Source organism: Mauremys mutica, chromosome 6, assembly GCF_020497125.1.
Source record: "Mauremys mutica isolate MM-2020 ecotype Southern chromosome 6, ASM2049712v1, whole genome shotgun sequence".
Taxonomy (NCBI): domain Eukaryota; kingdom Metazoa; phylum Chordata; order Testudines; family Geoemydidae; genus Mauremys; species Mauremys mutica.
Window position 1 is genome coordinate 98,618,821 of NC_059077.1, and position 72,089 is coordinate 98,690,909.

Below are 72,089 nucleotides of genomic sequence, written 5' to 3' on the forward strand. Positions count from 1 at the left end.
CAAAAAAACCCTCTACACTTGTTCAGCCTTAAAACCCCAAGTCCAGAAAGTACTTATGCACACGACTTATGGTATGTGACCCATCCCACTGATGTTCGTGCTTCTAGTTGGGAATATAATTAGATACATTGATGAATCAGTGTGCAAATTCACTATACTTCCATATTTAAAAAAGTAGCTATGGAGTGAAAATTAGTCTTTCCTCTGTAACAAACCATGCACCAGACCTGACCTCTGCCTCTTTTTCCTCTGCTACTTTTTCCTTGGTTATTTTCCCCTACCAAATAACTTCTTGTTGTAGATGTTTGGTTTAGCAGATGTGTTGGAAGAGGCCAAACTACTGGGTGGGGGGAGAGAGGGCACCAATCACAAACAGTATGAACGCTCAAAAACACACCAGTTAAGTTAGCATTTAATTAGCTTGTTCATAACTCCATCAATCAGGTTTGTGTGCATTCACATACCACCTCCCCACAATACATTTACAAGCATCGCCCCCACCCATTAAGTATGGGCTTCCATGAATGCTTCTCATTTGTGTATCCTTCACACACATTTGGTTCCATTATTTTTGAGTGAGCACAGCACAGACTAAATTCATTCTTGAGTGCACACCACAAACAAAATTACATGTGAGTAATGAGAGCAGGGATAGGACATTTGAATGAGGATAGTTTCTCTGTCACCTCTAAAATGCAGCTCCCAGTTTGGGGGAATGCGTCAGTCAGTTACTACCCAGGAACAATACTGAATTCTTCTGAAAAACCCTAACTACCCCAAACCTATTCTGTGCTAGAGAGAAACTATTCTTATTCATGCCATCAGACCTTTAATAAAAAAAGGGCCATACTGAGTGGAGAATTCAGTTGAGCTCTTTGACAATATCACTCGTACCATAAGGAGCACCAAATGCCTGTGGGGAATCCCAGCTCGCATTTCTTAAAAGAGAGGGAAACTCTGTAAATATCCCCCACGGAGGTTCTCCCACATCCTTCCAATGGTGGGCAGGAATGAGGAGGAGCAGGTTGGACCCCAGCCTTCCTCACGGAAATGGCTGTAGTTCCATCTCCAGACTAAGCAGATTCTATGATTTCTGCACAGATGACAAAGGTCTCACCACTTTGCATTACCACCCATTATACTCTCTGCCCCCATCTTTTCAGTGTAAAGGAGTATTTTCCAGGGCTATGGAAAATAATCCATGGGGTCACAGGAAAGAAGGAATGATGAGTGAAGGCAGCAAACCCTACTCCACCTCAGCCCACATCACACATGCTTCCATGTGAAGCAGCTGAGATACTCACACAGAGAACTCTATCGCTGCATGAAGCCTCTGGGGCAGGTTCTGTGCCCTTTGTAACTAACTTTCCTCAAACTATACACTACTTCTGTGCCTATGTGCTGTTGATATACAGATTTACTGAAACAGATTCTGTTCTTTCATTACCCTGTATTTACTTTGATGCCTTGGTGTCATAGGTCTCACCCCCACTTGGAACTGTTGGGTTCCAATGTGGGGACCCGCATGTATCCCCCCACCCTAAAATCCTAGGGTAGGTCCCCTTTTTGCTGCCACCACCCGGTCGAATACGTGGGCCGGGACACCCCTGTTTCCCCCCCCCCTCCTCTTTCCAAAGACGTTCCCTGGGGAAACACAGATCAACTCACAGAGAGAGAAACCTCCCCCCTCCCCTCTCTGCCCGGAGATAAGCTTGTCTCACCACCAAGAGAGAGTTTCTTAGCCCCCTCCCCCTGTATCCACAGTAGAGGGATTTAATCAAATCGTTATAGAAAGAATTTATTAAAAGAAAAACAAGAAAATACAAGTATCAGAGGGGTAGCCGTGTTAGTCTGGTTCTGTAAAAGCAGCAAAGAATCCTGTGGCACCTTATAGACTAACAGACGTTTTGCAGCATGAGCTTTCGTGGGTGAATACCCACTTCTTCGGATGCAAAAGAAGAAGTGGGTATTCACCCACGAAAGCTCATGCTGCAAAACGTCTGTTAGTCTATAAGGTGCCACAAGAAAATACAGAATCTCTATGAGTCCAAGCTGGACACTCATAGGGTATAACCTTGCCAAGTTCTGGAGAGAATCCTCTCTCCCTCTCAGTACAAACAATACAGGCAGAATTAAGAATAATCAGTAACAAACACACAGAATTGCAAACATAGGATTATTAGATGAGGACACAAAGTATCTTTCTAATACTCACTATCTTGACTGGAAGAAATTAGTTCAGAAAGGTGGAAACTTGTAGAAGACTTGATTAATACATCTGGACCCTTGTAACTCCAAATGGCTAAGAACAACACACACACGAACAGAGAGAAAAAGTTCCCTCCTAGGAATTTTAAATTCTCTTCCCTGATTGGTCCTCAGGTCAGGTGTTCACCAGGTACCATGTGTTAACCCTTTACAGGTGGAAACTTAACCCTTAACTAACTATTTATGACACTTGGTCTTTCCTGTTAGTTATTAACAGTATTCTTAAGGGAGGTTTAGGTTGGACATTAGGAAAAACTTCCTAACTGTCCGGGTGGTTAAGCACTGGAATAAATTGCCTAGAGAGGTGGTGGAATCCCCGTCATTGGAGATTTGAAAGAACAGATTAGACAAACACCTGTCAGGGATGGTCTAGGTCGGGGGTGGACAAACTATGGACCATGGGGCAATCTGGCCCAGGAGCCATTTTAAGCCGGCCTATGAGTGGCACCAGCAGCTCAGCCCCGCTCCAGCACCCTGGCTGGGGCATTGGACCAAGGTCAGACCAAATGGCTCAGCCCTGCTCCAGCTGGGACACTGGGTCAGGCCTGCACCACGTGGCTCGGCCCCACTCTGGCCGGAGCACTGGGTCGGTTGATGCACCACATGGCTTCCAGAAGCCGGTATGGCCCCACTCCGGCTCCTACATGCTCCAATGGGAGTACAGTGCCTGCGGACGGGGCAGAATGCAGAGCCGCCTGGACGAGCCTCTGCATAGGAGCCAGAGAGGGACATGCCACTGCTTCTGAGAGCCGCATGAGGTAAGCGCTGCTCGGAGCCTGAACACCCTGAGCCTCTCCCCATGTGCCAACCCCGTGCCCCAGCCCTGATCTCCCTCCTGCCCTTTGAATCCCTCGATCCCTGCCCAGAGCACCCTCCTACACCCCAAACCTCTCATCCCCACCCCACCCCAGAGCCCGTATTCCCAGCCGGAACCTGCACCCTTTCCTGCATCCCTGCCCCAGCCCTGATCACCCTCTCGGCCTCCAAACCCCTTGGTCCCAGCCCAGAACACCCTCCTACACCACAAACTCCTCATCCCCAGACCCACCCCAGTGCCCGCACCCCAGCCCCAATTTTCTGAGAATTCATGACCCATCATACAATTTCTATTCCCTGATGTGGCCCTCCTTGGTCTCGGTATACTTCATCCTGTCAATGCAGGATGCTGGACTCAATGACCTCTTGAGGTCCCTTCTAGCCCTATTCTTTAAAGAGTCTCTGTCAAATAATTGAAGTAAAAATGTTGAATTTCTTACCAGAAAATGCATTAGGAGCCTGGGGCTCTACCCAAATTAATATGAACAGAAACGTTTTCATATTTTCTGTAAGGGAATCTTCTTTTCCAATTTCAGTGAAAATAGTTTTCTTGTTGAATTAAAACACACTTCCCTGCCATGATGGAAACTCCAACACAAGAGTCTGTGCTACAGCGTGTGAAAAGTGAAGTGTGACCACAGGAAGTTAAGGGGATTAAACAAACCAGAAGAATTTTCCAGTTCAAGCCGAGAGAAACACAAACATTAAAAGACAAGGGACCAGCAGTAACAGTGAACACTGAATTTGATTTAAAAAAAAAACCTTTGAATTATTACATCCCAGTGACACACATGTTAAGAACACATGATATGACTTCTCTTCATAAGCGCTTTTTAACCACACTGTAAACCACATCCATCCACGTGGGTACCTCTGTCGAATATGGATTACTAACTGCATTGTATTTTCAGATTTGTTGACAGTAAGCAAAGGTTTCTTTTTTCCAGTGTCCAAGACACCAGTTTCTCTGGCACCAACATTTTAAGTGTTCTTTTTAAACTACATGAAATCTGAAAAGTGCAGATGACCCAATATTTTCTGAGGGCCACAGTTACTCCTGCATTAAGCAACTTTAAATATACCTACGCTATTTCCCTCTCTGAAATGAAGCAGGGTACGAAGGAAAATTATAGGTTTGCAGGAGGTTTTTATGTTTTGCAGTGACCATCCAGAAAATGAACAGTTTCCTCCTGCTGGTTAAGAGGATGAAATGTAGATTTACAAAAAAGTATAGTTTAAAATGAGGCTGTACTTTTAAAAGGAGATTGCTAAAAAAAAAAAATCATACTGCGGGAGCACCATATTTAGTGTTTCTAATTGCTTTCTGATGACATTGGCTCAGTTTTTAGGTAAAAAGCCTTGTTTCTAACTGTTAGTTCAGCCTGACCAATCTAAGAAAAGGTAAAGGGACAGGAATATTGAAACTGATAAAACTGAGGCAAAAGGGAAAACATCGTTTTGCAACTGAACAAAAATAATCCTGAATAAATTAAAACATACCATGTTGGTTAATCAAGCCCTGATGGAGAAGAAACGCTGGGAGAGAGAAAAACAACAAATAATGGAGAAGATATCATGATCTCAGGGCCCAGACAAGGGGACTATTCTCATTATATGTATTTCTCAGACCATTTCTTGACAATGTAAGCCCCATTGGAAATCTCTTATCACCTCATTTGGAGTTGCTAATAGGAGTCTCTGTTCATTCCTCACAGTCAACAGCTGGCACCACTGCAGAAGCCTTTGCTTATCTTTATCTCCAGGTTTCTCAAAGAGTTCATAATGTGGGCCTAATCTTAAAAATATTGTTCTATGGACTATTTACCCTCCTATTCAAGATCAGGTAATACCTTCGTGGCAGGAACACCAAATGCTTACAGAGAAAGGGAGTAGTAGGAACACATTTATAACATTTGAGCTGTCTTTAAAAGAATGTGAGAACTGTCAGTTCTCTGAAGACCACCATCCAGTACTCTAACCATCACCTATTCATGAAGCTCAGTCTGGGACCGGCTGGCTTAGAGGCATATACAGGGAGCGAACTCTTAATACAAATGCCTATCCTTTCTTATGGTGCAGGCTTTTTCAGTAGCGGTACCTATCAGCAGTTCTTTCCTGCCCAAGTCTTTCTTCCTTCATTGTAGTTAAAGCCTATAAGTTGTACTGACAAAACACAATTACAGGGAAATAATGTGAGCAAAAATAGACTGTATGAACAAGTCAAAGATTATAAACAGATTGGTTTCCAACCTCCAAAATGTACCCCGCTCTCTGGTGGAACACGGCAGTCATATTGCACCGGGGAGCCATACAAACTCTTCTTCAAAGTCTAACTTCTCCATTTCCTCTGTAGTGAAGAGCAGAACCTCCTGACAATCATTCCATCACTTTGTTTTTAAGCTGTGCTCCGTGGAAGAGTCTTTTAATCTACTTAACAGCCATTTGAGGTCATCCATCATCTACGACTTTAGGTCTTCCTGTGGGAAAGCCAACCACAGGTATATAAAAAGGGAGGAAAACACCACTAATACATCTCCACTTAAGTACTCACTTATCATCTCACTAGCAGGCAGGAGGAAATAGTTGCCCCAGCTTTCTTCATAGAAATAGATGAACCGATGGCTTCTGCACAGAACACAAAATCTTTCCACACAGAGCACCCGAGTGGCTGCATCACTTCTAGGGCTTTGTTAGACCTGCATTCTGGTCCCTATCAGTGTGGTTCCATTACAGCCACCATGCCAGGGCTGCCCCAGGCTGGAACAATGGGTGCTGGGGGTGTGAAGATTCAAGTAATAAGAGTGACCAAAAGCATGGTCTCATTCAGATAGTGGGTTAGCCCATGATGAGCTGGGGGCTCTAGGAAGTCTGCTCTCTCTGCTTTGTTGAGGGTCTTTCAAAAATTTGAAGCAAAAATCTCAAATTTCGTATAGAAATGCAGGAAAACTTGGGAGACTCTAACCAATTTAATATGCACAAAAATGTTTTCATCGTTTCTTCATGTGATTTTCTTTTTTTAAATTCCAGTTTTCTTGTTGAATTAAAACACATTTCCCTGCCATGATGGAAACTCCAGCACAACAGTCTGTGCTCGGGCTTGAGATCCAGAAAATGAACCGTGACCACAGGAAGTGAAGAGAATAACACAAACTAGAAGAATTTCACTGCCAAAGCTGAGGGGAAGGGGAAAGAGAAGAAACCAGCAAAAATGATGAACACTAAATTTCATTTTTAAAAAATTACTTGTATTCTTTCATCCCAGGGACACACTTGGTAAAAAATACATAATGTAATTTCTCTGCATAACCTCCTTCTGACCACATTGTAAATCACAGTCATCCATGTGGGTACCTCTCTAGTATGTGTTACTATACTAATTGCTCATCCTGTTTTATGAATTATTCTCATTTTTCACAATTGTCAGCTACTTGCAGTGATCAACAGGACATGATATTCACACCTTTCGGCTGGATCTATTACTCAGCTCCAGTATGTATATTAAGACTTAGAAATAACAATGAGTTAAGGTTTCATTTCCTCAGAGCATTCTATCTCCTGTGGTTTCACAGAAGGAAGATAACGATGGTTTGTGGTGTCTAGATTTTAAATGTACCTTCTAAATCGGAGGAAATAGTTAAAGTTGGGGAGATTTGCCAATATTTTTGGGAGGCCTAACCCTTTCCTCCCACATTTACTTCCTCCATGCCTAGAAAAATTTAAATATTCCTGATCTCTCAAATGAAGGAGGTTATGAATGGGAAGTGCACTGGCTGACAAATTGGAGGTCTTTTCCATCCCACTTTCAAATTGTGGATGATCTTCTCAAATTATAGATATTAATGTATGATAAAAAGCCTGTTTGTATGTGGATCCAACATGAGTTAACAGGGTTGTGTATTGTCATGGGTGATCACTTTCACACAAAAACAGAAGGAGGAAACATGGTAAAAGAACTAGAAAATAGCAAGAAAAACAGAAAGAAAAACTCTGAAACCTCCAAGAAGGAAAATCTTGTAAATAGAAAATGATCAAAGAAACATTCTCCAACCAAATACTTAAATTCAGAGACATACAGGAAAGACACAGCAATCTACGTAGGAGCCCCAACAAACTCCAGGCTCAAGGTTCCACACAAAGAAAAGGAGTGTATAGACATCATCATGACCACCAAGTGTTTGCTACATGTTTGCCTTGTACTGCTCTTCTCTGCTGAAATCTCATCTCGGCTCTGTACTGTGCTTCACTTCCAGCAGAACAAAATGAACAAAGAGAGCTTGGAGCTTCTGCAAAAAAATGAGCGGAAATTTCCCCTCACAATGCATAAATGAAAGGGCAGCTTTCAAGCCCTCACAGAATGTTGTTGAACTTTCAGTGTCCCAGAAAGAGAATGCCAAGGTGGCAATTCAAGAGATCCTTCAAGAGATCTTCAACATCTTTAGCAAAAACCTCACCCAGAGTACCTGGGATGGGACATCCATGGTCAGGTTCCAAAGTGGACTTTACCAGCAAATACAGCGGCTGGAGGCATGTTTGAGAACACAGATGGAGAAGGAATTAACCCACCCAGAAAGTGAGGACCTCCAGCTCACCACTCGGAGAGTGAAAAAATACTTTCAGGGGATAGATGCTTTCCTGAAAGAAAACCAATACAGCCTGTGTGCCTGGGAGATCGTTCGTGTGGAAATACTCAGATGTTTTGTACTTATTGACAAACTCACTAGAAGGCTTAGTAACTAAGGTACAGTACAGATCTTTTCCTTGGAGTAAATGAATTAAGATTAGTGTCAATTATATAGCTGAACAGAGATAGCGGATATTTTATAACTCTGCTTGTATAGGGCCTGATCCTCTTCTACAGGATCAGTGGCTTCCATAGCAGCAGCTTCAGGTTCTTCCCATCCTCTCCTGGAAATGGATTTGCAATTACATGGATTTCCTTTTCTGTGTTTCTACTTTTATTTAGGTTTGTGATTCTTCATAATCTCCCATAGATCAGGTGCTGTTATGCACTACATAATTGGCAGTCCATGCAACAAAGTACATATATTTCAAATCCTTAGCCATCTCACCGTTACTTTGGTCATCCAATGATGATACTTCCCCTCCACCCCCAAGGTACTCTGACTTCTGCATATGTAGTGTGTTTCTATTATGGTCATGGCTGCTATTTATTAATCTGTCCTCATCATATACCACAGCTTGAGAAGTTTCCTAGAGACATGTATAAAATATATGAACTGAGCATAAGACTTGTGAGATTATGAGGTGTGGAAAGATATTGTCATTTAATGTACTGACATTAATGCAATGAAAAATGTAGTTTTCCCTTTGTGTTTCAACCAAATTTCATTTCATTCCAGCTAAGGATGCAGTGACTACAGAGGTTAAAACAGTTGGATGAAATTGTACCGTGCTGTGGATTCCCTCCTCTCTACTGATTCTTCCCACAGTGACTTCTAAGACTCCATAATACTTGACCTTCTATTATGGAATACACTCACTCCATAATGAAATTCCAACTGCCCATATTACAATTTACGTGATAATACTCTGTTGATTTACTCAAAGTTTAAATTGCAAAATGAAGGATATCGATGCAAAAAAGTTACAAGAAAATTAAGACAGGGTCAGACCTTAAACACTGTTGACATTATGGGTTTGCTATATATTTCTGTGGTTCAACTCTTCTCTGATCAGATCTCATCTCTGAACTGTAGCATGCAGTTTAACCACTGTATAACAACCTAGCAAATGTGAACTGGAAAAACTTTCAAACAAAAAAGATGTGCATAGTTTTCCTCTAATATCAATCCTCGAGTGTCCCTGAAGGGGAATGGCAAGGTGGCAATCCAGGAAATCTTCCAACGTCTTCCTGCTGCTTTTGCAAAAATCTCTCCAAAACTACCTGAGGTGAGAGTTCCATTCAGCTATTCCAACATACACTCATCAGCAAGTTGGGCATCTGGAGACATGTTTGGTTGCAGTGATGGAAAATGGGACTCTCTGACCAGGAGGTAAAGACCTACAGTTTCCCAGGATGAAAGTGAAGAGATACCAATTATTTCATAAAAGACAAGCAGTTCAGCCTCAGTGCTAGCAGGAGAATCCATATGGAATTATGGAGCTTTCAAATATAGGACAAATTCACAACGAAGTTTAGAAATTTAAATACCAACATTTTTAGAAGTACTAACCAAAATCAAGTAATATTTTATACATGATTTAAAATGAGATGCAGTGGAATTTTAAAAGCAGTTGTTACTATTTATTCTATCTGTGCACTGTGAAAATATTTTCAGATCGTTTTATGATATTTATGACAGGATATTTCTGTCAGTCTGTTATTTATTTATTGTTCCTATTTATGTATTTATCATAGATATTTGTTAATTATAAATAAATAATTATTTTATATAAAATGGCAACCTATAGTAGAAATGATTTGAATTAAATACCTATTGAACCAAAAAGAAAGAAAAGGAGAATAAAAAAGAAAACTCTGTAATTGTTCAGCCTTAAAACCCCAATTCCATAGAGTACTTATGCACGTGACTAGGCTGACCAGATAGCAAGGGTCAAAAATGGGGACAGGAGGTGGGGGGTAATAGGTGCCTATGTGAGAATCCTCAGCTAGGGGAAGTATGCAACCCACGCCTGGTTGGTCTGGATCAGGGTCACTTGGGGTCATCCAACATCCTTCTGTTGCAATGCATCACTTATATGCACAAAAGCAGAGCCTTCTCTCCCAGCTTAGATAACCTGGCTTTGGCCAGTTCATCCCCTTCCTTCCTCTTGCCCAAATGTCCTGTGGGTCTTCCTCCACTGATTTCTTTTAGAGTCTTTCGTTTTTGTCATCTCTTTCTCAACCTTCAGTAACTTTCCACTCCTAACCCCCATACTCCTTAACACCAACTTGGCCAAACTGGTTCCCTACTTAGCATAAGTATGTTGTCATTAGAACATAGTTTTAAAGTTAAATACTCCACATTCATTATCCTTAGCCTAGGGAGTACCTGCTGTAGGTCCTGTCCAGTATAATGGATCCACAGAGAAAGAGTTTTCTCATGATAAGGAAATTTCAGATCAACAACTTCATAATATCAACTAGAATTCATGTCTTACAGATAGACCCTCCCCTCGTCCCCCCAACACAAACACAAACAAATCAAGCTATATGAATCAGGCAAGTCACACTCAGTTTTCTGACCAACTGGTGCCACCTCTCCACAGCCTCCAAATCAAGCTTGTGCATTTCTTGACACCAACAACCAGTTTTGTGTACAGAATCCATTCAACTGTGAGTTATATTACATGAATAATGACTAAAAATTACCCTAAATTCAACATTTCAGATATTGGTAATAAAGCTGCTGGTTGCATCAAATCTAGTGAGGATCCACCTATATACCAAGTTTTGTGTAGGTGAATAGTATTTCTGAAGAGCTATCTGTCAACAGTAGCGCTCCCAACAACATATTTCAGCTACAGCTTAAACATTTGAGACTTATTAAACTTTTATGAAAAATGTTTGGCCTTTTGTAAACATTTTCAGAAATATTTGTACATGTTAGTTTTTGTTAGAAAAGAACATTTGCCTAAAGAAGATATATAACAGGTATTCTGTAAATACACATTTTAAAGAGAAATCTCTCCAGAAAAATTCTTGAAAGCAGTTTTGAATTTGAAATCAACCAGCCGAGGAACAGGCACAACAGCATTGACTCAGGTGAACCATCATACAGAACAAGTAGCAAATTATGAATAGCAAATACTCATAGGGAAAAGATATGGTGAGGAAGTCTTAAGTAATCAGAGTGGAATGTGTTCCCATAAACCATTTGTCAAATCATTTTCAATAAATACATCAGCAAAATGTGAATTCATTTACAGATTATTTGCAAATAGGAAAAGGGGATGAACTAATCTTTTATTACACATTCAAATTAATCTGGCTGACACAAAGGAAAAATAGTCCAATAAAATTTCCTGCTATTTTCACTGAAATTTAAATATATAGTATTTCATCAAATTCTAGTAAATACTTCACCCGGCTGAGTCTGCATCTAACCTTTTCCAGAAAGCAGGCTAATTGCTGATGCAAATATGCTGAAAGACTATGTGTTTTTACTTCCATTGCTTAATTACTTTTGTTGTTAAGATTCAGATTTTTTAATTTCTCTCTCTCATAAATATTCATAAGCTTCCACTTGCCAGGAATGTACACACAGAACTCCCACTGGGGTCAATCGGAGATGGGGTACAGAGCCTATATTAATATTGGGTCCCATATATGTATATTTATGTACAATAAACTGATTCTTTAAAGTGACACTTCCAAATAATTTAGGGACAAACTCCAGATTACAATTAAAGAATGTGCTTGAGGTGATGGGGCAGGAAGATGTAAAAGAAATAGCTTAAACAGAAATATTTATATGTTTTCTTCGTTTCCATTTTTTAAATTAATATGAAAAACTCCTTTTCAATTTTTGGGTTAAAAACCATTCCCCTTCACTGATGGAAACTCCGACACGCTAGTGCTATGCCTAGTACCATGGGATGAAAAACAGAAAGTGAAACTTGCTACAGGCTGCAAACTTCATTCATCAGACTACTTGAATTGCAATGTTCAAGCTTGAATGGTGAAAAGTTAATCACATCTGAAAGTGACATTCATTTATGTCAGTCTCTCTAGCATATTTATTACCACCCACACAATCTTTTTGGACAACTCCATTCCATGTCACTACACTACATCACTGGGAACTACTCAGAAGTGCCCGAGAAGATAACATGTTCACACCCTTCAACTGTACCTGTTCCTCAAGCTTTTCACAGCTGGTATCGGGTTCTTAAGTAAACCTCCCAGTTTCTCAGTGCCCTCTGTCCATCCTCTGGTATTCCCTACACACATGGTTTCTCCTCTTTCATGTTTCAAATGGCCAGGAAATTGCAAGAGATTAATAGAGAATTGTCTGGGCCCCAATCTCCCACAGGAATTCTTTTCATGCTAATCAAATTTTAAGAGGTCCCAATAGTATTACTCCCTCTCAAAGGCTGGAAGGAAGGAATGAGACAGCTAGAGTATAGCAGGATTTTCTGATTTTGCGTGTGACACCAGAGAGGCAAAGTTTTCCATCTGCTGGCAAAGTGAAGGAACAGCAGCTTTACACATCACTTCACTGCTGCTATCTGCAGAGTCCAGCAAAAAGAACCTTTGCAGTAGTTTCCCCCATCTGCCAAAATTAATTGTTATCACTTAAAAGCATGGATAGTCTTGCTGATGTAACAGACATTCAGACCTGCCTAGCAGTGCTAACTACAGGAATTTGGGAGTAGACAGACAGATCCCTACTCTAACCTGTAACTGGATGACATTGTTAATCATCATACTCTTCTTATCCTTTAAATATTCTTTATCTAAGAGGGCAGGGGGGACCTAAGGAAAGAAATGTAGGGCTTCTTTAATATTAAAAAAGGTAATGACTGTGGTTTGGTTCTTCTAATGACTTGTTTGCTTCCACTAAATAAAAAGGAAACCAAAAGTAAAAACCTCAAGCAGAAAAAATCTTGAAAAGTAGAAAGTGATGAAAGAAAAATATTTTCCTATAGAATACTTAAATTCAGAGACATGCCTATTACCCCCACACACCCTATTTCTCGATTTTTCACACTTGCTGTCTGGTCACCTGAGCTGGGATATCAGCTGGGAAATCTCTGAAGCTTGGATTGGGCTTCCTCAGCTAGGGGAAGTATGCAACCGAGGCCTGATTGGTGTGGTGCTCTGTCACTCTCTAGTGGCACCTGAACCATCTAGAGATTGAGGAGTCTGCTACAGCCTTGGCTTAAGAGGCATGTGGCTTTCAGCCCCTACAGTTGAGGCTTATACACTAAGGTTTGAATGTCCCAGGTTCACTCCTGCCTGCTGACAACTGGGCTCTGCAAGCATTATAAGTGAGGGCTCATCCGAGATGTCAACTGGGAAGTTTTTGAAGCTCAGAATCCGCTTTAACATGTCCTCTCTCAAAAGTGCACCCAGAGGTGTTTACCTCTTCCAGGGGCCATGTAGTAAGTGTAGATTATAAAACCCAGACACTTTGCACAGGATTCTAACACACTATTGCTGTTTACTTAATCACATGGAAAATACACAGATTGGAACAAAAATTGTAAACCCTATACGCCATTCCCTGCCTCAGTTTCCTCAACACACCAGGCCATTCTGTGGGCCTGGATCAGAGTCACTTGGGGTCATCCAACATCCTTCTGTTGGAATGCATCACTTATATGCACAAAAACAGAGCCTTCTCCCCCAGCTAAGATAACCTGGCTTTGGCCAGTTCATCCCCTTTCTTCCTTTAGCCCACATGTCCTGTGGTCTTCCCCCAGTGATTTCTTATAGAACCTTTTGTTTTTGTCATCTGTCTCTTGGTTGACTTTCAGTAGCTTTCCATTCATAACCCCCATTCTAATTAACATCAGCTTGGCCAAACTGGTTCCCAACTTGAGCACCTTACTTACTGTAACGATGCTGTCATCAGAACACAGTTTTAAAGTTAAGTGCCCCCCATTGTCCTCAGCCTAATGAGTACCTGCTGTAGGTCCTGTCCAACAGGATGGACACACATAGAAAGAGGTTTCCTATGATTAGGAAATTTCATGACAACAGCTTCATAATATCAACTAGAATTCACAAGTCTTACAGACAGACACACACACACCCCGACACACACACAAACAAATCAAGTCATATCAATCAGGCTTCCAGACACTCAAGTCAGCAATTCTATCCCTCAGTTTTCTGAACAACTGGTGCCACCCCTCCACACCATCCAAATCAGGCTTGTGTGGTTCCTTGCCACCAACAACCAGTTTGGTGTACAGAATGTGTTCAACTTTCAGTCATAACATCAACAATGCCTAAACATTACCTAAACCCAACATTTAAAATTCTAGTAATAAACCTGCCGGTTGCATGAGATCTAGTGAGGATCCACCTCTCTACCAAGTTTGGTGTAGGTGGATACTAGTTCTGAAGAGCTATCAGTCAACAACATATTTCAGCTACAGTCTAAACATGAGAGACTTATTAAACATTTATGACAAATGTTTGGCCCTTTATAAACATTTTCTGTAATATTTCTCCATTTGAGTTTTTGTTAGTAAAGAACATCTCTTTAATAAGAAAGTATAACAAACACTCATATAAATGCTTATTTTAAAGAGAATTTTCTTGAGAAAAGTTCATGCAGACATTTTGAAAGCAGTTTTGAATTTGAAGGCAACCAGCCCGGGAACAGACACAATAGCATTGTGACTCAGGTAAACCATAAAACAGAACAAGTAGCAAATTATGCATAGCAAATATTCATAGGGAAAAGACGTGGTGAGGAGGTCCTGAGCAATCAGAGTGGAATGTGTATAAACCATTTGTCAAATCATTTTAAATGAACACATTCACACATTCTGAATTTATTTGCAGATTATTTGCAAATAGGAAAAGAGGTTAAACTATCTCTTATTTCACATTCAAATTAAGGTGGCTGGCACAGAGGAAAAAATTCCAGTAAAAATTCCTGCTATTTTCACTGAAATTTAAATATACGGTATTTTATCAAATTCTAGTAAATATTTCACTCAGCTGAGTCTACAGATAATCTTTCCCAGAAAACAGGTTAATTGCTTATGAAAATATGCTGAAAGACTATGTGTCTTTACTCCCATTGCTTTCTTACTTTAACAAGAAAAGCTAAGATTCAGATTTTTTATTTTTTCTCTTTAATATAAATATTATCTCCTGAAGGTTCAACTTGCCAGAAAATGCACACAAAGGACCCCCATGGAGTGAATGCAAGATTGGGGTGCAAAGCCTCTGGTATGACTGGGTCCCTTATATGGTATACTTATGTACAATACTTATGTACATTCTTCAAAGTGACACTTCCAAATAGTTTAGGCAAAACTCTAGATCATGACTAAAGAAAGAAATTGAGGTGATGGGGGAGGGAGATGTAAAAGAAGTGACATGAACAGAAATATGTTTATGTTTTCTTCTTTTCCTTTTTTAAAATTAATATGAAAACATTCCTTTTCAATTTTTCAGTTGAAAACCATTCCCCTTCACTGATGGAAACTCCAACATGACAGCTGAGTGCTATGGTATGAAAAACAGAAAATGAAACTTGCCACAGGATGCACCTTCATTCATCAGACCACTTGAATTTCAATGTCCAAGCTCAGTGAAATGCACACTGAAAAAAAAGAATAAAGCTTGAATGGTGAAAACTCAGACACACAATCTTGCAGTTATCAGTTTCTTAAGTAAACCTCCCAGGTTTTCAGTGCCCTCTGTCCATCCCCTGGTATTTTCTACACACATGGTTTTTCCTCTCTCATAAGACAGATAGTCTTGCTGATGTAACTTACTGATGGAACACACATTCAGATCTGCCTATCCCTCCTAACTACAGGTACTTGTGAGTAGACAGACAGGTCCCTACTCTAACCTGTAACTGGATGACACTGTTCATCATCACTATTCTTACCCTTTACATTTTTTTTATCTAAGAGGGCTGGGGGAGACCTAAGGAAAGAAATGTAGGGATTCTTTAATATTAAAAAAGTAATGACTGTGGTTTTGTTCTTCTAATGACTTGTTCGCTTCCATTAAATAAAAAGAAGGAAACTGAAAGTAAAAACCTCAAGCAGGAAAAACCTTGAAAAGTAGAAAGTGATGAAAGAAATTTCTTTTCCTACAGAATACTTAAATTCAGAGACATGGGTCAAAAACACAAAAGTCTACGAAAGACCTTGAACAGGCACCAGTTGCTCAAGTTCTACACAAAGACAGAGAATCTAAGACATCACCATGATCAGCAGGAGTTTGCTGCAATTTTGCCTCATTCTGCTCTTCTCCAGTAAAATCTCATGTCTGGACTGTAACAGGATTTATGCTCTACAAACCAGAATGAACAGCAAGAGTTTAGAGCATCTGGAGAAAATGGGTGGAAACTTTCCCTTCCAATGTCTAAATGAAAGGACAGCTTTCAAGCCCAGAGATATCCTCAAGATCCGACTGTCCCAGCAAGAGTATGTCAAGGAAGCCATTCAGCAGATCCTCCAAGAACTCTTCCATATCTTTAACAACAATCTCACCCAAGTTGCCTGGAATGAGACATCCATAAAGGAATTTCAGAATGGACTTCACCAGCAGATTGAGAAACTGGGGACGTGTTTGAGTGCTGAGATGGAAAAGGAAATAACCTACCCAGGAAAGGAGAACCTCCTGCTCACCAGCCTCAAACTGAAGAGATACTTCCAGACAATCAACGATTTCCTGAAAGAAAAGCAATACAGCCAGTGTGCCTGGGAGATCAGCCGTGCAGAAATATCCAGATGTTTCCTCATGCTCAACATACTCACAAAGAGACTTCAAAATTAAGGTATCATCTTTTCTTTTTTCCTAGAAAAACTCAGATAATATTATTTGATTAAAACAGCTGGAGAGAAATGGGTCAATAGGTTTATAACTCCTAATATGTGGGGCCCAATCTTTCTCCCATCATAATTTTATGCATAAAGCTATTTCAAAAATATGCTTAAATCGTTTTAGTGTAGCATATAATTTAGTGCTTCTCTACCACACACAATATTTTATATGAAAAATATACAAATATATCATAACTGCTAACTAATGACAAAATATCGTTAAGTAATAACTAACCATACCAAATATAATTTTGCCCAGTACGTGTCTAAGTTGGGGAAAAGAACAGTGAGAAGCCCCCTTTCAACAACTGCCTCGTTAGACAACATTCCAGTTAGGACACAAGAAAACGGAGGGTCTGTGCTCACACACTGCTAGCCCATCATCCAATTCTGCACATGGGGATGGCCGAAGGTTCTTATTCTGCTTTTCTTTGTTTTGTTTACCCCTAAATTCAACAGCCTTAGTAACAACAAATTGTGACAAGTGCAGTGAGGCTCAGGATTTATGAGTTGACATCTGCTTAGAAAAAGATGGCCTATATTTGGCATTTGAAACTCTCCATGTTTGAACCATTCCCCCTTTTCATTCCAGCACATGCTGCTTCAAGTAATGATGTTATGAAAACAGATGAATGAAACTGCACCTTCGCTGGAGCCCTTCATCTCTAAATTGATTCTACAAGCAGCACCGTTCGAGACTCTTATCAGTCCATCTTGAATTAAGCAAACTGTCAAACTTCAACTGTACTAGTTATATACTACTTGCCATTACTGGACGGATTTATTCACATGAGAAAATGTAAAACAGAAGATTTTGCTGAAAACATTGCAGAAGACAACATAGTATTTGAACCAAAGGAGAAAAACCTTACTATTTCTTCATCATTGATATTACGCATTTGCTCCAATTTCCCTTGGGCTGCTTTTAAAAATAAAATCTTACCTCTGAACTGTAACATGTTTTGCTTCAGCATAACAAATGTGAACCAGGACAATTTCCAAACAAAATGGAAGGATAATTTTCCTGCAACAGCAGAATGAAGAAAGAGACTTCACATGGCCCCAAAAGTTTCTCAAGCCCAGAGAAACCCAGAAAGAGACTGGATCCAGGAGATCATCCAGGACATCCTCCAACAGATTTCCTACATCTCATGCTAAATACCCTCACAAGCTGCCTGGAACAACAGGCACATATAAAGATCCTGACATGGACTCATAAGCAAGTGAAACTTCTGGAGGTGTATTTTGCTGCAAGGATAACAAAGAAACAAGAATAGCCCAGTTTCTAGGCACTCTTAAATTTTAAACTAGTGCAAATATAATTATTTTCCTGCACTGTGAAAATAGTTTCATATCATTTCACTGGATTTGTAAAAGTGTTTTATGTTGGTCCATTTATATTTATTCAAAATACTAATGTATTTCTTTTATTTATTTTTTTCAGAGATTTAATAATATTTATAAATAAATATTTATTTATACAAAATAGCAATCTACAGAAGTAGTGATTTGTATTAATGAGATTTTTTTTTAAAAAATAGAGACCCAAGAATAATCTTCTCTTGTTACCTTAAGACTCCAGTTCAGCAAAGGACTTGTAAAAATTTGCCTAACTTTAAGTACACAAGCTTCCCTTTGACATAAGTGGTTAAACGTGAGAACATGCTAAAGTGCATTGTGAACATAAACTCTGATTCAGCAGTGACTCCATAAGAAAAATAGCTATGGTAATTAGTTTTACCACTCCAACAGACCACACACCACAACCTCTACACTGCAGCTTTTATGTGTCTGTCTGTTAACAGATTACCTTTCCTCACAACATTTGTAGTTGCGGGTGTTTGGAGCAGTAGCTCATTGTGATTAAATTAAAGGAGTGATGGAGAGGCTGGCATTCCAAGAGGAAGACTTCAGGCTGTCGTGGTACAAAGTTGCTTGTCCCCTCACAACCCTAATGAGATGTGTGTGAACTGGCTCCCCATCAATCAGGTTTCCATGTGTGCAGACTCCGTATCCCGCTTGGCTCACAAACAGCATCAAGCTTGTACATACCCAACCCCTCCTGTCATTCCGGCTTGTAAGCATCTGGTGCTGCTTCCCTTTGCTCTCCCCCTGGCACTCCCAAAACAAGCGTGTGCTTATGGACTGCATGTTGCACCAACAACCAACCAGCAGCTATATGAGCATAGTGCATCAAAATTTCAGTTGTGCTGAGAATAATGACTAAAAATTACCCTAAACCCAATAGTTAAAAATTACCTGAAAGCAAAACAAAACAAAACAAAATAAACAAAAACGAAAAACATCCCTTGGACCAAATCTTGTAAGAGTCTATCTCAGGGGTGGGCAACCTATGGCACGCGTGCCAAAGGCGGCACACAAGCTGATTTTCAGTGGCACTCACACTGCCCAGGTCTTGGCCACCGGTCCGGGGGCTCTTCATTTTAATTTAATTTTAAATGAAGCTTCTTAAACATTTTTAAAACCTTATTTACTTTAAATACAACAATAGTTTAGTTATATATTATAGACTTATAGAAAGAGACCTTCTAAAAATGTTAAAATGTATTACTGGCACATGAAACCTTACATTAGAGTGAATAAATGAAGACTCGGCACACCACTTCTGAAAGGTTGCCAACCCCTGGTCTATCTCTTTCCCACGTTTGGGTATGTAGACAGTATTTTTGAAGAGCTATTAGTCAGCCATAGCACTGTCTAGGATTAATTTAAGCCAGACCCTAAACCTGGAGATTTCTTATTTAAAAGAAGTCAAACAACCACTACATTAAATGTTCAAATAGTAAAAAAAATGAATCGTGTGTGAATTTTTACACTGATTGGCAACCTGCCTTTGGAGAAAAAACAAGAATGTATGTCCCATTATAAATCCTTTTTGTAACATAACCCAAACTATGGGGTCTCTAGGAGACTGTAAATTCTTCACAGTCAACAGATGGCTGCATTGCAGAAGCTTTTGCCCTCTGTTCTCTTTATCTGAGGGTTTCTCAAACATTTCATTATGTGGACCTAATATTACCAAAATTGTTCTAATGGTCATTTCCCCTCCCATTCAAGATCAGGTAGCATTTTTTTGGCAGGTACACCAAATGCTTACAAAGAAAGGTAGTACTAGAAACACATTTATATAATTTTAGCTGTCTTTAAAGGAACATGGGATCTGCCAGTTCTCTGAAGACCACCACCCAGTACTCCATGTACTACCACTGATTCACTAAACTCGTTTTGGTACCTGCTGATTTAAAGGCATGTATAAGGAGTTAACTATTAAAACAAATGCCTATCCTTCTTATGGTGCAGTTTTTTTCCCAATAGCTGTAGCCATCAGCTGTCGAAATCCTTTCCTGCCCAAATCTTCCTCCCTTCATTCATCCCCACTTAAGCTCACTTTTATCCTTCCACTGGCAGGCAGGTGGGGATACTAGCAGGTGTCCCTAGCCTTCATCATATAAACAGATGAGCCAGTGGCTTCTACACAGAACACAAGGTCTTTTCATATAGAGCTACAGAGTCTCTGCATCAGTTGTCGGGACCAGACAGAGCCCATTCTGGTCCCTGTCAGCGTGGTTCCATTACAGCCATTCAACCAGGGCTTCCTTCAGGCAGCAGTTGCCTCAGACAGGCCCTGTAAGTGTCATTTCAGTGCAGCTCACATGGCGAGAGGCACCCACCAGACCTGTACTAGCACTGCCCCACCCCAATGCATGTCTGCTCACTCCAGGCCCTGCACATGGATCATAACTGTATGGAGAACACCCCAAGAGGGCACTATGTGCAAAAGCATCTGACTCCATAGCACCTCATCTCACCCGACACAAACTTCCATGTGGCACAGGTAAGAGTCACAAGCAGAGGGCTCTATCCCTGCATGGATCCTCTGCAGCAGGCTCCGAGGCCCTTGTAACCAACTTTTCTCAAATAATAGAATAATTGTTTGCCTACTTGCTGCAGGGGAGATGGAAGTTGGGGTGTTGAGCAGCTTCAAGTAATATTAGCAAGTGAATGCATGGTCTCCATTATATACAGGGTTTACGGTATTGGTCAATGGCTCTTAGCAGCCACACAGCATCAATTATTCCAGTGCCCCTAAATACAGATTTACTGAAAAAGATTATTTCTCCCATCCCCCCATTACCCTGTGATTACTTTGTTACCCTATACTCTCCTACTAGTCACCTGACTTATTTCCCTCTCTCCTCAACATCTTCCTCTGGACTTCACCCTGGTGTGGAATACACATCCCCAACACCCACGGAAACTAATGGGAGAATGGGGAGTATAGCCCATGGCAATCTGGGGGCTCTGATAAGTCTGCTTTCTCTGCTTTACAGAAACTTTTATGTAGCTGATACAAACATCTGAAATTTCTTATAAAAGTGCAGGAGACTTGGGAGACTAACCAAATTAATATGCACAAAAATCTTTTCATGGTTTATTCATATGATTCTTCCTTTCTAATTTCAGGGAAAATAGTTTTCTTTTTGGATGAAAACACATTTTCCTGACATGATGGAAAAATCCAGCAAAACAGTCTTTGCTAAGGGAAGAGTACCAGAAAATGAAATGTGACCACACGAAACAAAGAGGCTTAAACAAAGCATAACAGTTTCCCTGCCCATGCCAAGGGGAAAGCAAAAGTCAAAAGAGAAGGAACCAGCAAAAATGGTGAACACTGATTTTGATTTTTAAAAAATTCTTTGAATTATTACAACCCAGGGACATGCCTGTTAAAAATACACAGCATGACTTCTCTTCTGGCCACACTAAATCACAATCATCCATGTGGGTACCTCTCTAGTATGTGTAACTAATTGCTCATCCTGTTTTATGAATTACCGTCCATTTTTCACCAGTGTCAGCTACTCAGAGTGACCAATAGGACATGATGTTCACACCGTCTAACTGCATCTATTCCTCAGCTACAGTATATAGATGTGGAAATAAACTAAAAATGAAAAAAGCTTCCATTCTCACAGAGCACACTCTCTGTCTCCTTTGTTTTCTTAGAAGGAAGATACCGATATTTTCTGGTGTCTCCATATTAAGTGTGCTTTCCAGGTTGCATGGTTGAAGTTGAAATTTACCAATATTTTTGGGCGGCCTAACACAGGTGCTGCTACATCCCCTGGCTTGAAGTGGTTTCCTTCATATTCAGGGTTTACAGTTTGGTTCAATGGCTCTCAACAGCCCCACTATACAAATTGTTCCAGCTCCCCGAGGCCTAACCCTTTCCTTCCATTTCCTCTATACCTCAGAACATTAAATATACCTAAACTATTTTTCTGTCAAATGAAGGAGGTTATGAATGGGAAGTGTAGGGTTTGATGAATTGGGGGTCTTCTCTCTATCACTTCTGAAGTGTGGATGATCTTATTAAATTACATCTTTAAGTTAATGTATCATGAAAAGCCTGTATGCACGTGGATCCACCATGAGTTAAAGGGGTTGTATATGGTCATTTGTGGTCACTTTCACAAAAATACAAAAAGGAGGAAACGTGGTAAAAGAACTAGAAAGCAGTGAATTAAACAGAAAGAAAAAGACTGAAGCCTCCAGGAGGGAAAAACCTTAAAAACAGAAAATGATGAAACAAAAATTCTGAAGACAAATATTTAAATTCAGAGACATGAAGGAAAGACACAGCAGTCTACATAGGACCTTCAACAAACTCCAGGCACAAGGTTCCACACAAAGAAACGGAGTGTATAGACATCATCATGACCACCAGGTGTTTGCTGCACGTTTGCCTCATGCTGCTCTTCTCTACTGAAATCTCATCTCGGCTCTGTACCATGCTTCACTTCCAGCAGAACAAAGTGAACAAAGAAAGCTTGGAGCTTCTGCAGAAAATGAGCGGAAATTTCCCCTCACACTGCATAAATGAAAGGGCAGCTTTCAAACCCACCCAGGATGTTGTCCAACTTCCAGTGTCCCAGAAGGAGAATGCCAAGGTGGCAATTCAAGAGATCCTCCAAGAGATCTTCAACATCTTTAGCAAAAACCTCACCCAGAGTGCCTGGGAGGAGACTTCCATAGTCAGGTTCCAAAATGGACTTTATCTACAAATTCAGCGGCTGGAGGCATGTTTGAGAGCACATATGGAGAAGGGCTTAACCAACCCAGAAAGTGAGGACCTCCAGCTCACCAGTCGGAGAGTGAAACAATACTTCCAGGGGATAGATGTTTTCCTGAAAGAAAAACAATACAGCCTGTGTGCCTGGGAGATCATTCGCATGGAAATACCCAGATGTTTTGTACTAGTTGACAAACTCACTAGAAGGCTTAATAACTAAGGTACAGTCAAAACTTTTCCCTAGAGTAAATGAATTAACATTAGTGTAATTTATACAGCTGAACAGAGATAGCGGATAGTTTATCTCTTTGCTTATATGGGCCTGATCATTCTTCTACAGCAGGGGTCGGCAACCTTTCTGAAGTGCTGTGCCAAGTCTTCATTTATTCACTCTAATTTAAGGTTTCACATGCCAGTAATACATTTCAAAGTTTTTAGAAGATCTCTCTAAGTCTATAATATATAACTAAACTATTGTTGTATGTAAAGTAAATAAGGTTTTTAAAATATTTAAGAAGCTTCATTTAAAATTAAATTAAAATGCAGAGCCCCCCGGACCAGTGGCCAGGTCATCAGTGTGAGTGCCATTGAAAATCAGCTCGCGTGCCGCATTCGGCACGCGTGCCATAGGTTGCCTACCCATGTTCTACAGGGTAAATGGCCAAATACCAACTGATTTCCATGGCAGCAGTTTGAGGCTCTTCCTGTCCTGTGCTGGAAAAGGATTTGCAATTACATGGATTTATTTTTCTGTGTTTCTACTATTATTTAATTTTGCACATCTTCATAATCTCTCACATAGCAGTACTGTTGGGCAGTAGGTAATTGGCAGACCTTGCAACAAAGTACATATATGTGGAATTCCTAGGCACCTCACCAGCACTTTTCGGTGTGGGAGGGAGGGAAGTATCATTATCTGATGACCAAAGTATTCTGACTTCGACAGATGTAGTGTGTTTCTACGATTATCATCATTGCTATTAATTAATCTGTCCTCATGAGAACTATTTCTAGTATTCCAAGGTTTGAGAAGCTTCCTAGAGACTTTAAAAAAAATATGAACATACTAAAAGACCTGTGAGCTTACATGTGGAAAAGATATTTTCATTTAATTTATTGAGATCAATTCAATGAAAATTATATTTTTTCCCTTTGTGTTTCAACTAGTTCCAATTTCATTTCAGCTCCAGATCCTGCAACTACTGAGGTTAAACCAGAAGGATGCAGTGGAATCCCTCCTCTCTGCTGATTCTTCCCACAGTGACTTCTAACACTCCAGAACGCTTGATGTATTGTGCAATACATGCACTCTATTACGAAATTCCAGCTGCACAAACTACTTTTTATGTGATAATATTCTGTTCATTTACTGTGTTTAAAATGCTTAGAATTAAGGATACTGATGCAAAAAAGCTTCAAGACAATTAAGAATTTTAAAAGAAAGGGTTAGACCTTAAACATTGTTGACATTAAGTGTTTGCTATATATTTCTATGGTTCAACTCTTCTCTGATCAAATCTCACGTCTGAACTGTAACATGCAGTATAACCACAGTATAACAGCATAACACAGGTTATAGGTTGGATATTAGGAAACACTTTTTCACTCAGAAAGTGGTGAAACACTGGAATGGGTTACCTAGGGAGGTGGTGGAATCTCCTTCCTTAGAGGTTTTTAAGGTCAGGCTTGACAAAGCCCTGGCTGGGATGATTTAGTTGGGAATTAGTCCTGCTTTGAGCAGGGGGTTGGACTAGATGATCTCCTGGGGTCCCTTCCAACCCTGAGATTCTATGATTCTATGTGAACTGGAACAGCTTCCAAACAAAGAGGTGTGGATAATTTTCCTATAATGTCAGAACAAAGAGAGCGATTTCAGGTGGCAGCAAGAGGTTCTCAAGTTCTGAGAGTCCCTGTAGGAAAATGCCCAGGTGACAATCCAGGAAATCTTCCAACACATTTCCTGCTGCTTTTGCAAAATCTCTCCCAAGCTACCTCAGGTGGAAGTTCCATTCAGAGGGTCCAGCATAGACTCATCAGCCAGCTGGTCATCTGGAGACAGGCTTGGTTGCAATGATGGAAAGTGGGACTCTTACCAGGAAGGAAGGAAGGACTTTCAGCTCACCAGGATGAAAGTGAAGAGATACCAATTATTTCCTCTAGCAGGGAAGCAGTTCAGCATCAGTGCCGGCAAGAGAATCCAAGTGGAATTAAACAGTTTTCAACCATAGGACAAACTCACAAAGAACTTTAGAAATTAAAATACAATTTGTAGAAGTACTAACCAAAATCAATTAACATTTTATACACAATTTAAAATGAGATGCAATGGAATTTTAAAACCTGTTTCTACTATTTATTCTATTCGTGTATTGTGGAAATATTTACAGAACATTTTATGATATTTGTAACAGGATATATATGTCAGTCTATTATTTATTGCTCTTATTTACATTTTATCATAGATACATTTGAATAAATTATTATTTTATACAAAATAGCAACATATAGTGGTAGTCATTTGTATCAAATACCCATTTTTAAAAAATCCAAAAAAAACCTCTACACTTGTTCAGCCTTAAAACCCCAAGTCCAGAAAGTATTTATGCACACGACTTATGGTATGTGACCCATCCCACTGATGTTCGTGCTTCTAGTTGGGAATATAATTAGATACATTGATGAATCAGTGTGAAAGTTCACTGTACTTCCATATTTAAAAAAGTAGCTATGGAGTGAAAATTAGTCTTTCCACTGTAACAAACCATGCACCAGACCTGACCTCTGCCTCTTTTTCCTCTGCTACTTTTTCCTTGGTTATTTTCCCCTACCAAATAACTTCTTGTTGTGGATGTTTGGTTTAGTAGATGTGTTGGAAGAGGCCAAACTACTGGGTGGGGGGAGAGAGGGCACCAATCACAAACAGTATGAATGCTCAAAAACACACCAGGTAAGTTAGCATTTAATTAGCTTGTTGATAACTCCATCAATCGGGTTTGTGTGCATTCACATACCACCTCCCCACAATACATTTACAAGCATCGCCCCCACCCATTAAGTATGGGCTTCCATGAATGCTTCTCATTTGTGTATCCTTCACACACATTTGGTTCCATTATTTTTGAGTGAGCACAGCACAGACTAAATTCATTCTTGAGTGCACACCACAAACAAAATTACATGTGAGTAATGAGAGCAGGGATAGGACATTTGAATGAGGATTATCATAGTTTCTCTGTCACCTCTAAAATGCAGCTCCCAGTTTGGGGGAATGCGTCAGTCAGTTACTACCCAGGAACAATACTGAATTCTTCTGAAAAACCCTAACTACCCCAAACCTATTCTGTGCTAGAGAGAAACTATTCTTATTCATGCCATCAGACCTTTAATAAAAAAAGGGCCATACTGAGTGGAGAATTCAGTTGAGCTCTTTGACAATATCATTCGTACCATAAGGAGCAGCAAATGCCTGTGGGGAATCCCAGCTCACATTTCTTAAAAGAGAGGGAAACTCTGTAAATATCCCCCACGGAGGTTCTCCCACATCCTTCCAATGGTGGGCAGGAATGAGGAGGAGCAGGTTGGACCCCAGCCTGCCTCACGGAAATGGCTGTAGTTCCATCTGCACACTAAGAAGATTCTATGATTTCTGCACAGATGACAAAGGTCTCACCACTTTGCATTACCACCCATTATACTCTCTGCCCCCATCTTTTCAGTGTAAAGGAGTATTTTCCAGGGCTATGGAAAATAATCCATGGGGTCACAGGAAAGAAGGAATGATGAGTGAAGGCAGCAAACCCTACTCCACCTCAACCCACATCACACATGCTTCTATGTGAAGCAGCTGAGATGCTCACACAGAGAACTCTATTGCTGCATGAAACCTCTGGGGCAGGTTCTGTGCCCTTTGTAACTAACTTTCCTCAAACTATACACTACTTCTGTGCCTATGTGCTGTTGATATACAGATTTACTGAAACAGATTCTGTTCTTTCATTACCCTGTATTTACTTTGATGCCTTGGTCTTTCCTGTTAGTATTAATGGTATTCTTAAGGGTAGTTTAGGTTGGACATCAGGAAAAACTTCCTAACTGTCCAGGTGGTTAAGCACTGGAATAAATTGCCTAGGGAGGTGGTGGAATCTCCGTCATTGGAGATTTGAAAGAACAGATTATACAAACACCTGTCAGGGATGGTCTAGGTCGGGGGTGGACAAACTATGGACCATGGGGCAATCTGGCCCAGGAGCCATTTTAAGCCGGCCTGTGATCGGCACCAGCAGCTTAGCCCCGCTCCAGCACCCTGGCTGGGGCATTGGACCAAGGTCAGACCACATGGCTCAGCCCTGCTCCAGCTGGGACACTGGGTCAGGCCTGCACCACGTGGCTCGGCCCCACTCTGGCCGGAGCACTGGGTCGGTTGATGCACCACATGGCTTCCAGAAGCCGGTATGGCCCCACTCCGGCTCCTACATGCTCCAACGGGAGTACAGTGGCGGTGCCTGCAGACGGGGCAGAATGCAGAACCGCCTGGACGTGCCTCTGCATAGGAGCCAGAGAAGGGACATGCCACTGCTTCTGGGAGCCTCGTGAGGTAAGCGCTGCTCGGAGCCTGAACCCCTTGAGACTCTCCCCATGCGCCAACCCCGTGCCCCAGCCGTGATCTCCCTCCCGCCCTCCGAATCCCTCGATCCCTGCCCAGAGCACCCTCCTACACCCCAAACCTCTCATCCCCACCCCACCCCAGAGCCCGTATTCCCAGCCGGAACCTGCACCCTTTCCTGCATCCCTGCCCCAGCCCTGGTCACCCTCCTGGCCTGTAAACCCCTTGGTCCCAGCCCAGAACACCCTCCTACACCACAAACTCCTCATCCCCAGACCCACCCCAGTGCCCGCACCCCAACCCCAATTTTCTGAGCATTCATGACCCATCATACAATTTCTATTCCCTGAGGTGGCCCTCCTTGCTCTAGGTATACTTCATCCTGTCAATGCAGGAAGCTGGACTCAATGACCTCTTGAGGTCCCTTCTAGCCCTATTCTTTAAAGAGTCTCTGTCAAATAATTGAAGTAAAAATGTTGAATTTCTTACCAGAAAGTGCATTAGGAGCCTGGGGCTCTACCCAAATTAATATGAACAGAAACGTTTTCATATTTTCAGTAAGGGAATCTTCTTTTCCAATTTCAGTGAAAATTGTTTTCTAGTTGAATTAAAACACACTTCCCTGCCATGATGGAAACTCCAACACAACAGTCTGCGCTACGGCATGTGAAAAGTGAAGTGTGACCACAGGAAGTTAAGGGGATTAAACAAACCAGAAGAATTTTCCAGTTCAAGCCGAGAGAAACACAAACATTAAAAGACAAGGGACCAGCAGTAATAGTGAACACTGAATTTGATTTAAAAAAAAAACCTTTGAATTATTACATCCCAGTGACACACATATTAAGAACACATGATATGACTTCTCTTCATAAGCGCTTTTTAACCACACTGTAAACCACATCCATCCACGTGGGTACCTCTATCGAATATGGATTACTAACTGCATTGTATTTTCAGATTTGTTGACAGTAAGCAAAGGTTTCTTTTTTCCAGTGTCCAAGACACCAGTTTCCCTGGCACCAACATTTTAAGTGTTCTTTTTAAACTACATGAAATCTGAAAAGTGCAGATGACCCAATATTTTCTGAGGGCCACAGTTACTCCTGCATTAAGCAACTTTAAATATACCTACGCTATTTCCCTCTCTGAAATGAAGCAGGGTACGAAGGAAAATTATAGGTTTGCAGGAGGTTTTTATGTTTTGCAGTAACCATCCAGAAAATGAACAGTTTCCTCCTCATGGTTAAGAGGATGAAATGTAGATTTACAAATAAAAGTATAGTTTAAAATGAGGCTGTACTTTTAAAAGGAGACTGCTAAAAAAAAAAATCATACTGCGGGAGCACCATATTTGTGTTTCTAATTGCTTTCTGATGACATTGGCTCAGTTTTTAGGTAAAAAGCCTTGTTTCTAACTGTCAGTTCAGCCTGACCAATCTAAGAAAAGGTAAAGGGACAGGACTATTGAAACTGATAAACTGGGGCAAAAGGGAAAACATCATTTTGCAACTGAACAAAAATAATCCTAAATAAATTAACACATACCATGTTGGTTAATCAAGCCTGATGGAGAAGAAACGCTGGGAGAGAGAAAAACAACAACTAATGGAGAAGATATCATGATCTCAGGGCCCAGACAAGGGGACTATTCTCATTATATGTATTTCTCAGACCATCTCACTGACTTGCATCTAGATCAGTGATACTCAGACTTCAGCTCGTGAGCCGCAAGTGGCTCTTTAATGTGTCTCCTGTCGCTCTTTGCAGCACATGATATAAAAACACTGGGTAATTTAATTATTAACCAATCTAAGTTAGTAACCAATCAGGATGCTTTTACTATGTTATGAACCAATTAATTTATCAACTTGCACTAAATTGTTAACTTATTTGCTCTGAAAATAATATATATTATATAAAAAACTAAGTATTTCCCCGTCATACTGTTTAAATACGAATAGTACTAGAGTATACTAAATGAATCAATGAATTCACACAACTGTGGCTGTTTTGGGTAATGTTAATCGCTAATTTGGCTCCTGAACTACTGAGGTCTGACTATCACTGATCTAGATATAGAAGTTCTGCAACATGCAAACCGTATTCCCTTAACTGGAGAGAGAGTCTTTGCAGTGGTAACTGACAGGTTAACATGCCCTACAGTGACAGTTGCAGGTAGAAGGGCTAGCACAAGCTGATTATTACTTATTATTGGTATTACAGTTCCCCGGGGCCCTATCAGTGCCCAGGCACATTATTATGGGTGCTATACAAACATTCAGTAAAAGTGACAATTTTGGGTACATAGATAGTATTTTGAAGAACTATTGGTCAGTCATAGCACTGCCTATGACAAATTTCACCCTAAATCTGGAGATTTCGTATTAAAAAGTTATTAAGAGAAATCAAACAAACACTACATTAAATGTTCAAAGAGCATAAAAACAAACTGTGTATGAATTTTCACACTGATTGGCAATCTCCTTTTAGGAAAAAAACAGCAATGTAAGCCCCATTGGAAATCTCTTTTATCACCTCATTTGGAGTTGCTAATAGGAGTCTCTGTTCATTCCTCACAGTCAACAGCTGGCACCATTGCAGAAGCCTTTGCTTATCTTTATCTCCAGGTTTCTCAGAGTTCATAATGCGGGCCTAATCTTAAAAATATTGTTCTATGGACTATTTACACTCCTATTCAAGATCAGGTAATACCTTCATGGCAGGAACACCAATGTTGCAGCGCAGGCGTGCGTGAACAAAGCTCAACAACCAATATGATTGAAAGCAAAGTCAATTTATTTCTCTCCAGCATACATCTTTATACACTTGAAGCAGGCAAGCAAGCAATTGCTAATTGGTTAACAAAATACACACAAGCACTGCTATAACTTCATAGGGTAACATCATCCTAGACAGCCTTCTAATTTATTATCCTATTATTGCCTGCTAGAGAGAAGTTAGCCAAGGCCAACTTCTCATAACAAAACTCACAGCCTAATTAACCCAACCTAAAAACCTAAACATCTCAAACTTCCCACACTCTCATGCACAACAATCCCACACCTCCCCACTTTTCTCATAATAAAAAAGGGAAGGCACAGCAAAACATTCCCAGCTCATAGCATCACATTACTACAATCTATTACACAGCAAAACTAAAAGCAAATTTAAACACCAGCTGCCTAACTAAACCGTAACAATATCTTCCGCAGTGCCCTGCTCTCACCTATCACATCCCCCCTCCAGGTGATGCAAGTGGCCCAAGGGGCCAGGAGGGTTCTGCCAATGTGCAAACAGCCACAAAGCAGATTTCCAATAAGGGCTTCCACTGCAGCAACATGGGGCAAGCAAAGGCCATAGTATTTATGGCACTCTGCGCCAAAATCAGCCAAGGCCGGACCCACTTCGCCGGAATCCACCTTGCTTACTAAATTCCCATTTCCCAAGCAACTTATCTGATCCCAGTTAGGCCACCTGGCATTTGCCTCGCTCTGGCAGTTCCCTACTTTCTCATAACAACTTTATCTCATCCCTCTGTTCTTGTGACCACGCTGCTGTAATTTTCCACCAAGGCAGCATAGGGAAGATGCAACCGGACACACCAAATGCTTACAGAGAAAGGGAGTAGTAGGAACACATTTATAACATTTGAGCTGTCTTTAAAAGAATGTGGGAACTGTCAGTTCTCTGAAGACCACCATCCAGTACTCTATACCATCACCTATTCATGAAGCTCAGTCTGGGACCTGCTGGCTTAGAGGCATATACAGGGAGCAAACTCTTAATACAAATGCCTATCCTTTCTTATGGTGCAGGCTTTTTCAGTAGCGGTGCCTATCCGCAGTAGAAGTTCTTTCCTGCCCAAGTCTTTCTTCCTTCATTGTAGTTAAAGCCTACAAGTTGTACTGACAAAACACAATTACAGGGAAATAATGCGAGCAAAAATAGACTGTATGAACAAGTCAAAGATTATAAACAGATTGGTTCCCAACCTCCAAAATGTACCCCGCTCTCTGGTGGAACACGGCAGTCATATTGCACCGGGGAGCCATACAAACTCTTCTTCAAAGTCTAACTTCTCCATTTCCTCTGTAGTGCAGAGCAGAACCTCCTGACAATCATTCCATCACATTGTTTTTAAGCTGTGCTACGTGGAAGAATCGTTTAATCTACTTAACAGCCATTTGAGGTCATCCATCATCGACGACTTTAGGTCTTCTTGTGGGAAAGCCATCCACAGGTATATAAAAAGGGAGGAAAACACCACTAATACACCCTCACTTAAGTTCTCACTTATCATCTCACTAGCAGGCAGGAGGAAAGAGTTGCCCCAGCTTTCATCATAGAAATAGATGAACCGATGGCTTCTGCACAGAACACAAAATCTTTCCACACAGAGCACCCGAGTGGCTGCATCACTTCTAGAGCTTTGTCAGACCTTCATATCAGACCCTATCAGCGTGGTTCCATTACAGCCACCCTGCCAGGGCTGCCCCAAGCTGGAACAATGGGTGCTGGGGGTGTGAAGATTCAAGTAATAAGAGCGACCAAAAGCATGGTCTCATTCATATAGTGGGTTAGCCCATGATGAGCTGGGAGCTCTAGTAAGTCTGCTCTCTCTGCTTTGCAGAGGGTCTTTCAAAAATTTGAAGCAAAAATCTCAAATTTCTTATAGAAATGCAGGAAAACTTGGGAGACTCTAACCTATTTAATATGCACACAAATGTTTTCATCGTTTCTTCATGTGATTTTTCTCTTTTTAAATTCCAGTGAAAATAGTTTTCTTGTTGAATTAAAACACATTTCCCTGCCATGATGGAAACTCCAGCACAACAGTCTGTCCTCAGGCTTGAGAATAAAACAAACTAGAAGAATTTCGCTGCCCAAGCTGAGGGGAAGGGGAAAGAGAAGAAACCAGCAAAAATGCTGAACACTAAATTTCATTTTAAAAAATTATTTGAATTCTTTCATCCCAGGGACACACTTGGTAAAAAATACATAATGTAATTTCTTTGCATAACCTCCTTCTGACCACATTGTAAATCACAGTCATCCATGTGGGTATCTCTCTAGTATGTGTTGTTATACTAATTGCTCATCCTGTTTTATGAATTATTCTCATTTTTCACAATTGTCAGCTACTTGGAGTGATCAACAGGACATGATATTCACACCTTTCCGCTGGATCTATTACTCAGCTCCAGTATGTATATTAAGACTTAGAAATAACAATGAGTTAAAGTTCAATTTCCTCAGAGCATTCTATCTCCTGTGGTTTCACAGAAGGAAGATACCGATGGTTTGTGTTGTCTAGATTTTAAATGTGCCTTCTAAATAGGAAGAAAAGGTTAAATTTGGGGAGATTTGCCAATATTTTTGGGAGGCCTAACCCTTTCCTCCCACATTTACTTCTTCCATGCCTAGAAAAATTTAAATATTCCTGATCTCTCAAATGAAGAAGGTTATGAATGGGAAGTGCACTGGCTGACGAATTGGAGGTCTTTTCCATATAACTTTCAAATTGTGGATGATCTTCTCAAATTATAGAAATAAATGTCTGATAAAAAGCCTGTATGTATGTGGATCCAACATGAGTTAACAGGGTTGTGTATTGTCACTTTCACACACAAAAACAGAAGGAGGAAGCATGGTAAAAGAACTAGAAAATAGCAAGAAAAACCAGAAAGAAAAAGTCTGAAACATCCAAGAAGGAAAATCTTGTAAATAGAAAATGATCAAAGAAACATTCTCCAACCAAATACTTAAATTCAGAGACATACAGGAAAGACACAGCAGTCTACGTAGGAGCCTCAACCAACTCCAGGCTCAAGGTTCCACACAAAGAAAAGGAGTGTATAGACATCATCATGACTACCAAGTGTTTGCTGCATGTTTGCCTTGTACTGCTCTTCTCTGCTGAAATCTCATCTCGGCTCTGTACTGTGCTTCACTTCCAGCAGAACAAAATGAACAAAGAGAGCTTGGAGCTTCTGCAAAAAATGAGCGGAAATTTCCCTTCACAATGCATAAATGAAAGGGCAGCTTTCAAGCCCTCACAGAATGTTGTTGAACTTTCAGTGTCCCAGAAAGAGAATGCCAAGGTGGCAATTCAAGAGATCCTTCAAGAGATCTTCAACATCTTTAGCAAAAACCTCACCCAGAGTGCCTGGGATGGGACATCCATAGTCAGGTTCCAAATCGGACTTTACCAGCAAATTCAGCGGCTGGAGGCATGTTTGAGAACACAGATGGAGAAGGAATTATCCAATCCAGAAAGTGAGGACCTCCAGCTCACCACTCGGAGAGTGAAAAAATACTTTCAGGGGATAGATGCTTTCCTGAAAGAAAAGCAATACAGCCTGTGTGCCTGGGAGATCGTTCGTGTGGAAATACCCAGATGTTTTGTACTTATTGACAAACTCACTAGAAGGCTTAGTAACTAAGGTACAGTACAGATCATTTCCTTGGAGTAAATGAATTAAGATTAGTGTCAATTATATAGCTGAACAGAGATAGCGGATATTTTATAACTCTGCTTATATAGGGCCTGATCCTCTTCTACAGGATCAGTGGCCAAATAGCAACTAATTTCCATGGCAGCAGCTTCAGGCTCTTCCCATTCTCTCCTGGAAATGGATTTGCAATTACATGGATTTCTTTTTCTGTGTTTCTACTTTTATTTAGGTTTGTGATTCTCCATAATCTCCCACAGATCAGGTGCTGTTATGTACTACATAATTGGCACATCCATGCAACAAAGTACATATATTTTGAATCATTAGCCACCTCACCGGTACTTTGGTCATCAAATAATGATATCTCTCCTCCACCCCCAAGGTACTCTGACTTCTACATATGTAGTGTGTTTCTATTATGGTCATGGTTGCTATTTATTAATCTGTCCTCATCATATACCACAGCTTGAGAAGTTTCCTAGAGACATGTATAAAATATATGTATTGAGCATAAGACTTGTGAGATTATGAAGCGTGGAAAGATATTTTCATTTAATGTACTGATATTAATGCAATGGAAAATTTAGTTTTCCCTTTGTGTTTCAACCAAATTTCATTTCATTCCAGCTAAGGATGCAGCGACTACAGAGGTTAAAACAGTTGGATGAAATTGTACCGTGCAGTGGATTCCCTCCTCTCTACTGATTCTTCCCACAGTGACTTCTAAGACTCCATAATACTTGACCTTCTATTATGGAATACACTCACTCCGTAATGAAATTCCAACTGCCCATATTACAATTTACATGATAATACTCTGTTGATTTACTCAAAGTTTAAATTGCAAAATGAAGGATATCGATGCAAAAGAGTTACAAGAAAATTAAGACAGGGTCAGACCTTAAACACTGTTCACATTATGGGTTTGCTATATATTTCTGTGGTTCAACTCTTCTCTGATCAGATCTCATCTCTGAACTGTAACAACATAGCAAATGTTAACTGGAGAAACTTTCAAACAAAAAAGATGTGCATAGTTTTCCTCTAATGTCAATCCTCGAGTGTCCCTGAAGGGGAATGGCAAGGTGGCAATCCAGGAAATCTTCCAACATATTTTCTGCTGCTTTTGCAGTGCTAGCAGGAGAATCCATGTGGAATTATGGAGTTTTCAAATATAGGACTAATTCACAAAGAAGTTTAGAAATTTAAATACCAACAGTTTTTAGAAGTACTAACCAAAATCAAGTTATATATTATACATGATTAAAAATGAGATGCAGTGGAATTTTAAAAGCTGTTGTTACTATTTATTCTACCTGTGCACTGTGAAAATATTTTCAGATCATTTTACGATATTTGTAACAGGATATTTATGTCAGTCTATTATTTATTTATTGTTCCTATTTATGTATTTATCATTGATATTTGTTACTTATAAATAAATAATTATTTTATATAAAATGGTAACCTATAGTAGTACTGATCTGAATTAAATACCTATTGAACCAAAAAGAAAGAAAGGGAAAATAAAAAAGAAAACTGTAATTGTTCAGCCTTAAAATCCCAATTCCAGAGAGTACTTATGCATGTGACTAACTTAAAGTATGTGAGCCATCCCATTGATGTTAGTGCTTCTACTTTGGAAAATGTTTAAATACATTGATGAATCAGTGTCCCAGTTTGCAGTAATTCCATATTAAAAATAATCATTACAGAATGATAATTAGCCTTTCCATTCAAACAGACCACACCTGAATACCTGAACTCTGCCACCTTTTACTATTCTACTTTTTACCAGGTTATTTTTCCCCCCAAAAAACTTGTCAATTTGGATGTTTGGTGTAGTAGACGGTTGTGTTGGAAGAGACTAGATTGTTGCCCTTTCCCCCAGGAAGTAAGATTGCATGCACACCGTCGATTGTTAGTTTGCAATTAGCCTGCCCATACCCCATCAATCAGGTTAATGTGCATTCACATACCCTCTCCCTCCACCAAAATCAAGTCAGGTTTGTATGTATCCAGCACCTACCCACACTAGCACTGCCCCCAATATTAAGTGTGTCTCACATGCACTCTTATCAGGTTTGTGGCCCACTGCCTGATCCCATTACCTCTGTGTGCGCCCAGGCTAAATCATTCTTGGGCGTACACCACAAACAAAATTACATGTGAATAATAAGAACAGGAATAGGCCATTTTGTATTAGGATTATCAAAGTTTCTCATTGTCACCTCTAAAAGACAGCTCCCCATTTGGTGGAATACATCAGTCAGAAACTACCCAGGAAGAATATGGAATTCTTCTGAATAATAAAGTTAATAATTGGAGATATACCAATCTCCTAGAACTGGAAGGGACTTTGAAAGGTCATTGAGTCCAGCCCCCTGCCTTCATTAGCAGGACCAATTTTTTGCCCCAGATCCCTAAGTGGCCCCCTCAAGGATTGAACTCATAACCCTGGGTTTAGCAGGCCAATGCTCAAACCACTGAGCTATCCCTCCCCCCAAAAAGTCTAACAACCCCAAACCTATTCAGCTCTGGGGGAAAACTATTCCCCTTCATTCCATAACACCTTTAATAAAAAACGGGGAATGCTGAATGCAGTGTTCAGCTGAGCTTTTTGACAATATCACCCATATCATATGGAGTAGCCATGCCTGTGGGGAATCCCAGCTAACATTTCTTAAAAGTGAGGAAAAAATTTTAAATATCTCCTCTGAGATTCTCCGACAGCCTTCCACTCATGGGCAGGAGGAAGGAGGGGTGGGTTCATCCATAGACTTTCTCATGGAAGTGGCTGTCGTTCCATCTCCATTCTCAGCAGATTCTGTGGTTTCTGCACTGATCAAAGAGGTCTCTTCAGACATAAAGATCCACAGTATCTGTCTCAGCTCTGGTCCCATTAGATTCCTTGCCCCAGTCTTTCCAAGTAGTATTTTCCAGGGCTGTTCCAGGCTGCATGCGGTTACCTCAGACAACCTTTTAAAGAGTCATTGTTGGGCAGCTGGGATTAGGGTAACCAATTTATTAGGGGCAGTCCCAATATTTGGGGCTTTATCTTATATAGGCACCTATTACCCCCCACCCCTGCCTCAATTTTTCACACTTGCTGTCTGGTCACCCGAGCTGGGATATCAGCTGGGAAGTCTCTGAAGCCTGGCTTGGGCTTCGTCAGCTAGGGGAAGTATGCAACCATACCTGGTTGGTGTGGTGCTCTGTCGCCCTCTACTGGCACCTGAACCATCTAGAGATTGAGGAGTCTGCTACAGCCTTGGCTTAAGAGGCATGTGGCTTTCAGCTCCTACAGTCGAGGCTTATACACTAAGGCTTAAATGTCCCAGGTACAATCCTGCCTGCTGACAACAGGGATCTGTTGGCATTATAAGTGGGGGCTCGTCTGAGATGTCAACTGGGAAGCCTTTGAAGCTCAGAATGTGCTTTAACATGTCCTCTCCCAGAAGTACACCCAAAGGTGTTTACCTCTTCCAGGGACCATGTAGTAAGTGTAGATTATAACACCCAGACACTTTGCATAGGATTCAAACACACAATTGCTATTTACTTAATCACACAGAAAATATACAGATTGAACAAAAATTGTAAACCCTATACGCAGTTCCCTGCCTCAGTTTCCTCAACACACCAGGCCATTCTATGGGCCTGGATCAGGGTCACTTGGGGTCATCCAACATCCTTCTGTTGCAATGCATCACTTATATGCACAAAACAGAGCTTCTCCCCCAGTTTAGATAACCTGGCTTTGGCCAGTTCATCCCCTTCCTTCCTCTTGCCCGCGTGTCCTGTGGGTCTTCCCCCAGTGATTTATTTTAGAACCTTTTGTTTTTGTCATCTGTCTCTTTGTCAACCTTCAGCAACGTTCCACTCCTAACCCCCATTCTCCTTAACACCAGCTTGGCCAAACTGGTTTCCCAACTTGGGCACCTTACTAAGTGCAATGATACTGTCATCTGAACACAGTTTTAAAGTTAAGTGTCCCCCATTGTTCTCAGCCTAATGAATACCTGCTGTAGGTCCTGTCCAACAGGATGGACACACATAGAAAGAGGTTTCCTATGATTAAGAAATTTCATGACAACAACTTCATAATATCAACTAGAAGTCTTACAGACAGACCGACAGCCACACACACACACACACACACCGACACACACACAAACAAATCAAGCCATTTGAATCAGGCTTGTGTACACTCAAGTCAGCAATTCTATCCCTCAGTTTTCTGAACAACTGGTGCCACCCTTCCACATCAGGCTTGTGTGTTCCTTGCCACCCAACAACCAGTTTGGTGTACAGAATGTGTTCAACTTTCAGTTGTATCCACAATGCCTAAAAATTACCTAAACCCAACATTTAAAATTCTAGCAATAAACGTGAAGGTTGCATCAGATCTAGTGATGATCCACCTCTCTTCCAAGTCTGGTGTATGTGGATAGTAGTTCTGAAGAGCTATCAGTCAACAGTAGCACTCCAACAACATATTTCATCTTTGAAATAAACATTTGAGACTTCTTAAACATTTATGAAAACAGGCGAATGGCTGACACAAATATGCTGCAAGACTATGTGCCTTTACTTCCATTCCTTTCTTATTTTAGCTTTTCTTGTTAAGATTCGGATTTTAAAATTTCTCTCTCTTTCATATAAATATTATCTCCTGAAGCTTCAACTTGCCAGGAAATCCACACAGAGAACTCTCACTGGAGTGAATGCGAGATTGGGATGCACAGCCTCTGGTATGATTGGTCCCTTTAAAGTGACACTGCATTCTTTAAAGTGACACTTCCAAATAGTTTAGGCAGAACTCTAGATTATGATTAAATAAAGTGCTTGAAGTGATGGGGCAGGGAGATGTAAAAGAAGTGACATGAACAGATATGTTTGTTTTCTTCTTTTCCTTTTTAAAAATTAATATGAAAAAATTCCTTTTCATTTTTTGGGTTGAAAACTGTTCCCCTTCACTGATGGAAATTCCAACATGACAGCCTAGTGCTATAGTATGAAAAACAGAAAGTGAAACGCTAGAGGATGCAAACTTCATTCATCAGACCACTTGAATTTCAATGCCCAAGCTCAGTGAAATGCACATTAAAAAAAGAATAAAGCTTGAATGGTGAAAAGGCAAACACATTTGAAAGTGACATTCATTTATGTCTGTCGCTCTAGCATATTTATTATCAACCAGACAATCTTTTTGGACAACTCCTTTCCATGTCACTACACTAGATCACTGGGAACTACTCAGAAGTGCCCAAGAAGATAGCATGTTCATACCCTTCAACTGTACCTGTTCCTTGGGCTTTTCACAGCTGGTATCAGGTTCTTAAGTAAACCTCCCAGTTTCTCAGTGCCCTCTGTCCATCCTCTGGTATTCCCTACACACATGGTTTTTCCTCTCTCATATTTCAAATGGCCAGGAAATTGCGTGAGATTAATAGAGAATTATCTGCCCCAAATCTCTCATAGGAATTTTTTCCATTCTTATCAAATTTTAAGAGGTCCCTATAATATTAGGTTGGAAGGAGGGGATTTTGAGTGTGACACCAGAGAGGGAAAGTTTTCCATCTGCTGGCAAAGTGAAAGAACAGCAGCTTTACACATCACTTCATTGCACATCTGCTATCTGCAGAGTCCAGCAAAAAGAAGCTCTGTAGTAGTTTCCCCCCATCTGCCAAAATGAATTGTTATCACTTAAAAACCTGGATAGTCTTGCTGATGTAACAGACATTTGAAAGTGACAGACCTGCCTAGCAGTGCTAACTACAGGAACTTGGGAGTAGTCAGACAGATCCCTACTCTAACCTGTAACTGGATGACACTATTAATCATCATTCTTCTTACCCTTTACATTTTCTTTATCTAAGAGGGCTGGAGGAGACCTAAGGAAAGAAATGTAGGGATTTTTTAATATTAGAAAAGGTAATGAATGTGATTTTGTTCTTCTAATGTATTGTTCGCTTCCACTAAATAAAAAGAAGGAAACTGAAAGTGAAAACCTCAAGCAAGAAAAACCCTGAAAAGTAGAAAGTGATGAAAGAAAAATCTTTTCCTACAGAATACTTAAATTCAGAGACATGGGGCAAAAACACAAAAGTCTACAAAAGACCCTGAACAGGCACCAGTTGCTCAAACTCAGGGAATCTAAGACATCATGATCAGTAGGTGGTTGCTGCAATTTTGCCTCATGCTGCTCTTCTCCAGTGAAATCTCATGTCTGGACTGTAACCGGATTTATGTTCTACAAACCAGAATGAACAGTGAGAGTTTAGAGCATCTGGAGAAAATGGGTGGAAACTTTCCCTTCCAATGTCTAAATGAAAGGACAGCTTTCAAGCCCAGAGATATCCTCAAGATCCGACTGTCCCAGCAAGAGAATGCCAAGGTAGCCATCCAACAGATCCTCCAAGAACTCTTCCATATCTTTAACAATAATCTCACCCAAGCTGCCTGGAATGGGACTTCCATAAAGGAATTCCAAAATGGTCTTCACCAGCAGATTGAGAAGCTGGGGACGTGTTTGAGTGCTGAAAAAGGAAAGGAGATAACCTACCAAGGAAATGAGAACCTCCTGCTTACCAGCCTCAAACTGAAGAGATACTTCCAAATAATAGACGATTTCCTGAAAGAAAAGCAATACAGCCAGTGTGCCTGGGAGATTATCCGTGCAGAAATATCCAGATGTTTTCTAATTCTTGATGTACTGACAGATCGGCTGAAAAATGAAGGTACCATATTTGCATTTTTCTTGGGAAACTAAATCGTATTGTTTCAATAAAACAACTGAAGAGAGATGGATGGTGGTTTTATAACTTGTATTACATAGTATCAGAGGGGTAGCCGTGTTTGCTGCTTTTACAGATCCAGACTAAGAATCCTGTGGCACCTTATAGACTAACAGACGTTTTGGAGCATGAGCTTTCGTGGGTGAATACCCACTTCGTCCGACGAAAGCTCATGCTCCAAAACGTCTGTTAGTCTATAAGGTGCCACAGGATTCTTTGCTGCTTGTATTACATAGGTCCCAATCTTTCTTCCATAGTAATTTCAGCTATTTCAAACTCATGTTAATAAAACTGTCTTAGGAGTAGCATATAGTTTAGTGCTTTCATCCCACACACGCAATATTCCATGTGAAAAACATAGGACTACATCATAACTGCTAACTCAAAAAGAACAGCGAGACGCCTCCCTCCAACTGCCAAGTAAAACCACATTCCAGTCAGGACACCAGAAAACAGAGGGTCTGTGCCCACACATTTCAATCCCTCCATCGAATTCTGCCAGTTACCTCTGCACATAGGATGGTCTAGGGTACTTATTCTGTTTTTTTGTTCAGTTTACCCCTACATTTCAAGAGTTTTAGTAAAAAAAATTGTCACAAGATCATAAGTGCAGTAAGGCTCAGGATTTATGATTTCACATCTAGTTAGAAAAACAGGAACTCTGACATTTGAAACTGTGTATGAATGTTTGCATCATTCTCCTTTTTCATTCCAGCACGTGATACTTCAGGTAATGATGTTATGAAAACCGCTGAGTGAAACTGCACCTCCACTGGAGTTCTTCGTTTCTAAGTTGATTCTACAAGCAGCACCTTTCCAAACTCTTATCAGTCTGCCCTGCGTTAAACAAGGGACCAACTCCTACAGAACTCCAATTGCACAATTTATATACTTCTTGTCATTACCAGATTGATTTACTCACATGAGAAAATGTAAAACAAAAGATATTGCTGAAAATAGGCCAGAAGACAAGGTAATATTTGAACTGAAGGAGAAAAACCTTATGATTTCCAAACCATTCATGTTACGCGTTTGCTCAGAATTTGCCTTGGGCTGCTCTTAAAAATGAAGTCTTACCTCTGAACTATAACAGGCTTTGCTTCAGCATTACCGATGCGAAGTAGGATAACTGCCAAACAAAACAGAGGATAATTTTCCTATAAAGTCAGAAAGAAGAGAGAGACTTAATGTGGCCCCAAAATGTCTCAAGCCCAGAGAGACCCAGAAAGCTAATGTGGCAGTCTCTATCCAGGAGATCCTCCAACAGATTTCCTACATCTCGTGCCACATTCTCTCCCTAGCTGCCTGGAATGACAGTCGCTTTCAAAGATCCTAACATGGACCCATAAGAAAATGGAACTTCTGGAGACCTGTTTCGCTGCAAGAATAAAAAACAAAAAAGAACATCCCAATTTCTAGGTCATTTATAATTAGGGGCACTTGAATTTTAAACTATTGCTAACCTATATTCTCTTCCGGCACTGTGGAAATTATTTTCAGACAATTTTACTGGATTTGTAATATTTCGATGTTGATCAACTCCTATTTATTTTTAATATTTATTTATTGCTCTTATTTATCATTTTCAGAGATATTTTATATTTATAAATAAATATTTATTTATACCAAATAGCAACGTATAGCAGCAGTGATTTGCAGTAATTACATATTTTAAAAAGTAAACACCCAATAAAAATCTTCTCTTGTTCTGCCTTAAGACTCCAGTTCAGCAAAGGACTTCTCAACATTTGCCTAACTTTAAGTACATGAGCCTCCCTTGACATCAGTGGTTAACATTGAGAACCTGTTGAAATACACTGCAAATATAAATCCTGATTCAGCAGTGACTCCATAAGAAAACCAGATATGGTAATTTGTTTTACTACTCCAACAGACCACAAACCACAACTTCAACTCTGCAGTTGTTGCATTTCTGCCTGTTACCAGATTATTTTTCCCCAACATTACAAATGTTGGGTGTTTGATGCAGTAATTCATTGTCATGAAATAGACCAGTTTGGTAAAGGCTGATGAAAGGGGTATTGGAAAAACTGGGATTCCAAGGGGAAGAATTCAGGTTGTTGTGGTACAAAGTTGCTTGTCCATTCCTCTTTCTCTCCCTCCCTTCCTCCCATTAATGAGATATGTGGGCAAACTGCCTCCCTATCAGTCAGGTTTCCAAGTGCCCAGACTCCCTATCTGCCACCAATCAGGCTTGTGGGGGCCTAATTTTCCCCCTCCATCAATCAGGCTAGGGTACACTTGACTCACAGCGTCAACAGCATCAAGCTTATACGTAACCATCCTTCCTGTCAGTCAGGTTTGTAAACAGCTGGTGCTGCACCCTTTTGCCCTTTCCCTGCTGGCCCAAAATCAAGCTTGTATGTTCATGAACTGCATGTTCCACCAACAACCACCCGTTTATGAGCACAGTGCATCAAAATTTCAGTTGTAATGTGAATAATGACTAAAAATTACCCTAAACACAATAGTTAAAATTAATTGAAAAACAAAAACAAAACAAAACTAGCCAGTGCACCAGATCTAGCGAGGATCTACCTCTCTAGCAAGTTTGGGTCTGTAGATAGTATTTCTGAAGAACTGCTACTCAATTATAGCACTGCCTAGGACAGAGCCTAAATCTGGAGGTTTCTTATTAAAAAGTTATTAAGAGAAATCAAACAACCATTCCATTAAATGTTCAAAGAGCATGGAAACAAACTGGGTGTGAATTTTCACACTTTTTGGCAACCTGCCTTTATGAGGAAAAACAGGAATGTATGCCCCATTGGAAATGAATGTCAGGAGGTTCCACTCTGCATTATAGGCATCATGAAGTAGTTAGACTTTGCTGAAGAGTTTATATGGCTCCCAGGTTTATATGACTTCCGTGTTCTACCAGAGAGGGGGATACATTTTGGAGGGTGTGAACCAATCTGTTCACAATCCTTGGCTTGTTCATACAGTCTATTTTGGCTCTCATCGTTTACATATTAATTGTTTTTGTCAACATGACCTGTAGGCTTCAACTACACCAAAGAATGAATGAAGGCAGAGAGACTTGGGCAGGAAAGAACATCTACTGCAGATACATAAAGCTACTGAAAAAAACCTGTACCACAAGACATGATAAGTGTTTGTTTTAAGAGTTAACTTTTTGTACGTGCCTCTAAACCAGCAGGTCCCAGACTCAGGTTCATTATTCCATGGTTGTACATGTAGTACTGGATGGTGGTATTCAGAGAACTGACAGTTTCCACTTTCCTTTAGAGACATTTCAAATTATATAAATGCGTTCCTAGTATTACCTTTCTTTGTAAGCATTTGGTGTGCCTGCCACAAAGGTGTTACCTGATCCTGAATGGGAGGGGAAATGGTCCATAGAACAATTTTGGTAAGATTAGGCCAACATCATGAAATGTTTGAGAACCCCTGAGATAAAGACAAGCAAAGGCTTCTGCCGTGATGCCATCTGTTGACTTCAAGGAATTTACAGAGGGTCCTATTAGTGACACCATAGTTTGGGTTGCCTTTGCTTGTCTTTATCTCACTGCCCCAGCCCAATGTGAGTATGCTCACTGCAGGCCCCACATATGGATCATAACTGTATGGAGAACAACCCAAGAGGGAACTATGTGCAAAAGCATCTGACTCCATGGCACTTCATCTCACCCAACACATGCTTCCACATGGCATAAGTAAGAGTCATGTGCAGAGGGCTCTATCCCTGTATGCACAGGCGTTGACTTTCCATTGTTCTGGAGATGCTCGACCAGCACCAGCTTGGCCCCAGACACCGCCCCCACTCCACCCCTTCCCTCAAGGCCACGCCCCTGCCCTGCCACTCCATCCCTGCCCCACATCTTCCTGTTCCACCCCTTCCCCAAAACATGCCGCATTCTCGCTCCTGTTCCCCGCCAGCCTCCTGCACATCTTGAAATGGCTGATTGCAGCAGGAGGGAGATGAGCGGAGGGAAGAGGAAGTGCTGATAGAGCACCAACCATTTTTTTTCCCTTGGGTGCTCCAGCCCCACAGCACCCATGGAGCCATCACCTATCCCTGCATAGATCCTTCGCAGCAGGCTCTGAGGCCTTTATAACTAATTTTCCTCAATTAATAACTAGTTGTTTGCATACTTGCTGCAGGGCACTTGGAACTAGGAGTGCGCAGCTTAAAGGAATATTAGCAAGTGAATGCACGGTTTCCATCATATATGGGGTTTACATTTTTGATCAGTGGGCTTTCAGCATCCCCACTATAAAAATTGTTCCAGCACCCCTGAATTGCTGTTAACATGCAGATTTACTGAAAGACATGATCTGGCTTTCCCTTATTGCCCTGGGTTTACTTTGTAACCTTTGCCTCTCCTTCTAGTATTCATATTACTTATTTCCCTCTCTCTTGTACATCTTTCCTCTGGACTTTGCCCTGGTGTGGAATACACATCCCCACCACCCATGGAAAGAAATGGGAGAATGGGGAGCGTAGCCCATGGCAATCTGAGGGCTCTGGTAAGTCTGCTTTCTCTGCTTTACAGAAACCTTCATATAGTTTTATTTCTTATAAAAGTGCAGGAAGACTTGGGAGACTAACCAAATTAATATGCCCAGAAATGTTTTCATGGTTTCTTCATGTGATTTTTCTTTTTTAATTTCAATGAAAATAGTTTTTTTTTGTTGAATTAAAACACATTTCCCAGCCATGATGGAAACTGCAGCACAACAGCCTGTGCTAGGGCTTTAGAACCAGAAAATGAAATGTGACCACAGAAAATGAAGAGAGTTAAACAAACCAGATGAGTTTCCCTGCCCACGCCAAGGGGAAAGCAAAAGTTAAAAGACAAGGAACCAGCAAAAATTGTGAACACTGAATTTGATTTTTAAACTACCTCAAACCTATTCAGTGTTGGGGGGTAGACCTATTCCCAGGCATTCCATCCGACCTTTAATAAAAAAAGGGCAATACTGAGCAGAGAAATCAGTTGAGCTCTTTGACAATATCACCCGTATCATAAGGGACAGCCATGCCTGTGGAGAATCCCAGCTCACTTTTCCTAAAAGAGAGTTAAACTGTGTAAATATCCCCCACTTAGGTTCTCCCACATCCTTCCACTGGTGGACAGAAGTAGGGACGGACAGGTTTGTCCCCAGTCTTCCTCATAGAAGTGGCTGTAGTTCCATCTCCAGACTCAGCAGAATCTATGGTTTCTGTGCTGATCGAAAAAGTCTCGCCACACAGAGATCTGCAGCATCTGTCTCAGCTCTGGTCCCATTAGACTCTTCCACCCCACATCTTTTCAGTGCCAAGTAGTCTCTTCCAGGGTGGCTGCAGGCTGCAATTGCCTCAGATAACCTTGTTACGTGTAATTTTTGTGCAGCTGGTTAGTGAGATGCACCTTGCAGAGCTGCAACAGAACTGCCCCGCCCAATGTAAGTCAGCTCAGTCCAGGCCCGACACAGATCATAATCCTACGGAAAACAATCCATAGGGTCCCAGGAAAGAGGGAATGATGGGTGAAGGCAGCAGACCCTACTCTACCTCAGCCCACATCACACACGCTTCCATGTGGAGCAGCTGAGATGCTCACATGCAGAATTCTATCCTGGCATGAAGCCCCTGGGGCAAGTTCTGTGGCTTTTGTAACTAACTTTCCTCAAACACTATACTAATTCTGTGTCTATGTGCTGTGAACATACAGATTTACTGAAATAGATTCTGTTCTTTCATTAGCCTATATTTACTCTGCTACCTCCATCTTTCCTGCTTAGTATTCATATTATTTCACTACTTTTACTGTCTCTTCAGCATTCCTGGGACTTGCCCTTGTGTGATACGTACCCAAAACTGCCATTTGGGGTGCAAACCCCATGGCAGGACTGGGCTCTGGCACATTAGATATATATGCTTTCTCTTCATAAACAAGCTAAGGAAATGTGGGCTAAATGAAATGACCGTAAGGTGGGTGCAAAACTACCGGTAGTTAAAAAACTGTCCTCAAAGAGTAGTTATCAATGGTTTTCTGTCACCTGAAAGGACATGTGTACTTGGGTCTAGCGGGAGTCTGTCCTGGGTCCAGTACTATGCACAATCAGTAAGATGAAATTCAATGGAGACAAGTGTAGTAACTAGATAAGCACCACTATGAACTCCATATGAGACACCAAAGTCATGCAGTTGCAAAAAAAGACAAATATTAATAGCAGTCACATGTAAAACATGGGAGGTAATTGTTCTGCTTGATTCAGCACTGGTGAGGCCTCAGCAGGAGTATTGCATTCACTTTTCTTCAACAAACTTTAAGAAAGTCAATTTCTCCACATCTACGTAACAATTACAACTGTGTATGTATTTGGGAGACACCCACCAGACAACAGGGCATCAGCCTTGATGGGCTATTAGGAAGAAATAATAAGACTTTGAAGATCCTAATCTCTCTCCTTCCTGAGAGGCATCCTGGGATGTAGCTGTGATAGTACTAGGTCAGGTGGTTCTGTCACCTGGTACTAAACATCATCCTCTAGTAATTTTCCACTACTAGGAGGGGGAGGTCAAGACTTGGAAATAAAAGATTCCCACCTTATGTAAATCTTATCTAAGGCTGAGGTATAAGGCAAACAGGACTCTTCTCCATTGCCTTCCTACCCAAGAAGAAATACTGCTGAAAGTACCTGAAGAGACAAAGGAACTGAGCGGTGGGAAAGGCACGGGCTGTGAAGAGAAATAACTGGAACTCTAAGCTACAGAAACTCTGCAACTTGTCTAAAACAACATTTAGGGTGAGAAATTATTTCTTGAAACCAATCTCTTTAAGACTTGAGCTCGGTATGCGTGTTTTGTTTTATTTGCTTGGTAATCTGCTTTGTTCTATTTGCTATCCCTTATAATTACTTAAAATCTGCCTTTTGTAGAAGTTGTTGTACATATCCACATTGAGGGAGGGGGTGAATTTATGAGCTTATGTTGTATAGATTTCTCTACAGTGCAACACAATGTTATTTTGAGTGTACTTTCCAGAGGGGAGCTGCACTTAAGTGCTGGGCAATTTCCTAGCTGCGTCTCATCACAGAGAGCTGTTTGCAGACTCTGTGTGATTCTACACAGGTGATTCTTTACCTGTGTGTGTGCTGCCAAGGGCTGGAGAGCCTACTTCAGCAAAACGGGGAGAGGGAACCCAGGCTAGTGGAGCAGGCAGGCTCAGTGAAATCCCAGCAAATCAGGTGGCATCCCCAAAGGGGGTCTGACTCATGACACCAGACTTATTTAGTCTTGGGGAAAGAAGACTGAGGGGGAACCTAGTAACTGTCTTCAAATGTTATGGTTTGTTATAAAGAGGAGGGTGATAAATTTTCCTCCATGCCCACCAAAGTGAGGACAAGAAACTTTTGGCTTAATATGCAGCAAGGGAGATTTAGGTTAGATATTGGAAAAAACTTTCTAACTACAAGGATAGTTAAGCAGTGGAATAGGCTACCAAGAGAGGTTGCGGAGGCTTTTAAGAACAAACAGGTTAGGCAAATGACTGTCAGAGATGGCTAAGGTATACTTGGTCTTGCCTCAGCACAGGAAGCTGGACTAGATCTCTGGTTCTCAACCAGGGGTCTGGGTCCCCCTGGGGGGGGTCACAAGCAGGTTTCAGGGGGGCCATCAGGCAGGTCCAGCATTAGATGCACTGGGGCCCAGGGTAGAAAGCTAAAACCCAGGGCTCAGAGCCCCATCACCAGGGGCTGCAGCAATCTAGCTTCATGGGGGCTCCTGTGGCATGGGGCGCCAGGCAGTTGCTCTGCTTGCAACCCTCTTATGCCGGCCCTGGCTTTTATACACAGAAAACCAGTTATTGTGGTACAGGTGGAGTTTTTATAGTATGCTGGGGTGGGGGCGCTCAGAAAGATAAAGGCTGAGAACCTCTGGACTAGAGGACCTCTTGAGATCCTTTCTAGCCCTATATTTCTATGATTCTTTGAAGAGTCCCAGTCAAATAGTTGAAGCAAAAATGTTGAATTTGTTAACAAGAAAATTAATGGGAAGCCTAGGGACTCTACTCACATTAATATGAACAGAAACATTTTCATATTTTCTTTAAGGGAATCTAATTACAGTGAAAATAGTTTACTTTTTGGAGGAAACCACACTTCCCTGCAGTGATGGAAATTCCAAACACAACAGTCCATGCTAGGGCATGAGAACCAGAAAATGAAATGTGACCACAGAAAGTTAAGAGGATTAAAAAAAAAACAAAAAAAAAACCAGAAGAATTTCCCTGTCCAAGCCCAAGGAAAGGCAAAAATTAAAATACAAGGGACCAGCAGTAATGGTGAACACTAATTTGATTTTTTTTAATTCTTTGAATTATTATATTCCAGCAACACACTTATTAAAAATACATAGTTGTTTTCACTTCATAACCTCCTTTTAATCACACTGTAAACCACATCCATCCAGGTAGGTACATCTCTACAAAATCTATTAGTAATTGCATTGTATTCACAGATCTGTTGACAGTAAATGAAGGTTCCTTTTTCTCAGTGTCCATATAATGGGGTGACAACTCACCCTGCAGTGCCTCCTGCTGGTCATTCTTGGAATTAGCTCGCCAGCCGCTGGAGTGGCCTCTGCAGGCCAGTGTCTCACCTTGCCACTGGCCCCCCCGTGTCCCTCCCAGACCCCGGTGCCCCTTCTCTCAAGGTTGTGCCCCCTGCAGTATCCCAGTGTCGCTGGGTCTCCCCTCCCCAGGAACTCCCAACCCTCTATCCCCACCCAGTCTTGGGCTACTTCAAGTCACCATCTAGCCCTTGCTCACTGGGGAGGACTGCAGTATAATTGCCGCTCATCATTGGCAAGGAGGGTTTGGACCTGCTGCCCCTCTGCAACCCCAGTACCCTTCTTGGCCTTTAACAAGGCCTGCAGCCTGGGAATTTTCCAGACCCGAGCTCCCTAGCTCCTCTGCCTTTCCCCAGCCCTGCTCCACTTTAGGTCCCCTGCTCAGCTCCCAGCAGCCAGGCCCATCCCTCTCAACATCTAGAGAGGGACTCTGCCTGAGCTCCAGCCTAGCAGCCTCTTTATAGGGCCAGCTGCGGCTGCTTCCCCAATCAGCCTTTCCCCAGCCACAGGGTGACTTTTAACCTCTCCAGGCCGGAGCGGGGTAACCACCCCGCTACAGTCCAAGATACCAATGTTTTCTGCAATCAACAACATTTTAAATGTACTCTTTAAACTGCATGAAATCTGAAAAGTGCAGATTAACCAATATTTCCCAAGGGTCTGAGATTTTACTTTCATAATTACTCCTGGATTAAGCAACTTTAAATATACCTACACTATTTCCTTCTCTCAAATGAAGCAGGGTATGAAGGAGAATTACCAGTTGATAGGAGTCTTATGATTTTCGCTGCCTATCCAGAAAGGGAACTGTTTCCTCCTGCTAGTTAAGTGGATGAAGTATAGATTTACAAATAAAAGTATAGTTCAAAGTGCATCTGTGAGCTTAAAATCAGATTGCTAAAAATATAGTACTATGGGGTCAACATGATTAGTAACTAATTGCCTTTAGATGATATTTGCTCAGTTTTTAGTTTTTACTTAACTGTAGGTTCAGCCTGGCATCTGAGAAACAAGGTAGTTTCTCTTTAACTTGTGTAGCATCACCAATAATACTGACTTTACAGACAAAACTCTTGCCTTAGGAACACCAGTGATTATCTTAATGGGCTCACACAGATGAAACTCAGGTGTCTGCTGAATGTTTGCCTGGTACTGCTCTTCTCCACTGAAATCTCAGCTCAGCTCTGTACCATGCTTCATTTCCAGTAGAACAAAGTGAACAAAGAGCTTGGAGCTTCTGAAGAAAATGAGTGGAAATTTCCTCTCACAATTCGTAAATGAAATGAAAGCTTTCAAGCCCACTCAGGATGTTGTCCAACACCAACTGTCCCAGAAGGAAAATGCTGATGTGGCAATCCAAGAGATCCTCCAAGAAATCTTCACTATCTTTAGCAAAAACTGCACCCAAACAGCCTGGGATAGGAGCTCCATAGCCAGGCTCCAAAATGGACTTTATCAGCAAATTCAGCTGCTGGAAGTATGTTTGGGTGCACAGATAGTCTAGAGAAAGAGTTAACCAGCCTGGAAAGTGAGGACCTCCAGCTCACTAGTCAGAGAGTGAGAAAATACTTCCAGAGGACAGACGCTTTCCTGAAAGAAAAAGCAATACAGCTCGTGTGCCTCGGAGATCATCCACGTTGAAGTGCAGAGATGTTTTCTACTGATTGAGGAACTTAGTAAAAGGCTTAAAAATTAAGGTACAGTACAAAACTTTTACCTACAGTAACTGAATTGACATTACTTTCAATTATACTGCTGGACAGAGATAGCCAATAATATTTTAAGTGTTATCAAATAGGACCTAGTCCTTCTACCACATAATTATTGGCCAAATTGCAACTGATATCCACTGCAGCAACATCAGGCTCTTCCCATCTTGTGCTGAAAATGGATTTGTAATTACATAGATTTGTAATAGCATTTGGAAGTATTTCCACTATTATTTATGTTTGCACATGTTTGTAAACCACCATATGTGAGATGGTCTTATGCAATGGCTAAATGGAGAACATGCAATAAATTCTATATATCCAGAACTGTTGGTCACCTCACCACCACCATCAAATAATACTTACATTCTTCTACTTATGGAGTATGTTTAATTATTTCTCACATTGCCAGCCCTGAGACTCTTCAGGGAGACATGTAAAAATATGAACAATGGGTCAGAAAACCGGTGATATACTGTACAGGAAGAATCTTTTCATTTAATTTGTTGAGGTTTTTAAAATTATGCCACATTCCTATGTGTTTTAACAAGTCTCCTTTTCATTCCAGCTGATGCTACAACTTTGGATTTGTTAAAACAGTTGAATCAAATTGCACTGTGGAATGGAATCCCTCCTCCATTGCCTCCGCCAACAGTGACTTCTGAGACTCCATAACTCTTGACCTTGCTCTGTGCAATTGACTCACTCTATTATGAAATTCCAACTGCACATATTACATCTTATGTGATAATACTTTATTGGTTTACTCACTTTTTAAAATGCAGAATGAAGTATATTGGTGAAAAAAAAGTCAGAAGACGAAGCATTTTAAAAAGAAAGGAATGGATCATAAAATTTCTTAATTATTGCTGACATTAGGTGTTAGTTATATATTTGTATTATATTGCTCTTCTCCACCAAAATTACATCTCTGAACTGTAACACACTTAGGGTGACCAGATAGCAAGTGTGAAAAATCAGGACAGAGGGTGGAGGTAATAGGAGCCTCTATAAGAAAAAACCCTAAATATCGGGACTTTCCCTATAAAATCGGGACATCTGGTCACCCTAACCACACTTCACTTCAGTGTCTCTGAAGAACATCCAAGTGGCAATCCAGAAACTCTTCCAACAGATTTCCTACATTTTTTGCAAAAATATATCCCATGTTGGCTGTGATAGAAGCTCCAACATGGACTCACCAAGAAGCTGAGCAAAAGGAGACATGTTTGGTTGCAATGATGGAAAGTGGGGTACCATTTTTAGGAAGCCTGGCCTACAGCTATTGAGGCTGATGCTGTAGGGATATCCATTATTTTGGAACAGACAAACAAACAGTTCACTCTCAGTGCTGGCTACAGAATCCAAGTGGAATTAAGATGCTTTCAGAGTAGGAGCTAACTCACAATAAGCTTTAGAAACTAACATATTAACCTTTTTTGAAGAAGCAAAATGAGTAATTGGGCTAATATTGGATATTACCTCACCCCCATTGTCTCTCTAATATCTTGGGACTGACATGGCTACAACAACACAGCATGTAATTCCTTTCTATGTTATTTAAAATGAAATACACTGGAATTTTTAATTATTGTTAATATTTATTCTCTTAGTGCATTATGAAAACATTTTCAGATCATTTTACTGTTTTTATAACAGTATTTATCTATTGGTCAATTTCCAGTTTTTTTATCAGAGATATTTTATCTTTATTAAATTTTACATTAACATTAAAATATAATGTTACTTTTAAAATACCAGCTCATTATAGTGGTGATTTCTACTAATTTCATTTTTACAAAAATGAACCAATAAAAAAAAAATTGTTCTGCCTTAATATACCCATTCAACAAAAGTACTTAAGCACATGCCTAACCTTACGCATATGAACAGTCCCATTGAAGTCAGTGCTTAAAGTTGTGAACGTGCTTAAGCACATTGCCAAATCAAAACCTAAATTCACTATGACTCCATGCACCACAACTTCAATTAAGTGCCACTTTTGCACTTCAGTCCTTCGCCTGTTTATTTTTCCTCAAACACTAATAGCTGTGTGGGGTTGATGTTGAGTTGTCATAACACAGATGCACAAGGGGGCTAAATTAATGTTGGGTGGGCAACCCAAATCTTGCAATGTGTTGATTTCAAAGCAAGATTAGAACACAGTTTTCCTGTTTCCTGGTCCTTTAACAAATTCACAAGTTTATGCTCTCACCATAAAGTTGTCAACTTTAATAATCTATTCTCAATCTGTAAACTGTATGATTGAAACAGCTTTATAATCTTGCCTCTCAGAAATGTTTCTAATCTCTGCCATAAAACACAGTTATAAAAAGAGCAGATGAGCTTTTGGGTCAGCGTGTCCTGGCAGGCATGCTGCCCTCAGTTCCCTCCTGTCACTCCCAATAATATGTTTGCAGTCCAGAGTATTTACAGTTCCCCTGCCTGCAGTCCAATTTATTAACTCTTTAGGAAGTGTGGTCTACTTTGGCCCTTCAGGCCCAAGACCATCCCTCTTAGAGTTTCCAATTTCACCCTCAACTCGGGGCTTCAAATTTCTGGTTCCCTCTCCAGTTACCTCTGAGCTAGGGAGACCCACCATTTCCCACTTTGGTGTACATTTCCTCCAGAAGATAACATCCAGCATTGAAGTGCCCCCTAATACCATGCTGGACATGGATTCAGTATTGACTTAGGGCCTAGTCCTCCAATTATTCAGGGTAGACTGCTTAGAGTGTCCTCATAAAAGTGTCACCTACGGGATCACCTGGATCACCAGAAATGCACAAGTTTGTCCAATCAGACAAATATTCAAAAGATGAAATGATGATAATATTCTCATAGTGGTTCTCAAACTTATTTGATTGCTCCCCACCTTCTTTAGTGTTCCCTGTCTGTAGTAGTTTATGTCCCCCCTCCTGCCACACAAGTACATATACTGATAACAAATATCAACATGACACTCTCACTAATATTAAAAACAGTAAGTCATTGATTCAAACAGAGCCGTTTAAGTATATAGTAATGTACATTTTAAGTGAGATACTGCTTACTGGCATCACACCGTTGTTACTAGTGTGACGGGTGCACCTGTTTTTTGGAGCAGAGAAATTCCACAAATTGCACAAATGAGCCAATGATCGATTGTAATAAGAGCAAAAGCAAAACTGCGATTGTGGTCCATGCTTACAATTAAATGTGCACACCACATCATAGCAAACGGATTAACGTACATATGGCAATGACTTTGTATAATGCTATGCAAGCTTAGCAGAAATCCATCAAAATGCACAGAGCCAGTTAAAGTCAAATGCACAGCACCATCTGAAGACCTGATATGTCTGGAGGAATCAGCTTTGCTAGTTATTCATTGGTGTGGATAAAATGTGTGCAGTAAGTTTTTTTCCCCCCAGAAGATTCTCACTCTTCCCAGAATATATTCCGTGCCTCTCCAGGGGGTGTTGTCCTCAGTTTGAGAACCTCTGACTTTGATAAAACCTTATATCTGGGAATCCCTAAGCCCTTTGTTAAACCTTAATTATCTATAACTTATGTCAAATATTACTATTCCCATCTTATAAACTGTGGCTCTGAAAGTATAACTGACTTGTTCAATATCATAGAGTGACAGCCAGAATTAGAACTCAGAATCCAAGAGGCTAGGCTTTCAGCCTACATCAACCATGCTGGGTGTCTGCTACATATGTTACTAATGTCTTACTCAACAGAAAAAAGTTACAATGAAATAGAAAAGGGCAAATATATTAACAGAGATGCAATAGCTTTGAAAACAACCAGAAATCACATAACATGAATTTTACCTTCAAAAGGGAAGACATAAAACTACCAAACAGTTCCAAATGTATAGGCCTGGAAGGATTGCCCTGAATGGAGGGTTTCTTGTTCCTTCCTTTATCATGTATTCCATACCACTACTTCAATTTGTATGGTAAAATCTTGGCTCTTAATTATGAAACAACTTTGCTGTGCAGGTTCCCATTTACCTTGTTACGTATGAGAATTAATCTGGGACTGATTCTTCATAATGTCTAACTGTTTCATTATTGACATCTGTGCAAGGGAACCCTGTTCCCCCTCATTCAATTGTTCAGTGAATAGTACATACCCCAGTGTGCAAGATGCTACACTAGCTTCTTCCTTCTTGGGGACACCACTCATCTCTTGGCTCAGTTGGCCCCTCCTGTGAGAAAACACATCACAGGGGATCAAAAAGAGAGGAATACTCCACCAGAACCGCTCACACAGTTCCACTCAAATTGTTCCATCGGGATTGGGGTGGTGGAGAAGTTTGCCCCATTTCACATGGAACCAGCTTCTTTTCCCAACTACAGAACATTCTCTGGTTTCTGTGTAGAATGCAGGACATATTCAGGATCTCTGCATAGGCGCTCTTTGCTTTTGCATCTTTTCAGGAGCATGAGAGCCTCTTCTGGTCTCTAATAGTTTAGCTCCATGACAGCCACACTAGTAGTATTCCATCAGGCTACAGCTTCCTCTGGGATTTCCATTAAAGAATAATCTATGTGGGGCTGGTGAAAGGGAGATGTAGCCCATAGGATACACCCTCAGCACAGTCCGGCCTAGTCCCTTCCCACTCTCCTCCATATTTCTAATTCCATGCAGAACAATTCCTGCAACCCAGGAAAGGAGGGAATGATGCTTCTAGGCAGCTGACTCTATATGCCAATACTCACACACACACTCTCTCTCTCTCTCTCCCCCCACCCCCCCAATCCAGGGCAGATCAGAGGCACTGCCACAACACCCCCTCCACGTATGGATCTTGGAGGCAAGAGCTGAGGGCTTTACAACTAACTACTTTTCCCCATGGAACTACACTACCTATACGCTTACTCACTTTTAATATATTGATTTAAAAATATTTCTCTTTACTAGCATTACTATTTATTTAATTTGTTACTAAGAGTTTGTAAATATGCATCCTTCCTAACTGGTTTCTCTCTTTTAATCATCCTCCTTTGGGGCTTGATTCTACTATGGGATATGCTATGCTCCCAGAAGTCCCACTGAAGATTGTGAGAGAATAAGGTGCATAAATTCATGGCAGTACTGGAAATCTGATATTTTAGATGCACACTCCAATGCTTTCATGTCCTGAAAGACACATTGCCAAAACAGTTAAGGCTTCAAATATAGATTATGTGAAAAAGAATGTGCATATTGCTCCCGGGGAGGATTTACCCAAACCAATATAATTATACATGTGGTTATGAGGGTTTTTTTCCATTTTTCATTTAAGTGAAAATAGCTTTCTTTTTTGGATTACAATAACCGAACCACTCTCTTATAGAGATGGAAACTCCAGTGCCCCAGCCTCAGGCTGGAACATATGAAGAAGAAAGTGAAGCTGACCAAAGGAATTTAATTTGATTGACTAGACAAGTCTACTTTACCAGTCTTCGCTGAGTGAAATGCAAAAGTTTAAAACCAATGATAAAAAACATATATGGTGCAAAGTCAATTAGATTTTAAAAATCATGTCCTTTTTCATAATATAGGTTGTTAATAAGAAAGTGAAAGGAAAGTAAATATTTTATCATGAAAACCTGCTTCTAGCCAAAACAGAAAATTCACCCGACTCATCCATATGAGTCTTCCTTCCTTTTACAAATCCACATACAGTTTTAAGTGAGGTTTTACTCTGAAAACTAAAAGAACAAAGAGTACTTGTGGCACCTTAAAGACTAACACATTTATTTGAGCATAAGCTTTTGTGGGCTAAAACCCACTTCATTAAATGCATGCAGTGAAAAAAACAGGAGGAAGATATATATACACACACCAGGGGCGGCTCTAGGCACCAGCAAAACAAGCTGGTGCCTAGGGCGGCAAAAACACACAGAGGACATGAAACATTGGGTGTTGCCATACTAACTTTAACGAGAGTAATCAGTTAAGGTGGGTTATTCTCAGCAGGAGAAAAAAAAACTTTTGTAGTGATAATCAGGATGGCCCATTTCCAACAGTTGACAAGAAGGTGTGAGTAACAGTAGGGGAGAAAATTAGCATGGGGAAATAGGTTTTACTTTGTGTAATGACCCAATCACTCCCAGTCTTTATTCAGGCCTAATTTAATGGTGTCAAGTTTGCACCATTAAATTAAACCCACCTTAACTGATTACTCTCGTTAAAGTTAGTACGGCAATGCCCAATTTTTCATGTCCTCTGTGTATATATAATCTTCCTCCTGTATTTTCCACAGCATGCATCCGATGAAGTGGGTTTTAGCCCATGAAAGCTTATGCTCAAATAAATGTGTTAGTCTTTAAGGTGCCACAAGTACTTCTGTTCTTTTTGTTGATACAGACTAACGGCTACTACTCTGAAATCTGAAAACTAAACGATTTTTTTAAACAAAAAGCAGCACTATGGGTTCCATATTTAGTGTATCTGACTCCATCTCCAACACACTCAATTTTCATGTAGAAAAAATGTCTTAACATCCAGCAATGAAAGAATATAATAGCCAGCTGCCCCACCCCTTTCTCCCGTAGAAGTTGAGTCTCTGCAAGACTATTATGAATAAAAGTTTAATTTTGGTCACTAGAGTTCACATAACTTTGATAATTATAATTATTTGTTACATTGCAATTACTCAAAACTAGAAAGTTTAACTAGTGTAAAGAAACTTTAAGTCTGGACTGTTGTAAATTGTAATTAATCCCCATGGAAAAAAGTTAGCTTTACAATTAAAAGAGGTTCCTAAGTAATTTAGGAACATGATTAGTTAACCAAGGTGAAGAAGAAAAGAAAATATTACCAACTAATGTAAAGATTGGCAGAGAGTCAAAGACAAGTCCACAGGAGCATGCTGAGATTACGTGTTCCATAGGATATATCATGAGTATTATCTGGAAAGAGAATTTTTGTTTCTCTTGGACTTGCTGTTATTATGCTACTGAAGAAAGTTTTCTGTGTGTCTATGTGCTCTATGCTGACATCTGCATATAGACAGTTCTGAGTAATCTATTATAATTTATTTGTAATGCAGCAGTGCTCAGGGTCGTAAGCAGAATCAGAGCACCATTCTGCTAAACTCACTGTACAAAGACATACAGTAAAAGACAGTTCCTGCCTGAAAAAAGTTAAAAGACAAGACATAACATGTAGGTGTAGCATGCAGTGGAGGAGGCGATGGGGATGGATAGAAAAAAGAAACAATATTAAGAACACATTGTTATGCCACATTTAGGCATAAACCTTCTGAGTCATTCTGGCCAGCAAAGGACTAGTCCTTGGGATCTGGCCCCAAATCTCTCCAAGTGTGTTTACTCTTCCATTATCAGTTTATGTACTCATTAAACTACTTTGATTAGTAAACATTAAAGGGAGTTCTGAATTAAGGTTAGGAGGAGATGGGGACACAGATGGCCTTTTACAAGGGATTTTTATGTCTTAGTACAGCTAAACTGATCTATTTTCAGTTTGGGAAATGTTTCAGATCAAATGGAAATTTGCTATAGCAATAACATAAATAATAACAGATATTAAGCAACTTGTTATGGTTTTAATAATTTGCTCACTTTCTTTTAAAAAGGAAAGAAACGCTGAAAAGTACCAACTAACAGAAGTATTTTAAAAAAAACAGAAAAGTGAAAATAAAAAGTCCTAATTAGCAAATGGGAACCTTGAGATGCAGAAAGTGATGAAAGAAAAACTACAGAATACTTAAATTCAGAGACATGGGTAAAAAATACCACACATCAGCCTATGAAAGACATTGCACGATCTCCAGCCTTCCAGTCTCTACACACAAACAGGGAATCTAAGTCATCGTCAGCATGACCACCCTGAGTTTCCTGAACATTTGCCTTGTCCTGCTCTTCTCCACCGAAAGCTCATCTGTGGACTCTAACATGCTTCACTTCCAGCAAAACAAAGTGAACCAAGCTAGTTTACAGCTTCTGGAAAAAATGGGAGGACAATTTCCTGTGCAATGTCTAAATGAAAATTCAAACTTCATATCCCTCCAGAATGTTCTCAGCTCCAGAGAGTTCCAGAAGGAGAATGCCATGGTAGCAATCCAGGAGATCCTCCAACAGATCTTCAATATCTTCAGCAAAAGTCACATCCAAACTGCCTGGGATAGGAGTTCCATAGTTGCATTCCAAAGTGGACTTCACCAGCAAATTGAGCTGCTGAAGACGTGGTTCGATGGAGAAAAAAAGATGGAGACAACCTACCCACAAAATGAGGACTTCACCAGGCTGAAAGTGAAGAAATATTTCCGTGTGATAGACAATTTCCTGAAAGAAAAGCAATACAGCCTGTGTGCCTGGGAGACCATCCGTGAGGAAATGAGAAGATGTTTTCTGTTTATTGACCAACTCACAAAAAGGCTTAAAAACTAAGGTATTTTACAAAACACTTTTTTTAGAGTAATTGAAATAATAGTTTTGGGGGAAAACAGGTAAAACATGCTGTACTTTCATTTAAAAAACTATTCTATAGGTTCTGTTGTATCCTTTATTAGAGAATATCCTGTTTATATTGCTGATATACAAAAGTGATATATGCACCTCATATAATATATCCAGGGATATGACTTTGTTCAATAGATTGATGAAATGGACAGGGGAATAAAAACTGGCGTGCTCTAAACAAATACCAATCAAGATAACATTCCACTCAAAACACCTGAAAATCGATCCCTCTTTATCCCATGCTATCTTTAGATTGAGGTCTTCTGCAGGGGAGGACAGGCAGGATTCCCTATCTGCTTTCACTGGCTCTGTTCACCTATAAAGTTTAACAGTTTTAGTAAAACCTTTTGTAAAAAGAGAGTTTCTTTGTTAGGCTTACTGGAAGACAACTTAGGACTTATGATACGGAATCATCATCATTTTCTAAATATTTCACTATTGAAGTATTCTCTGTTTGAACCATTTTCCTCTCTCATTGCAGCTCGTGATGGTGGGCACTTTTACTACTGAAGTAATGAAATCAGCTGAAGGAAACTGCACCCTATGCTGGAATCTTTTCTGTCTCAGTTGCTTCTTCTAATAATTACTTTTACAAAAAGTTAAAAGTTTGTACCTTGAATTAAGCAGCAGACTTACCCAGATATATTTTATATATTAGGTTTTCTTACCTAATATAAATGCAAAAAGTAGAATGCCTCAAGCTGCTTTAATTTACTCTCTCTATTGTGAAAATATTTTCAGATCATTTTTCTGGATTTGCCATAATTTATCCACAGGCCAACTTTTATTTATTTATTTATTTATTCATACATGTACTTATTGCCCTTATTTATATTTATAAATAAAATTATTTTATTCAAACTACAAATCTACTACAGAAATTGTCTGAGTTAATTACATAAAAATGATATCTTAAAATACTTACATATTTACCAAAACATTTACCTCAGAGTGATTTACTTTAAGTTCACAATTCCCTAGAAAATACCACCAATTGTGTGGTAATCAATCAATCTTTCCATTATATGGCATGAATCTGCATCCCTTCTACTTCCAAACTACTATTGCCAGGAACTGATGTCTTAGATGTTCAAGACCAGGAGTGCAGGACCAGGCCCTCATTGTTATCGCTTGATATTTACTGAATTTATTCCCACTCTACCTGTACATATCAGACACTATGATTCTGAAGAGTCTAACAAGACTAGTTTTTTTCTGAGATCCTTTCAAAATCAAGCCTGAGTTTCATATAATAAAATATTTCTTAAATGAAGATGAAGTAATAAGAATAAAATATTAATATCAATTATTGCTATTAATACCTTGAACTTGCATAGAGCAGATGTCAGAGCATTTTATAACCAAATCCTTATGCCCTTATTCATGATAGTATTTCCATTAAAACAAAATCCAAAGTGAATTACTTCAGTGGCATGGGAACAAGTCACCAGATGGCATTATTGAAGACAGATTTGCCTCTCCGGCTGATCTCAGGCATTTGCAACCATTTTTATAGTGTGGAAGAGGGTTTTTCAAACTATTCAGATGTTTGTACATTATGAAAATGATTGTTTCATGGACAGCTTCCCTGCCATTAGCAATCATATTCACAGAAATAATAGAAACGCAAGAGTGGAAGGGACCTTGATAGGTCCTCTAGTTCAGTCTCCTGCATTGAGGCAAGACAGTATTATCTAGACCATCCCTGGCAACAACTTCCCTAGGGCTATGTACACATTACAGTTTAAGTCAGTATAAGTTCTGTCGTTCAGGCGTGGGAATGCGCCACTGCCCTGAGTGATGTAAGTTATGCCGACCTAAGCACCAACATAACTACTGCCACTCGTGGTGGCTGGAGTAATTAAATCAACAGGCGAGCTCTCTACAGCAATGCCACTGTAAGCTGTGTAGTTTAGTGATAGTCTAAGGGATTTGTTCCAGCGCTTAACTACCCTGACAGGTAGGAAGTTTTTCCTGATGTCCAACCTAAACCTCCCTTGCTGCAATTTAAGCCCATTGCTTCTTGCCCTATCCTCAGAGGTTAAGAAGAACATTTTTTTCTGCCTCCTCCTTGTAAAAACCTTTTATGTACTTGAAAACTGTTATGTCCCCCTCAGTCTTCTCTTCTCCAGGTTAAACAAACCCAATTTTTTCAATCTTCCCTCATAGGTCATGTTTTCTAGACCATTTTTGTTGCTCTCCTCTGGGCTTTCTCCAATTTGTCCACATCTTTCCTGAAGCATGGAGCCCAAAACTGAACATAATACTCGGCTGAGCCCTTATCAGTGCTGAGCAAAGTGGAAGAATTACTTTCATGTCTAGCATACAACAGCCCTGCTAATATAACCCAGAATGCTGCTCACTTTTTTGCTATTGTTGACTCATATTTAGTTTGTGATCCACTATAACCCCCAGATCCTTTTCTGTAGTACTCCCTCCTAGACAGTCATTTCCCATTTTGTGTTTGTGCAATTGATTATTCCTTCCTAAGCGTAATACTTTGCATCTGTCCTTATTGAATTTCATCCCATTTAATTCAGACCATTTCTCCAGTTTGTCAAGATCATTTTTAATTCTAATCCTGTCCTCCAAAGCACTTGCAACCCCTCCCAGCTTGGTATCATCTGCAAACTTTATAAGTGTACTCTCTATACCATTATCCAAATCCTGTATTATTTTCCCAACAGATATCTGGGTAGTTGAAGTCCCTCATCATCACTAAGTCCCATGTTTTGGATGATTTTGTTAGGTGTTCAAAAATAATCTCCTTTACCTCTTCTTCTGGGTGAGGTGGTCTATAATAGACCCCTACCATGACATTGCCCTTGTTTTTTTGTTGGTTTTTTTTACCCCTTTTACCTTACTCAGAGATGTTCAACAGGTCTACCTCCCACTTCTATCTCAACCTCAGTGCAAGTGTATACATATTTTATACACAAGGCAATGCCTCCTCTCTTTTCCCCCCTACCTATCCTTCCTGAGGGATAGCTCAGTGGTTTGAGCATTGGCCTACTAAACCCAGGGTTGTGAGTTGAATCCTCGAGGGGGTCATTTAGGGATCTGGGTCAAAAATCTGTCTGTGGATTTAGCAAGGGTTGGACTAGATGCCCTCCTGAGGTCTTTTCCACCCCTGATACTCTATGATTCCTGAACAAGCTGTATCCTTCTATACCAATATTCCAGTCATGTGAATTATTCCACCAAGTTTCTGGGATGCCAGTTGTGTCATATTTGTGATTATTCACTAGTATTTCTAGTTCTTCCTGTTTATTCCCCATATTTCCTGCATTAGGATACAGACATCTAAGATGTTTGTTATATTTCCCATCTATATTCCCTCTTGTCTCTCCAAGCCCATGCCACAATTTCCTATGTTCCCCCCAGATTCCGACCCTTCACCCAGGTCTCCACGTTTGGACTTAACTATGGGCTTTTGTCTCCTGTCCCCATCGAACCTGGTTTAAAGCCCCCCTCACTAGATTAGTTTGTCTGTATCCAAAGATGATCTTCCCCTTCCTGGATACATGAACCCCATCTCTCCTCAGCAGTCCTTCTTCCCGAAAGAGGATCCCATAGTTGAGGAAGCCAGAGACCTGCTGACAATACCATTCATGCAGTCACATATTTACTTCCAGGATGTGTCTGTCTCAGCCCAGACCACTTCCCTTAACTAGAGGGATCAATGAGAACACCCCCTGCACTCCCTGCTGCTTCATCCTCACTCCCAGAGACCTGTAGTCACTTCTGATCTTCTCAGGGCCATACCTTGAAATTAGTGCCTACATGGATAAGCAGCACGGGGTAGTAGTCAGAGGGCAAAACAATACTCAGCAATATTTCAGTAGCATCTTGGATACGAGCTTCTGGCAGATAGCATGCCTCCCAAGATGCCAGGTCGGCCCTTAGAAGGGAGTCACCAACCACCAAAACATTTTGTTTCCTCATGGGAGTGATGACTACAATCCTTCCAGCCTTGGGGCACATGGATTCTCCTCCTTCCCCTTTGGGGGTGATTCCTCATCCCCTGTTGCCAGGGCAGCATACAGATTTTTTTTTAAATCTCTGTGGATGGTGGATTGGGAGTAACAGTGGAGTACTGCCTGCTGCCAGAAGTAAACAGCAGCCAGCTTCCACCCTGTAAAGGAGCAGTTTCCTTCTCCCCTGGTGGTGCAACTACAGTCCTCTCCAGCTGGATTTTTTTTTCCAAACTTGGAGGTCTCCATATGCATGTTTTTAATGAATTCCTCCTATGCACGGATGCTCCTCAGCCTAGCCATCTCCTCTTGTAGCTCTTCCACCTGCCTCTGTAGCTCTCTGACCTGCCTCCTGAGAATTTTACCAGCAGCACCTCTCACATTGGATGGTCCCTCCAGTCTGGTTTTCTATGATGGGGAAATGCAGTCCACAGTCTGCAAATCCACAACAGAACCTGGGTAGAGGCACCCATATTATGGGTTGGGTTAAATTTAATTGACACTGACGGGTGTAACAGCCACTCTTCATTTGGGAAAAATGCAAGAAACTGTTAAGCTCTTTATGCAACCAAACAGCTGAAACAGCAGCCTCCATCTAAAACACAGGCAACTGTCACCATCCAAAACAAAGGCTCATGTAAAGCACATGAGGGAGGATGGGTTTAACTGGATGTTCTTTTGTGAGGGTCTGTGTGTCTGTGAAATAAAGGCACAAAGTCAAGAAAAGCTGAGCTAGCTGGCACCATGGAAACAGCCACAGAGGCACTGGGAGCATGGCCCCAAGAAAAAAAGCTAGAAAAACCAAGTGCTGGCTAGAAAGGAACTTGAACCTGTGAGCAAAGAAACAGTATCCTGCTGTTTGACTCCTGCTGCGTTCAGGGAAACATGACTTTGTACATTCTTTATAAATAAGCAGAATTGTATCAAAAATACCTGTTTCCATCATCAATTTATCCTCCTAACCTAAACAACCCACTAGACCCCAAATTTCAGCTAACCATTTGGGTCAAAAAGGAGTAATAGTATAATATTCCTGTGGCAACTACAGTAGATGTTTATATTGCCAAGTAAAATTAGAATAGTATGTATTCTTAACTGTCTAATATTCTAGACCAGACAGAAACAAGGAGTGCCAGGACAATCTCACCTGACAGTTCTTCAGGGCCTGCCATCAAACATTCTACATGACCACGAGTTCTGGTGATCCAGAGACTACAGCATGTGAATCACTGTTATAGCCGCATAGGAGTTAATTAAAGGAATGCTTATTGTTAGTTCTGGTGCAATTCTTTCCAGAAATTGTGCATGTCACCAATAAAAATCTGTTAATGTATAAATCTCTGACTACAATTAATTCTCATATGTAGCTGCTGCACACAGATTATACACACACAAGCAAATAAAAACAGGATTTGGTCCTACCAAGTAAGAAAGGGATACGAAAGGAGGATTTTGTAACCCCCCAAATCAGCCACTTTCATGAGGTAACATTCATTTGTTCAGCAGCATGCAGCCACACTAGAAATTATTGTACAAGAGGAAGTGAAGAAAAATTCTATATCTATATGAAACTGCAAGAAGAACATAATTGTATTGGAATATGAATAACTGAGTTGGAACTCAGTCAGGAAACTAGAGTTAACACTCCTAAAATTCAGAAAAAATTGTCAGGGGTCTTCAATGACCTCACTGCTCAAGGTCTTTGTTTTACTTACATAAAAGAAAATGGCACCATTCAGCACCACAGTACCCAACACCAAGATGGACAGGCATTCCATAATGACATGGGGCCTACTGCTGCAGCACTTAAGCATGTGAAACTCTCACTAAAGTCAATGATGGATGAAGCCATTTATAGTGCCTGATCCAAAGTCAATTGCAGTTAATGGGAATTTTTCCATTAACTCCACAGGGCTTTCCATCAGGCTCACAGACTGCAGGAATAGCTCCACAAATTGCCATGTGCCACATTACAAACACTACTTCCTGAAGATTTTAGGTGCTCTTTGGAATGTCAGGGAAAGTGGTAGTCATCTACGGTAGGAGCGATGTGGTCCATCCCTGCCCAGCTAGTAGAATATTACATAGTCTTGAAGTAACTTTCAGGCTGTATGAAAAGCCATCTCACACCACTGTCATGTGATGTGTCTTTGCTGTTTTATGTGGCAAAACCCAAGTTTGTCCTATTAGTCAAATAAAGGCAGAGTGAAACTCTGGCCCCTTTGAAGTCAATAGCAAAACTGTCATTAACTCCAATAAGGCCAGGATTTCTCTCACGGTGATAGTAAGTTGCATTTCATCAGGAATCTCAATGTGCTTTACAAAACATTAACAACATAAAAAGTTATGTTGCCATCTCAAAGATGGTGTCATTTTCTGTATGTGTATGAATCTAAATGTAGTCTTGACCCCTTAGAAGTAGCCCTGATATTTCTGTGGCAGGCCAAAGAACAAACAAATAAAAGCCATGCCTTTCGACTTCAAAACATATTTACCCTGTTGGGAACTTTGTTTCAGTTTGCCCCAGCAAGTCACTCCCAACTATCCACACTCTTTTTAGAAACTGGTGCAGATCCTCCTCAGAGACATTTGCCTTTAAAACAATTACAAAGCAAAACAAACTAAGACAAATGAGTTAACTTGGGTACATTTTCAGGAAAAAAAAAATCTCATCATCTTAACCAACCGCCTTCCTGCTCTTCCTGAACGTGGGGGGAATCTGGGACATAAGGGGGTAGATAAAACCAGGGTACTTTCCAGAGACCATGATGACAAGTGGGCTGCTGGTCTATATTTCCTAGCAACTCTGCTCCCAAAAATCCTAAATAGAGGCCAGCTGGGCACTGAATCAATGCTGTCCCACACTACTGAGGGAAGAGGTGATAGATCCTGGGCCCTGGTTGCCTGAACCTCAGTGACTATATCCCCCATACCATATGCATGCCTGAAAAGGCAAAATCTGAAACAGAGAACTGTTACCCAATAAGACATAGTTACAACGAAGTGGAATACAGCTGATACACTTACAGAGATGCAAGACTCTTGAAAACAAGAAGAAATGTTCCTGAAGATTTGGAGACATCAGCAAAAGGGAAGTCATGAGAGAGCCAGCAACTATAGGCCTGTAGTATGTTGGACGTGCTCTTCTTCCTTTCTTTATCACAGAATCCACACTCATTCCTCCAAACACCCTTAACCTTTATGGGGAAATCTTCATTCCTGTCTGCAAAATAACTTTGCTGAGCTGGTTCCTGTTTATTTTGTTACTTTATTCAGAGTTACGAGATGCAATTCAGTTGGGACTGATTCCTCCTGAGTGTCTGCCTGCCTCATTATCCCTTCCAGTACAGGGGGCAAAACATATCAATATTCATTCTGTTTTCTTCTAAAAAGCCCACAGCCCAGTCTAGGAGCTGCTACACTTGTTTCTGCCTTCCTTTAAAAAGCTGAATAATTCATTTAGCTCTTTGGCGATATCACCCAAATTTTGGGCAAACCAGACTCTTCTTTGAAAAAAAAAGCCATGAGTGGGAGAGAGAAATTAAAGAAAAACTCTGCCAGGACCCCTCACTGAGCTCATCTCAAATTGTTCTATCGTTGAAGGGACAAGTCCATCCCCATACTCGGTGGATCCCCTGATATCTGTGTAAGTCACAGAGGATCTACAGAGTCTCTCTACAGATTGAGTAAAAGAGTCAGTTCTGGGGAACCATTAGATGCTCTGCCCCTCTTCCGGATCCCCGGTAGCTTTAGCTCCGTTACATCCACAGTCCGCTCTGACTATCCCTAAGGCCTAGCTTTCAGCGAAAGCTGCATGGAGCTGATGAAGGGAAGATACATCTCCAAGGATTTGCCCTGTGACTGTCTGACCCCACCCCACATACCTACCTCAGGACCTGCACTAACGCTGATCCCAGTCCCATAAGAAACAGTCCACAGAGTCCTGGAAATTAAGGATCCATGGCTCTTGAAGGCAAAACGGTTCTCTAGCTAACATTTTCCAGTGAGCAGGGCAACGTCTGCGTCTGCTTGCTGTTAACATTCTGATTTATTCAAAGAGTTTGCCTTTACTCCTTTGAACCTTTTTTTGATACTTTAGCCTTTCCTGTTAGCATTTATACTTCTCAGTTTGTTTGTTTCTCTTAGTCATCCTCTCTTGCAACACGATCCTTCCATATAATAAACAACCAGAATACCTACTAATGGAAGATTTCAGTGCAGAGCCAATCACAGTGACTCATATTTTTCATGAATATAAGCAGATTTATTTTCTTTAAAGAGACTAATTTAGGGCCATCTTTAGTTTCTGATAAAGGAAAGTGCATTGGGAGACTGGGGGAATTACCCAAACTAATATGAATAGAAAGGTTGTCATGTTTTGTTCATGCCCTTTTGCTTTCTTAATTTTGTGAAAAATTGTTTTATTTTTTTCTTCAATTAAAAGGTCCCTCTGCCTCCTGAAATGATGTAAACTCCAACATACCAGACTGGTGTTAGAGCATGAAAATCAGAAAGTGAAATTTGACCACAGGAAGCAGATTAAAACAGACCAGTCCAGTTTCCCTGTCCAAACCAAGTAAAATCCAAAGTGTTAAAATAAAACAAAGACAGAAACAATGACATCAGTAATATAGCATAAATGGTAAAAGTCAAAGTAGTTTATTAAAATATCTAAATTTTAATTATCTAGGGGAATAGTGGTAATCTATTTAAGGTTTAAATATATACACAATATGGTTTAATAATAATTTCCTTTTAACCATACTATAAAAGGCCCTGTCTTTAGACAGGCAAAACAGGCGTTTTTCAAATGTGTTAGTTGCACTCAGTTTAGCTTAACATGATTTTAAAATCCAGTCAAGGCACAGGCTAACATTTGAAGCTGTTTTAGCTGTTTGGGTTTAAAAAAAAAAATCTAGTGGGGGAGACTCTGCTAATGCAAGGCCAGTTAACACTGTTTCAGATACACTTCTCTTCATCTTGACAGAAGTCTTCAATCATATTAAACTAACTCTATTGAGATAACAGCTGAAACACGCATCATTTTGCCAGTCAAAGTATGTTTTAAAGGACATGGGGTTCTCTCGCTCCCCACATTTATTGATAATTGCACAATCCGTTTTATGAATTACTCCCCGATGTACCATTTTTCAGTCCTGGATACATGAGCAAGTTTTCCAGTGTCATCTGTCAATACTCCCTTGATTCTCCTACAGAAGTGTTTCCCCACTATCTACACTATTAAAATTCCTCAAAGGATATAGACAATGTCATGGTCACACAGACAAGAACATTTCATCATTTTGATGCAGTCAGGACATGTTATGATTATACAGAGAAATGAAATCTGCAATATTCCAACTACTTCCCCCACACATAATGTCGTAACTTTATCAGAAGGAAGTTTCTGTTGTGGTAGCAGACTTTCCTACCTGCTTTACAGTGACAACTCAGAACTATCTATCTATCTATCTGCAGATAATTGAAGAAGAGAGTAACACAAATATGAATATTCTGGAGTCAGTGACAATTATAATGTCAGAGAGCTCCAGAAGGAAAAAAGCAGCATTTTACCAGAAAACAGATTCACAGTTCTCCAGTGGGACATTCAGTACTTATTTTTAACCAGGACAGGAATGGACATATTGAATTTTATAACTGTGATATTTTTATACATAAAATTCTTAATTTTTTAGTCATCAAAAATGTGTATGTTATCTTTTCTTCTTGTACTCTAAGATGCATATTGCTTTACCACTTGTGAATCATGCAGCTATTACAAACCAATGCCTTTAAATGGTTTTCAACAGCAATAGAAAGACCTTATAAAAATAGATATCCTAGGATGTAATTTGACCTAATGTTTTGATGGTGTATGGATGAGAACAAAGATGAGCCCCTTTTAAACAATCGCCAGTCAAGATGACATTCCAGTCAGGAACCCAGAAACCTGAGAGAATATTCTATCCCTTTTTAAAATCTTCACTATATTTGAGGTGATAGCTTCTACTGAGGCCTTATTTTGAAATTATTGGTTTTGTTTAGCTTAAAATGCTTTAGTAAAATCATATATAACAGGACTAATTGGGGTAAAATTAATGCAAGAAGGATTAGGATTTATGTTCTCAAGCATCCTTTAGAAAACATTTAATAGGGAACTATTCAGAAATTGACCATCTGAGTTTTAAAATATTTCCTCTTTTTCATTCATGCTTCTATTTCTGATTCAATGAAAACGGTGAAATGAAACTGATGTGGGCACCAGAAGCCCTTGTTTTTCAGTTGCTTCTTCCCATAATTATTTCCATCAAGTTAAAATTTTATACCTTGAATTACACAACAGTATCACCCTGCTATGAAAATACCATCTGTATGTTATATTACTGTATCCTTTGCTTAGTTTATGTTGGTGAAAAAGTGCTAGAAAACAAGTTACTAAACAGAAAGGCAAAGTAATAAGCCTCATAAACATAAATCAATAAAGAAACGTTAAAGAAAAACAAAGGAGTCTATGAAAGCTTTAACAAGCTCCAATCTTTACAGTTATTCACAAAGACAAGAACTGTAAAACATCTTAATCATTACGGTGACTGTGTGTTTTCTGAGTTAGCTGTATGCTACTATTCCCCACTGAAATCCCATCTCTAGACTGAAATGTTTCGTTTCCAGTAAGACAATGTGAACCAAGGCTGCTCTCAAGTTTTGATCATTTTTAAAGGGGTGGTATTTTCTCAGCAACATCTAAATAGAACACACTCCATGCTCCCTCAAGAGGTTCTAAAACTTGAATAGTCCCAGAGAGAGAATGTTAAAAGTGGCAATCCAAGAAATCCTCAAACTCATCTGGCAACATCTAGAGGAAAAATCTCTCCCTAGCTGCCTGGGAAGGGAGTTCAAAACAGACATTCCAAAATGGACTTCACCCTGTAAACTGACCAGCTGTGGGCATGTTTGAGTAAAGAGATGGAGAAGGAGATAACCTACTTAAGAAGCAAGGGCCTTCAGCTCATCAGGAAAATAATATCTCCAAAGAATGAACTATTTCCAAAATAGAAGTAATACAGACCCTGTTCCTCAATGACAATTTAAGTAGAAATACAATATTTTCTATTTATTGACAAACTCACAGGAGGCTTAAAACTAAGGCAAACAAACATTTTGTTGAGACATAAATGAAACAAGCAATACCTTTTTATGCCTAAAGCTGTTCTAAAGGTAGTCAATTCTAATTGTTAAGCACTGTTAGTACATAATCCTTAAGCACGTTGTCAAGCTATTTTCAGGTCATTTCACTGGATCTGTAGTGCTATTTATCATATTAGGTCAACCTTTATTTATAAATGTCAATAAAAAATTTATATTATGTTGTGACGGGATCACCGGGGTGCAGCCTGGGACCGTGGGAGCACTGTGCCTCCTGAACTCTCCCCAGCCTGGGTTGTCTCTCACAGTGCTTTGCTAATGACAAGCAGCAAAACCCTCCAGGCACTGTTGTCACTCAGCAAAAGAGCATGTCAAGCCCCACACACAGCTAGAGTGCATGAATGCGCCCAGAGCCACTCATGAATCACACAGGGAAAAGCACCAGACAAATCCCCCCAGCTCCCAGCCTTGTACCTCAGGAATGCACTGTCTTGCACAGCTCAAAATGAGCAGTGCAATTTTATTAATTGGTTCACCACTTCATCAATGGAAAATGGATATACATCAGCCTTTGCAAACCTGAGCAGATTTACCACCATTTCAAGCAAACTCACGGGTAAAGAGAAACAGTAAAAGAAGTTTATTGACAACAAAAGATAGGTTTTAAGTGATAGGCAAAGAATCAGAGTTCATTACCAAAAGAAAATAAAACTTAAGCATGCAATCTAAATTCTCAACCCCATTAGACTAGGCAATATCTAGATTAAGCAGTTTTTCTCACCCCACTGGATATTGCAGTTTATAGTACACAGGATTCACCCTTGAAACCTGGGCCAGTCTCCTCTGTTGTAGTCTTCAGTCTTCTGAATGTCCTTGTTGCTTGCAGCATAGGTGGGGGGAAGGAGAAAAGACCCAGCATAAGGCCCTTGTGTTCTGTTTTATACCCTAAATCATGTGCTTGGAGAACACAAGTCCAACCATGTCTTGTGGGCAAGGTTGAGCCATTCCCCTGCTGTGGCCTTATGGAGGTGAGTCATTGAATTGTAACTCCCTTGCTGGACAATGGATGTTGCTGGTTGTTTGACACCCACCCGGACATGGGTTACCTTTCTTGCTATTGTCTCTGGGGAACTAATATCTAGCCAATTCCCCAACTTACAGCATGTTTGACTGACAACCATACAACACACTCTCATAACTTCATATGCATTAATGATGTAACATATTTAGATGAAGCAGTGGGTTTCAGCAGATCATAACCTTTCCCATGATACCTTACAATGCATGCTTTATATGAAATATCACAATTATATGTAAATGAGGAATATGGGGGTGTAGCAGGGTGCTGGTGCAAAAGCACCTAATTAGCCCCTGCCCAGTCAGCTCCAATCAGCAGAAGCAGATTGGGGCTGATGGAAAAGGCCTGATGCCGGTCTGAGGATTGGCAACACCTGCTGGCCTGACAAGCCCAGGGCTATAAAGGCTGGGAGGCCCCCAGAAGGCAGGGGGGCAGCTAGGGAGGGAAATGGAGGTCTCTTAGCTGAAGGCTGGCTCTGCCTGGAAAGGTGCTTAATCTTGTAAAACTTGTACATAGATGGGCACTGGTAGTGGAATGAAGTTAAGTTCATAAGGAGACATGTGTGCACAACCCTGAAGCCTCCTTGAGCCTTAT

At 40.4% G+C, this 72,089-nt stretch overlaps 5 protein-coding genes and 1 pseudogene across 5 annotated transcripts; all 6 read left to right on the plus strand.

Annotated features, from left to right (window-relative positions):
• Positions 1 to 7,244: 7,244 nt before the first annotated feature.
• Positions 7,245 to 7,821, plus strand: LOC123372488 (annotated as a pseudogene).
• An 8,131-nt stretch (positions 7,822 to 15,952) lies between these two features.
• LOC123372251 (interferon beta-like) lies at positions 15,953 to 16,525 on the plus strand. Its single transcript, XM_045020258.1, has one exon. The coding sequence runs from the start codon at positions 15,953 to 15,955 to the stop codon at positions 16,523 to 16,525; it is 573 nt and encodes a 190-aa protein (XP_044876193.1).
• Positions 16,526 to 22,310: 5,785 nt separating this feature from the next.
• On the plus strand, positions 22,311 to 22,886 carry LOC123372494 (interferon beta-like). Its single transcript, XM_045020608.1, has one exon. It carries the CDS (start codon positions 22,311 to 22,313, stop codon positions 22,884 to 22,886), a length of 576 nt encoding a protein of 191 aa, XP_044876543.1.
• A 10,253-nt stretch (positions 22,887 to 33,139) lies between these two features.
• Positions 33,140 to 33,715, plus strand: LOC123372492 (interferon epsilon-like). The gene has a single exon (XM_045020605.1). The coding sequence runs from the start codon at positions 33,140 to 33,142 to the stop codon at positions 33,713 to 33,715; it is 576 nt and encodes a 191-aa protein (XP_044876540.1).
• A 6,181-nt stretch (positions 33,716 to 39,896) lies between these two features.
• Positions 39,897 to 51,510, plus strand: LOC123372252 (interferon beta-like). Its single transcript, XM_045020260.1, has 3 exons — positions 39,897 to 40,470; positions 41,243 to 41,257; positions 51,404 to 51,510. Exons 1-3 carry the CDS (start codon positions 39,897 to 39,899, stop codon positions 51,508 to 51,510), a joined length of 696 nt encoding a protein of 231 aa, XP_044876195.1.
• Positions 51,511 to 58,658: 7,148 nt separating this feature from the next.
• LOC123372348 (interferon beta-like) lies at positions 58,659 to 59,228 on the plus strand. Its single transcript, XM_045020385.1, has one exon. The coding sequence runs from the start codon at positions 58,659 to 58,661 to the stop codon at positions 59,226 to 59,228; it is 570 nt and encodes a 189-aa protein (XP_044876320.1).
• The last annotated feature ends 12,861 nt before the right edge of the window (positions 59,229 to 72,089 follow it).

What these genes read in the sequence shown, in the direction of transcription:
- LOC123372251 (XM_045020258.1), top strand. Translation starts at nt 15,953, where the DNA reads ATGATCAGCAGGAGTTTGCTGCAATTTTGCCTCATTCTGCTCTTCTCC.
- LOC123372494 (XM_045020608.1), top strand. Translation starts at nt 22,311, where the DNA reads ATGACCACCAGGTGTTTGCTGCACGTTTGCCTCATGCTGCTCTTCTCT.
- LOC123372492 (XM_045020605.1), top strand. Translation starts at nt 33,140, where the DNA reads ATGACTACCAAGTGTTTGCTGCATGTTTGCCTTGTACTGCTCTTCTCT.
- LOC123372252 (XM_045020260.1), top strand. Translation starts at nt 39,897, where the DNA reads ATGATCAGTAGGTGGTTGCTGCAATTTTGCCTCATGCTGCTCTTCTCC.
- LOC123372348 (XM_045020385.1), top strand. Translation starts at nt 58,659, where the DNA reads ATGACCACCCTGAGTTTCCTGAACATTTGCCTTGTCCTGCTCTTCTCC.